Here is a 71,062-nt window from a genome sequence, read left to right as displayed (position 1 = left end):
AGAGGAAAAGGAGAGTGGAAGAGAGAGGCAGATGAAGCAAGGCAGCAAGGAACTCACACTCAGGCAAAGCAATGCCTCCAAAGCCATCCATGTCTTTCAGCACCTGGGACAGCTCACATTTTGTAAATTGCTTTGCCTGAATGGCAGGAAACATGATGCCAACCAGGAGTAGAGAGACAAAGGACATCATTTTGGCTGCCCCCAAGAACCTGAAATGGGGGCACCACACAGTTTCACCTCCTTTTATATGTGGAGAAAGCCTCAGGGGCCCTGGCACCAAGCCCTACATCCAGGAAGAAGATGAAGAGAGACTGGTCATGCCAACACAGAAACACTAAGCCTGCCAAACTTCCTTCCATACTTTGACCCTGTTTTTCCTACTCCTCCCCTAATCTCTAGTCCATACAAGTATTGTTTTCTGCCCAGAGTTTCCAAACATGAATCTCTTCCCATTTGGCTTTTTTGTACTTTTGTTTCTTGTAGATTTGTTTCTAGGAAGCAGGATGTGCCCAGCCTACTTCAGGAACAGAGGAGGCTTCAGGGATAATATGAGTGAGGCAATCAGAAAATAAAATAAGAGTCCATGGCCAAAACCCCCTTCCCCTACAGACATACAGAATATGGAAAAAGAGTGTATGTCATTATATGCCATAGTCCCAAGATCAGAGTTGGCACTTGTGCAGTCAACCCAGGCATGGAACAAAGCCCAGGAAGAGTCCCTTGATATGGTGGTTCATGACTGGGGGCTCAGTCATAGGGATAGGCTATAGCAACACAGACTATAAGAATCAGATATAACTTGGATCCAGAGACTTCATACTTCAGGGAAACAGAGAATTTGAAAAGTATGTATGACAGTATCTAGCTATCCTATGAGCTATTATCAGGCTCTCCACCCCCAACCACCACTACCACTAAATAGCTAGATACTACATTGATGTTAATTAAGACATTATGTAAATCCAAAATTAATTTGTAGATTTGTTCATGGGTATAGAAATTTATAGACAGCCTCAGAGTTGATCACAGAAGGTTAAAAAGAGAGTAACCCAAGCCAGTGGAAAGATAGGACTTTGAACACTTTAAGGTTGGACTAGGATATATCTAGAACCTATAAAACAAGATTCTGGATGTGAGCTTTTCAAGATCAGTGCCCCTAAGCAAATAGAGTTAAGGGTACTAGTTCTGAATAATTACTCCACCTTGCTGACATCAAGCTTCATGTCATGGTGCCAATGGCTGTAAGCCTCCTTCATGGCAGGGCTCACTCTCTTTATTTCAATCTCTAAACCTGATTTCTTATATCGCAGTGGGTATCCAACTAGTTAAGACCTCCAAACTGAAGGTATTCCAAACTGTTATATCCTACAACTCTTCAGAATCAGGGCAAACTCCTCTGTTTGTTTGTTTGTTTGTTAAGATTTTATTTATTTATTTGAGAGAGTGAGCACATGAGTGGGGAGAGGGAGAGAAGGGCAGAGAGAAGGAGACTCCCCACTGAGCAGGGAGCCTGATGTGGGGCTTAATCCCAGGACCCTGGGATCATGACCTGAGCTGAAAGCAGATGCTTAACCGACTGAGCCACCCAGGTGTTCCAAACTCCTCCCAGTTTTATCTGGTCTTCTATATCATGGATAATCAGTATATGAAGTAGCATGAGTGAAAAGAATGTAGAGGATCTTGGTGCCAAGAAAGATGAGCAGAAAGTCCTGATAACAAAGAGATACATGTTCAGAAACACAGAGAAATGTTGCTAATGCATTGGAGGCATTGGAGGGGTGCATGAAGGACAAGAATAGGAATTCTATCACACACTAAGTATGGTTGAGAATATGGCTGTGAGTAGAGGAGGACCTTGAACCATATGAAAGAGGGACAGATAAAGAAAGCTAGTCCTGAGGATTAGTCTTTCCAGTAGTGGAGTCTGGTGTAAAATGCCTCCTGTGATAGACTGTGGACTAAGTATCTGTGATAAACTAAAATGGTGGGCCAAAATATCAGAATCACAGGGACTTACCATGCTTCCAGCCAAGTCAAGACTTCTGGCAACAGCCTGCTTGCCTATAATTTGGTTGTATCTCTGCCCTTCCCTGAAGAAATAAAAAGCAGTATCCAGATCTGCACAAGTAAGCACAGAAAGTAAATGTGCCTCGGGCAAGAGGAACCATTATTTCCCTAGAAATGTTTGTAAAAAAGCATATCTGGGGGTCATCTGAAGAAGAAGATGGAAGATGTCTAATGGAAACAATTACAAACATTCAGACAAAGATGTAGATTCTTGGTGATAGACCAAAGAAGAACAACAAACAATGACCACAGTACTGAAAGAAGAAGCATATGGAAAGACATCAGCACAGCTAATGGAGGAAAGCTCCAGTCAAGATCTCCCTTTCCAGACAGGTAGGGTGCTCTGTGTGCAGGCTGAGATCTGAATCAAGACAGTGAGGAGGCATTTACAACACATGGATTTTTCAGAAATATGCTAGGAAGCTATGTTCATTCTCTCAGATGCTATGGTAAAAATCAGGTTTCTCAAACCAGTCTTATTTGGAGGACTTCTAGAGATTAAGAAATCAAAAGCATCTGCTTCAAAACACATTTGGCAGTTGCCATCCAAAACTGTAGTTTGCAGATGAGTGCAGGACTACCTTTTGGGGGAACACCCTCCACACCCTTGATCTACAATAATATTGATCATTACTTCTTCGGGTTAATATACTCACCTTCTTCTACTTCCTCCCATAATCCAGGTAAAATATCATTAGGTGGACAATGAGGCTAGATCTTGCCCTTGACACACAAATTTCAGACAAATTCTTAATTGAATTAGAGAGTTATTTAAAGCAAATAAAATTTGGAAAGGGAGTGATTTCTACTGGTGCTTTTCTTTTGGGGTTGCTTGTGCAAAAATCTTTGTAAAGTCACATAGCACTATGGATTCACATTCTGTTTCTGGACCGAAGGCCTGCTCTCAATTTACATAGCATTGTTTTGAATTGTTGTATTTGTATTACTATTTCTATAACTGCTCTTGGTTTAAAAGAACCAATTCATTTTTTATTTAAATTCTATTAATATATAGTATATTATTAGCTTCAGAGATAGAGTTCAGTGATTCATCAGTCTTATATAATACGAGGTGCTCATTACATCACATGCCCTCCTTAATCTCCATCACGCAGTTACCCCATCCATCCACCCCTGTCTCCTCCAGCAACCCTCAGTTTGTTTCCTATGATTAAGTCTCTCTAATGGTTTGTCTCCCTCTCTGTTTTTGTCTTGTTTTAGTTGTCCCTCCCTTCCCTTATGATCCTCTGTTTTGTTTCTTAAATTCTACATATGAGTGGGATCATATGATAATTGTCTTTCTCTGAGTGACTTATTTCTTTAGCATAATACCCTCTAGTTCCATCCACATCATTGCAAATGGCAAGATTTTTTTATGGCTAAGTAGTATTCCATTGTATATATATACCACTTCTTTTTTAAAAAAGATTTTATTTATTTTTGTGAGAGAGAAAGAGAGAACATGAGCAGGGGGTGGGGGTGGCAGAGGAAGAAGCAGACTCCCCGCTGAGCAGGGAGCCCAATATGGGACTCAATCCCAGGACCCTGGGATCATGACCTGAGCTGAAGGCAGACGCTTAACTGACTGAGCCACCCAGGCACCCAATATACCACCTCTTCTTTATCCATTCATCTCTCAATGGACATCTGAGCTCTTTCATAGCTTGGCTATTGTGGACACTGATGCCCTTTTGGATCACTACTTTTGTATCTTTGAGGTAAATACCTAGTAGTACAATTGCTGGGTCATAAGGTAGCTCTGTTTTCAACTTTCTGAGGGACCTCCATACTGTACTCCAGAGTGGCTGCACCAGCTTTCATTCCCACCAACAGGGTAAGAGGGTTCTCCTTTTTGTGCATCCTCACCAGCTTTTGTCATTTCCTGACTTGTTAATTTTAGCCATTCTGACCAGTGTAAGGTAGTATCTCGTTGTGGTTTTGATTTGGATTTCCCTGATGCCGAGTGTTTTTGAGCATTTTTTCACATGTCTGCCATTTGTATGTCTTCTTTGGAGAAATGTCTGTTCATGTCTTCTGCCTATTTCTTGATTGGATTATTTGTTCTTTGGGTGTTGAGTTTGGTAAGTTCTCTATAGATTCTGGATACTAGCCCTTTATCTGATATGTCATTTGCAAATATCTTCTCCCATTCTGTTGGTTGTCTTTTGGTTTTGTCAACTGTTTCCTTTGCTCTGCAAAAGCTTTTTATATTGATGAAGTCCCAATATTTCATTTTTGCCTTTGTTTCCCTTGCCTTTGGGGACTTGTTTAGGAAGAAGTTGTTATGACCGAGGTCACAGAGGTTGCTTCCTGTGTTCTTCTCTAGGATTTTGATGGATTCCTATCTCACATTTAGGCATTTCATCCATTTTGAGTCTATTTTTGTGTGTGGTATAAAGGAGTGGTCCAGTCTCATTCTTCTGCAAGTGGCTGTCCAATTTCCCCAGCACTATTTATTGAAGAGACTGTCTTTTTTCCATTGAATATTCTTTCCTGCTTTGTTGAAGATTAGTTGACCATAGAGTTGAGGGTCATTTCTGATTTCTCTATTCTGTTCCATTGATCTATGTGTCTTTTTGTGCCAGTACCATGCTGTCTTGATGATTACAGCTTTGTAATAGAGCTTAAAGTCCGGAATTGGGATGCCATCAGCTTTGGTTTTCTTTTTCAACATTCCTTTGGCTATTCAGGGTCTTTTCTGGTTCCATACAAATTTTAGGATTGTTTGTTCCAGCTCTGTGAAAAAAGTTGATGGCATTTTGATAGGAATTGCATTGAATGTAGAGATTGCTCTAGGTAGCATAGACATTATAACAATATTTGTTCTTCCAATCCATGAGCATGGAATGTTTATCCATTTCTTTGTGACTTCCTCAATTTCTTTCATGAGTGTTCTATACACTCTGAGTATAGATCCTTTCTGTACAGATCCTTTACCTCTTTGGTTAAGTTTATTCCTAGGTATCTTATGGTTTTTGGTGCAATTGTAAATGGGATTGACTCCTTAATTTCTCTTTCTTCTGTCTCATTGTTAGTGTATAGAAATGCAATTGATTTCTGTGCATTGATTTTATATCCTGATACTTTGTTGAATTCTTGTATGAGTTCTAGAAATTTTGGGGTGGAGTCTTTTGGGTTCTCCACAGAGAGTATCATGTAATCTGCAAAGAGTGAGAGTTTGACTTCTTCTTTGCCTTTTCAGATGCCTTTTATTTCTTTTTGTTGTCTGATTGCTGTGGCTAGGACTTCTAGTACTATGTTGAATTGCAGTGGTGATAGTGGACATCCCTGCCGTGTTCCTGACCTTAGAGGGAAAGCTCTCAGATTTTCCCCATTGAAAATGATATTCGCTGTGGGCTTTTCATATATGGCTTTTATGATATTGAAGTATGTTCCCTCTACCCCTACACTCTGAAGAGTTTTAATCAAGAAAGGATGCTGTACTTTGTCAAATGCTTTTTCTGTATCTATTGAGAGGATCATATGGTTTTTGTCCTTTCTTTTACTTATGTAGTGTATCACATTGATTGATTTGTGGATGTTGAACCACCCTTGCAGCCCAGGAATATATCCCACTTGGTTGTGGTGAATAATGTAGTGTTGGGTCCTATTGACTAGTATCTTGGTGAGAATTTTTGAATTTTGAATATATATTCATCAGGGATATTGGTCTGTAATTCTCCTTGTTGGTGGGGTCTTTGTCTGGTTTTGGGATCAAGGTAATGATGGCCTCATAGAATGAGTTTAAGTTTTCCTTCCATTTCTATTCTTTGAAACAGCTTCAGAAGCATAGGTATTAATTCTTCTTTAAATGTTTGGTAGAATTCTCCTGGGAAGCAATCCGGCCTTGGGCTCTTGTTTTTTGGGAGATTTTTGATTATTGCTTCAATTTCCTTGCTGGTTATGGGTCTGTTCAGGTTTTCTATTTCTTCCTGTTTCAGTCTTGGTAGTTCATTCATCTCTAGGAATGCATCCATTTCCTCCCTATTGCCTAATTTGTTGGCATATCGTGACTCATATGTTCTTATAATTGTTTGTATTTCTTCGGTGTTGGTTGTGATCTCTCCTCTTTCACTCATGAGTTTATTTATTTGGGTCATTTCTCTTTTCTTTTTGAGAAGTCTGCCCAGGGATTTATCAATCTTATTAATCTTATTAATTCTTTCAAAGAATCAGCTCCTAGTTTTGTTGATCTGTTCTACTGTTCTTTTGGTTTCTATCTCATTGATTTCTGCTCTAATCATTATTATTTCTCTTCTCCTGTGGGGTTTAGGCTTTATTTGCTGTTCTTTCTCCAGCTCCTTTAGGTGTAAGGTTAGCCTGTGTAATTTGAGACCTTTCTTGTTTCTTAAGAAAGGCTTGTATTACTATATATTTCCCTCTTAGGACCACCTTTGCTGCATCCCAAAGGTTTTGAACAGTTGTGTTTTCATTTTCATTTGTTCCCATGAATTTTTTAAATTCTTCTTTAATTTCCTGGTTGACCCATTCATTCTTTAGTAGGATAATCATTAGCCTCCATGTATTGGAGTTCTTTCCAGATTTCCTCTTGTGATTGATTTCCAGTTTCAAAGTACTGTGGTCTGAAAATATGCAGGGAATGATCCCAGTCTTTTCGTACCATTGGAGACTTGATTTGTGACCCAGGATGTGATCTATTCTGGAGAATGTTCCATGTGCTTTCAAGAAGAATGTGTATTCTGTTGCTTTAGGATGGAATGCTCTGAATATACCTGTGGAGTCCATCTGGTCCAGTGGGTCATTCAAAGCCCTGTTTCCTTGTTGATCTTCTGCTTAGATTATCTGTCCATTGCTGTGAGGGGGATGTTAAAGTCCCCTACTATTATTGCATTATCATTGATGTGTTTCTTTAATTTTGTTATGAATTGGCTTATATAATTGACTGCTCCCATGTTAGGGACATAGATATTTAAAATTGTTAGATCTTCTTTTTGGATAGACTCTTTAATTATGATATAGTGTCCTTCGTCATCTCTTATTACAGTCTTTTGTTTAAAATCTAATTTGTCTGATATAAGGATTGCTACCCCAACTTTCTTCTGATGTCCATTAGCATGATAAGTGGCTTTCCATCCCCTCTCTTTAAATCTGGAGGTGTCTTCGGGTCTACAATGAGTTCCTTGCAGACAGCATATTGATGGGTCTTGTTTTTTTATCCAATCTGATACCCTGTGTCTTTTGATTTGGGCATTTAGCCCATTTACACTCAGAGGAACTATAAAAAGATATGAATTTAATGCCATTGTATTATCTGTAAAGTGACTATTACTTTATATTGTGTCTGTTCCTTTCTGGTCTATGTTACTTTGGGGCTCTTTCTTTGCTTAGAGGATCCCTTTTAATATTTCTTATTGGGCTCGTTTGGTGATCACAAATTCTTTTAGCTTCTGTTTGTCCTGGAAGCTTTTTATCACTCCTATTTTGAATGACATCCTAGCTGGATAAAGTATTCTTTTTTTTTTTTTTTTAAAGAAAAGGTTTTTTACATTTTTTTTAAGATTATATTTATTTATTTGACAGAGAGACACAGCAAGAGAGGGAAAACAAGCAGGGGGAGTGGGAGAGGGAGAAGCAGGCTTCCCACAGAGCAGGGAGCCTGATGTGGGGCTCCGTCCCAGGACCCTGGGATCATGATCTGAGCCGAAGGCAGACATTTAATGACCGAGCCACCCAGGCGCCCCTGGATAAAGTATTCTTGGCTGCATATTTTTCTCATTTAGCACCCTGAATATATCATTCCAGTCCTTTCTGGCCTGCCAGGTCTCTGTAGATAGGGCTGCTGCCAGTCTAATGCTCCCACCCTTGTAGGTTACTGACCTCTTGTCCCGAGCTGGTTTCAGGATTTTCTCTTTGTCTCTGAGATCTGTAAGTTTGCTATTATACGTGAGGGTGTTGACATATTTTTATTGATTTTGAGGGGTGTTCTCTGTGACTCCTGGACTTGAATGCCTGTTTCCTTCTCCAGGTTAGGGAAGTTCTTTGCTATAATTTGCTCCAGTATACCTTCTTTCTCTCTCTTTCTCTTTCCTCTTCTTCTGGGATCCCAATTAATCTAATATTGTTTTTGCTTTATGGTATCACTTATCTCTTGAATTCTCCCCTTGTGATCCAATAGTTGTTTATCTCCCTTTTTCTCAGCTTCTTTATTCTCCATTATTTGGTATTCTATATCACTAATTCTCTTAGAGCCTCCATTTTTATTGCATTTCATTAATAGCCTTTTTTATTTTGACTTGGTTAGATTTTAGTTCTTTTATTTCTCCAGAAAGGGATTCTCTAGTGTCTTCTATGCTTTTTTCAAGCCCAGCTAATATCTCTATAATTGTTGTTCTGAGCTCTAGTTCCAATGTCTTATATCCATACTGATTAGGTCCCTGGCAGTATTGCCTCTTGTTCTCTTTTTTGAAGTGAGTTTTCCATCTTGTTGTTCTTGCAGAAAGTAGTCTCTTTTTTATTTGTAGAATAAAAAATGCAGCAAATAGAAAATTTGCCACAAATCTTTTCTTAGACCTCTGTTTGAGTTCACTGGTGTTAGAATGATTTGATAGCTATCTAGCTGAACTCCTGGGACCAGAAAAAAACTAAGGTCCCCTACTCCTCCACCATCTTGGAAAGTCCTGACCAACAATTCATTTTTGTGAAGTGAGAAAAGTATCAACAAAAAATGCAAATATGCAAATGTAAATCATAACTCACAAATTATTTTAAAATATACTAACTAAAATAAATTTTACCTTTTTAATCAAATATTAGCTAAAACAAGTTCATATGCCTGTAATTACCAAAAATGTAATGAAATTTCTATGCAAATCTTAACCAATTTTCCAAAAGATTTTATTTATTTATTTATTTATTTATTTATTTATTTATTTATTGAGAGAGAAGGAGTGCACAAGTGGGAGGGACAGAGGGGAGGGAGAGGAAAAAGGAGAGAAGCAGACTCTCCACTGAGCACAGAGCCCAACACAGAGCTTGATCTCAAGACCTGAGCCAAAATCGGGCACATAACCAACTGAGCCACCCAGGTGCCCTCATTTTTAATTTATAAAATGTCTATTTTTAAACAAACACATGGGCACCTGGCTGGCTCAGTCAGAAGAACGTGTAACTCTTGATCTCAGGGCCATGAGTTTGAGCCCCACATTTGTTATAAAGATGACTTAAATAAAAACTTAAAAAAAAAAAACAGAAAATAGAAAAATAAACATATTTATATAATTTTACATCAACACTTCCAATTAAAAATTACATCCTGTTTTTTGTTATTGTGGTACTTTTTTTCCTTTCCTTTTTGGATTGGTTTCCCTTTCCCTGTCCTCACTTCTTTCCTGCCACACATTGTCCCATAACTCATATTAACAGTCTACCATATATCTGTCCAATTTTTTTTACTTTTTTATTTTTTTAAAGATTTTATTTATTCATTTGAGAGAGAGAAACAAAGAGACAATTTTTTGTTTCTTTGGTTTTTTTTAAAGATCTTTTTTTTTTTTTTTAAGATTTTATTTATTTACTTGACAGAGAGAGGCACAGCAAGAGAGGGAACACAAGCAGGGGGAGTGGGAGAGGGAGAAGCAGGCTTCCCGCCGAGCAGGAAACCCGATGTGGGGCTCAATCCCAGGACCCTGAGATCATGACCTGAGCCGAAGGCAGACGCTTAACGACTGAGTCACCCAGGTACCCTTTTTTTTAAAGATCTTATTTATTCATTTGAGACACGGAGATACAGAGAAAGAGCATGAGCAGTGGGAGAAGCAGAGGAAGAAGGAGAAGCAGGCTCCCTGCTGAGCCAAGAGCCTGATGTGGGGCTTGAGCCCAGGATCCTGGGATCATGACCTGAGCCGAAGGCAGACGCTTAACCATCTGAGCCACCCAGGCACCCCTATTTTTTATTTTTGTTGCTTGTGCTTTTGGTGTCATATCAGAAAATCATTGCCGGGTGCCTGGGTGGCACAGTCATTAAGCGTCTGCCTTCGGCTCAGGTCATGATCCCAGGGTCCTGGGATCGAGCCCCGCATTGGACTCTCTGCTCAGCGGGAAGCCTGCTTCTCCCTCTCCCACTTCCCCTGCTTGTGTTCCCTCTCTCACTGTCTCTCTCTCTCTGTCAAATAAATAAATAAATAAAATCTTTAAAAAAAAAAGAAAGAAAATCATTGCCAAGGCCAAAGTCAAGGAGATTTTTCCCTATTTTTTCTTCTGAGTTTCATCATTTCAGGTCTTACATTTAAGCCTTAATACATTTTGAGTTAATACTCATGAGTGGTAATAAAATAAAAGTCCAATTCACATTCTTTGGCACAATTATATTTAGATTTCCCAGCACCACTTATTGAAGAGACTATCTTTTCCTTGTTGAATATTGACTTCTTTGTCAAAGATTTGTTGACTATAGTACCCTCTCACAATCTGTTTCCTAGGGAACATGATGTGTAACAAAGATAATAAGAATAATAACATCTAGTTTGTGGGGCTAGATATTCATAACTAAAATTATTGAAAATAATGTAAGTCAGGCAATATTCAAAGTAAAAGTTTCCTAAGGTCTTGTATAAGATAATGGTTAAGCTATTAGTTAACTTTATTGAAAATATATTGGTAGAATTTTCAGGTCAACTTGTAAAAGAATATAAATATAATATACAAATTCCAAACCCACACAGGAATAAGATAGAATAAGAAAATAACATATAAGCAAAAAATAGAACTAAAATATCATAACAAAATTAAACTAAAAAACAGAAACTGAAAGATACATGGAAAACTCCCCAAAGATTTTGAGATTAAAGAACACACTTCTAAATAATCAACTGGTCAAAGAGGAAATCTTAAGGGAAATTAAGAAATATTTAAAATTGTGGTGTGGGATGCAGCTAAAGCAGTGCATAAAGGAAATTTATAGCATTAAATATTTCTATTAGAAAGGAAGAAAAGTATCAAATCAGTAATCTAAGTTTCCTTTGATACCCTAGCCTTTTAAAAAGAATGTTGGAAATACCCATCCAATCTTGCATGGCAGTGCTCTGAAAAGTAAAAACCGAGCACTAATATGTAATTTCCTCATTTATGTCAGCCTTCACACTGATGCCCATGGAAAGGGGGCAGAGCCCAAATAAGAGAAGTAGCCTGGAAATTCCTGGCCAGGGTCATCAGAGAACTCAGTCAGGATCTATCAAGATGGAAATAGTAGGGCACCTGGGTGGCTCAGTCGGTTAAGTGTCTGCCTTCAGCTCAGGTCATGATCCTGGGGTCCTGGGATCAAGTCCTGCATCAGGCTCCCTGCTCAGCGGGGAGCCTGCTTCTCCCTCTCCTCCCCTCTCCTGCTCTCTCTCTCGCTATCTTTGTCATTCTCTCTGTCTCTCTCAAATAAATAAACAAAATTTTTTTAAAAGGTGGAAATAGTAGAAATCAGCACTTTCAGCTGAGAAATAACTCCCAAAAACACAGCCCTAGAGGAACGTAAGATAAAACTCCCACTTTCCAACTCTATTCAAGAAGAAACTAACCCTTGGGGCGCCTGGGTGGCTCAGTCATTAAGCGTCTGCCTTCGGCTCAGGTCATGATCCCAGCGTCCTGGGATCGAACCCCACGTCGGGCTCCCTGCTCAGCGGGAAGCCTGCTTCTCCCTCTCCCACTCCCCCTATTTGTATTCCCTCTCTCACTGTGTCTCTCTCTGTCAAATAAATAAATAAAATCTTTAAAAAAAAAAAAAAAAAAAGAAGAAGAAGAAACTGTCCCCTTGAGGGTGGATGGAGTATACAGGTGAATGTTTTTATTACAAAGAACCAAACTGTGCTGAATGTATGTCAGAATCAGAATGATAGAAGAGATACCAGGCCAGTCTGAAAACAAGAGCAACCTCCAGGGTATGTGACAGGCATTGGGAAATCTGTACCAGGATGTCCAAATCGGGTGAGAAGTAGATAGGTAAGAAGGAGACATCAAAACCCAAAAGAGATTTCAAAAGATGAGCAGAATGTAGTAACAGGCAGTTGGAAACAGGGCAGACACAGAAAGGTCAGGAATCCTGTGGCATTCACCCTTCAGCAAGGCTGGATTAGGGAGCCTGTGGAAACAGTAACATGATTTTTATTCTTAAAGAAACTCTTACCACTTCTGAGTTGACAACAGTGGGAGCTCTGACAATTCAACCTTTCCTCTACTCAGGTTGAATTTAACTTAGATTTTTACATGCCTTTGTTGAGGGAAAATTTACATATAATTAAATGCACGTATTTTAAGTGTACAGTTTGCTAAGGTTTGATAAATATATACACGATTCAGAACATTTCCATCACTACAAAAGCTTTCCCCATATCCCTGAGCAGTCAGTGCCTCCTCCTTGGTACCAGGTAAGCTTTGATCCTATTTCTGTAACTATAAACAAGTTTTGCCTGTTCTAGAAATTCACACTAATGAAATCATGTTTTGTGCCTGACTTCCTTCACCCAGTATAGTATCTTTTATATTCATCAATGCTACTGTGTGGAAACATGATTCATTCTTTTTTATTACTTAGTAGTTTTCCATTGTATGACTATACCACAATATATTTATTTATTTACTTGCTGGTAGACATTTGAGTTAACTACTCAAGATCTGCTTGTGTCTGTCTGCAATAGCCAGTCTCGCTGGGGGTATAGAAAGTTGCGGTACTGGAGTTCCACCTAGTGTCTTTCTATGGTACTGCAAACTCTGGTGCCTGACCAAGCCATGTTGAATGCCTTTGTTTTCAAAGGCCCCCAACCTGACATCCTACTCCTATCAGTGCTTAGATTAAGGCAAGCCAGAAATCAGTCCCTTAGCAGAGCCCCAAAAAATCAGCACATTGGATGTACATTCCACTCCTTTGTTTCCCAAGGAAGGAGTCAGGAATTGAGGGTTTCCTCCCAATCAGACCAGCCATGCCATGCCATGCTGAGAAGAGTTCTAGTGAGAGAATGCCAAGAGTTTTCCTGCTGGGGCTTCATTGTGTTTGGCTGGGATGTAAGAACCTCTCTCTATTATCTATTCTCTCTCTCCTGAAACCCCCCCCCTTTTTTTTTTTTTACAGAGAATAGCCTTTGCCACTCAAACCAAAAATGTATTTATTTCTTGTTGACCCATGTTTGGGGTCCACTCGTCTCAAAAGATTGGACATTAACAGTTCATGCCCACTTTCAGGAATACACTGGAATAACACAAACTTTCAAATTTCACAAAACAACAAATGTTGATCCCTACGGACATCCACCATTCTTCCTCAAATATAAGAAATCAGTTAGTCGAAGATACATTTCTTCATAGCCACTAGGAAAGCAGGTTGATGTCATTGTACCCAGACTCAAGGCAGCTCTGTCTCCGGCTAGAATAGAAGCTGCAAGCTAGTCTCATGGAGTCACCAGCAGGAGAGTTGAAGCAGAATATTTTATTTTATTTTATTTATTTACTTGACACAGAGAACGCACAAGCAGGGGGGAAGGGGCAGAGGGAGAGGGAGAAGCAGGCTCCCCGCTGAGCAGGGAGCCCGACATGGGACGCGATCCCAGGACCCTGGTATCACGACCTGAGCCTAAGGCAGACGTTTAACCGACTGAGCCACCCAGGCCCGAAGCAGGATATTTTACATACTCACTGAACCTGGAAGTAGCAGGGTCTCCCATCCCATTGGGTCTGCCATGTTCTAATGAAGTAAAGCACTAGACTTCCCCTGTTTATGTTGTTTCAGATTTGTCATTTTGTTGAGTGGTGGAGAAGGCAGCCATTTAGTAGCTGAAGCAGAAGAGAGAAACGGAACTCCTAACAGGAAGGTGCCCATCCAGGCGTCTCTTACCTGGTTTCTGGATTTCTCACAAAGACAATTGGTTCCTATATTGTTGTTAAATCCTTGTCTCCATGGGGGAAGGAGGGTCTGGGTTTCCTTTTCTGCAGTATTGCTGGTATCTTTTATTGCCTCATTTTTCTTTGCCTAGTGCTCACATTTCCCTGCTTCTTTGAATTTCCACTAATTGTTCTACTGGATGCTGGATATTGTGGATGTTATGTTGTTGAGGGTCTCAATTTTGTTGTCTTTCTTTAAAGAGTTTTGGCTTGGGAAGCATCTGGGTGGCCCAGTTGATTAGGCGTTTTAATCTTGATTTTGGCTCAGGTTATGATCTTAGGGTCATGGGATCATGCCCCATATTGGGTTCCACATTCAGCACAGAGTCTGCCTGAGATCTTCTCCCTCTGCCTTTCCCCCTGCTCATGCTCCTTCTCTCTCTCCATCTCTCTCTCTCTCTCTGTGTCTCTCTCTCTCTCTTCGTCTCTTTCTCTAAGATAAATACATAAAATAAATCTTTTGAAAAAAGAGTTTGGGCTTGGTATTGGTAGACAGTTAAGATACTTGAGATTCAAAAACAAACAAATAAACAAAAAGCAGAAACAGACTCATAAATACAGAGAACAAACTGGTGGCTGCCAGAGGGGTGGGGGAATGGACAAAGCGGATGAAGGGCAGGGAGAGAGGCAGGCTTCCAGTTATGGAATGAATAAGTCACAGGATAAAAGGTACAGCATAGGGAATATAGTCAATGGTATTGTAATAGCATTATAGGGTGACAGATGGTAGGTACACTTGTGGTGAGCTTGGCATAATGTATAGACTTGTTGAATCACTATGGGTTTTTTGTTGTTGTTTTTAAGTTTTTATTTATTTAAGTGATCTCTACACCCAGTGTGGGACTCGAACTCACAACCCTGAGATCAAGAGTCAGATGCTCTGCTGACTGAGCCAGCCAGGCGCCCCTCCAATCGCTATGTTACACACCTGAAACTAATGTAACAGTGTGAGTCAACTATATTACAATTTTTAAAAAGAAAGATACTTAAGGCTCAGTTTAATCTTTACAAACCCAGTTTTTAAACTTTGTTATAGCAGGTCTAGATTAGCTTTTATTCTTGGGCTAGTTCGACCCTATTCCTAAAAGGTGGCCTTTCTGACATATCTAAGGAATGCTCCCAGTTTTCAGTGAGATTCCTCCGCTCTGGCTGATCAGAACTCAAATGTCTGCTCTCTGGACCAATGTCAGTAGTTACTCAATGTACAGCTCCTAGCAATATTCAGCTCAAGTCTTGTGCAGATCCTTATACAGGTTTCTAGAATTCTTTCTCTGCATACCTCCCTCCTCTTCTACCACACAATTCAATCTTTGCCTCCCCAAACTCTAATTTTTGTCTCTTCAACTCAGCAATATAATCATGCTCTGCCTTCCTAGATCTCAGATCTCAAAAGTGTGTAAAGGCAGAAAGCTAAGGTAATGGTAGGGCTCACTTCAATCGTTTCTCTTCTCTCAGAGATTATAGTTTTGTGCTGTATGTTTTCCAATAGCTGAAAACAGATATTTCATGTTTTGTCCATTACGTAATTGTTTGCATGAGGAGAGCTAGGCCGGTAGCAGTCACTCCTTAATAGGTGGAAGCTGAAAACTCTTACCCTTCTTTTTAACTTTCTAAACTCTTTGCTACCCTCTAAATGCTAGTTCACATTCCCCCTCACTCCATTAACTTCCTTTACTCCTTTCTCTGCAAGTTCAATAAACTCCATAGCTCTTTTGTGGCAGTTATCAAATCCTCATTGTACCATAATTCCCTACAGGAGGAAGGATCCTCTTCTTGACCATCCAGTAATGCCTAACACATTATGGGGTTCAAAATATATATTTGTTGAATAAATGAGATACCCAAAATATATTGTTTTCTTATCAGTGGAAATATATAAAAAGAGGATAAATATCCCTCCTTCTTAGCGAAATGTTGGAATATATATGGTTTAGGGTCCCTCCCAACTCAAAGCTTCAATGAAAAAATGGTTAGAGGCAAATTGTGCCCCGTCTATATAATGAATATTACATGATTTCATTTATTTATTTATTTATTTATTTATTTATTTATTTATTTATTTATTTTTTGAGAGAGAGAGAGTGTGTGTGTGCAAGCGAGGGGCAGGGGCAGAGGGAGAGAAAGAGAATCCCAAGCAGGCTCCATGCCCACTGCAGAGCCCAACACGGGGCTCGATTTCACGATCCGGAGATTATGCCGTGAGCCATAATCAAGAGTCAGATGCGGCTCGCCCTCTGACACCCGGCGGAACGCAGGTGCATTCTGCGCCCCCCAACCGTGCCCGCGGGCGTGTCCTGGGCCACCTCCCTGAAAACGTTCGCTGCCAGCCTCCTGACCACGTGCGCCGGGGCCGAAGCTGTGCGCGGGTACTACCAGCCGGACCTGACAATACCTGAAATTCCACCAAAGCCTGGAGAACTCAAAAGGGAGCTTTTGGGGCTGAAAAAGAGACAACATGAACCTCAAATTTCTCAACAATAGAAACCTCAAAATGCTTCATTCAGCCAAGAACTCTGTGAATAATATTATAAGTATTAAATATATATTTTTAAAAAAAAGTCAGATGCTTAACCAACTGAGCCACCCAGGTGCCCCTACATGAATATTTTTAAAAAGGGATATATTCAATGATTACAATAAAGTGTTAGGTGAAATATTAGGATTAAAGTTATATATGTGATCATAGTTACAACTATGTAAAAAAAAGCATAAAACTAGGAAGGAAAACACATAAAAACTAGAAGGAAATATATTTTTAAATAATGGAGTTGTTTTAATGTGTGTGTGTTCTTCTCATGTTTTTAATGCCATGATCCAACTGTCTTGAAAGACAACTGGCCTATCTACTTACCTTCAGGAAGTATGATGCAGGATGATCAGTTATTCCAAAACCAAACTTTATCTTTATTAAATATCCTCCAACATTTTATTGGATTAACTAACAGCCTTACTGAGAATACTAGTTCATGTAATTATCTGCAAACACATTGTGCAACAAGTTTATCCTGCAGGGTTCACCAGGAGGTCTCACTGCTCACAGTGAGGTATTTTAAGAGTGCTTTATTGAGACTTTGTTTGTTAATGACTGAGGCCATTGTTTGATAATACTCATTTTACATTTTTTCCAGGATGAAATTTGGGCAATCAACAGGATCCAAATTAGGTACATTTTATGTATGTCTGTACATCTGTGTACAGACTGTGTGTCTGTTCCACAATACTTCCAATCAGGAGATAGCAAGCATCTGAAGATAGCTTTTATGGACTAGCTTAATCATATTTCCAGGCCAACCCATCACGGTTTTCTTCTTTTTCTTATATTTACCCATCTCTTCAGTTATCCAAAGGCAACACTATGAAATGTCAGTATTGAATTCTGGCTCTCCCACTTACTAACTTCATGATCCTGCACAGCGTACATGACCTCTCTGGGTTGTGGTTGCCTGATACATATAAACTGTAGATAATGATAATAATTACCTCCCATGATTCTTATGAGGCTTCAGGGAGATAGTTTTGTAAAACTCTGATCAGAGAGCCTAGCACATACAGACTATTCAATGAATAGTCTCTTTCAGTAGAGTTATTTTGCTATCTGGTTTTACCACATCCTCTTCCCTATATCCTTTCCATTCATAATTGATGTTTGTATCAGTGAGTTGGGATGAAAGATACAAGAATCTTGTCCTAGGGGTACATGGCTGCCTCAGTTTGTGGAGCCAACTCGGGGTCGTGAGTTCAAGCCCCATGTTGGGTATAGAGATTACATAAATAAACAAACAAACAAACTTAAAAAAAAAAAAAAGTATCTTGTCCTATGAAGGTGAATTTTTCACCAGGCAGGATTTCTGCATTCCAGAGAGCTGGCTCTGGGTGAAGGGGCTGTCTTATCAGGTAATATGAACTCATCATCAAGGCATGGGTAACTGAAAGTAGTAAATAGATAACTCTACAAACCAATTTTGTTGTTGTTGTTCATTGCTGTATACCAGAGTCTAGAACAGTGCCTGACGGGTCATAAATACTCGGTAATTATTTCTTGAATTAATGTTATGACACATTTTTATACAAAATCTTAATCTGATACCTAGAAAACAGCATATAGATCCTTTATTTCCACTTTAAATTCACAGATAACACTTCAGAAAAAGAGCTGAAATTAAAATAAATTTTAAGTACACGTTGGATATTTTTATTACAATTATCATAAATTCTAAGTCAATAAACACTAGGTTTATTTCTAGGTAGAAAGGCTCTTATTCTTCTCTTTCTCACCTGACATATCCCTCAGGCTCTTTACACAACCCATGGGCAGACATATTTTATTCTCAACTACTCCCTCAAAGAGAATATACTAATTAATTCCTTGCAGGTCACCTTTTCCTCATCCGAGTTTTTCCACTCTGCCTTTCACCTGTCAGGTAAGACACTGGTCCAGTTTCTTCCAGGAAGGGCCATCCTAGACTGTTACTGGAAAGACCCAGCTCCTGCCATGACCCTGTGCTGTTCTTTTCCTGGCCTCATGTGGAAGGAATTCGGTGCTGTATTTCTGCAACAGGGTTCCTTCTTCACATTTGTCATTCAGCTGCATTTAGTATCTGGCACTCCTACCTTGATGGCACCTGACCTGGTTTTATATTAATCCGTGATGCTAAATTATCAAACTAACAGAACAAATTATCTACAGAATTATATAGCAGTTTCCTCCTGCCTCTTCCCTGCTAAGAGATTAAAGCAGGACCCCAGGTCCTAAATCATGCCACAATAGAAAGACTGCTAATCTAGCCATTAGAAGTCAAATTCTAGATAATCCATCCCAATGGTACAGGAACAAATCACAGCATACTCACATTTCACCTTGGGGTTCATTCTGAGCATCAGATACTCACTAAATAAGTTAATATTTGCTTTGTGAGTTATAAAATATTAGATAAATGTTCTTAATTGTGGCTATCCTTATGTCTTTCCAGTCTTTTCCTATCTCATAAGAAAGAGGTCATTAGATTTGAGTGAAACACCTGGATGTGGTCCCTGGTGGACCAGAACATTCCCCTGGAACCAAAACCTAGATGCAGCTGCTGCAGGTGGCCCCAAGCTACATCTCCTCCCCAAGGAAGCTCTTCCTCAACCCCCATAAGGGAAGGAGGCTACCCTGCTCTCAGAAAAGGCAGTAGTGTCTATAGAAGCACATAGAGGATAAGGACAACAGTCTTCTGTGAGCACCCTGGAGTAAGGAGAAGCCAATAACATGGAGCCTCCATAAGAGAAAAGCAGAAAATCCACAGAGCTGGCAGCCGGTAGAAGAATTTAGTCTGGAGGTAAGACAACCAGGAAAGAAGGAGTTGACTCAAAGCCCACAGCAGATCAGGCTCCCTTTCCACTGAATCTGAGTATCTAGGGTTCATCTGGCTCAACACTACTTTCTGCCAATGGAGAGAACCACCTCTGACCCAGCCTAAACAAATTTGGAAGAGAGCTTGTGATATTTTTAAAATGTCTAATGTTTGTTCCAGTAGGTTTCAAAGAAGGGACCCATTATTTGCCAACTTCTAGGGCCTCTAGGAAGAAAGTTCATTTCCTCCCCTCTGACCTTGTCCAGTGAGCCTTATTTTATTTTAATACCCAAAAATCATGCTATAAATAACAATAGTCAGCCCCATAAAAATCACCTCTTTGAAACCAGCACAGGTAGGTGCGTATGGGTTTTCCACCACCACCACCACCACTTGGTCCATGTTGTGCCCTCTGATCACCTATGGGCTAACTATAGTCTCTTCATAAGAATCCTTCTGGGTGGGGTGAGGGGAGGTAGGGGGAGGGAGGAAGGAATTGGATGAAGGTGGTCAAAAGGTACAAACTTCCAGCTATAAAAATAAATAAGTCCTGGGGGGGAGGGCAGGAAGAATCCTTCCAATACTTGAAAATAGCTATCATAGTCTCCCATTGTTTTGTCATTTCCAGAGTAAACATGTCCACATTCTTCATATGTTCCTCATACTTCACAGTTCCAAAGTCTTAACTCATAATAGTCAATAAAAATCTCAAATCATGTTCACATAGATGGCTACTTTTCAACTGATAGTTAAAGCCTACAAGCAGATTTTACAGGTGCCCCTGTTACATTTCATCTTGTTTTTAGTCTAGCATTCCAAAGAAAAGATTATTTTGGATTATAATTCTATCACTTATAATATTGATTTCCTCTCTTTGTTTCATATCATCTGAAGTTTGATGAGAGCCATGCATATTTACTCTTTATCGAGCTCACTGCCAAAACAGGTGAAGAAGACAAGAAGACAAAGCCTTCTCCTTTTCACTAGACATGTTTCTCCAGATTTTCAGAATCATTAATGAATAATTTTGGTCTATAGTAGCCAAACTAAAAGTGTTATCTTTAAGCTCACAGTCATCATCTTTTCTATGAAGCTTTATCAAAATTATGTCCTTTTTCTACTCCTTTCTCCTGATCTACTAAATTATTAATACTACCAATAAGGGCCATTATGTGAGGTTTGACATTATAATTAGCATTATATAGCTCCTGGTGATATTTCCTTATGAGACTTCCACATGTTCTTATAAAGCATCTATTTAAGAATTTTACCAGGGATCAAGGTCAAATTCACTGGTTAACAAGGGCAACAGTAATTTTCCTATCATAAGCATTGACTCAGAGACTTGAGAGGACTTAAGAAGCTTTGGGTCAGTTGTCTGGTTGGTTGGTTGGTTGGTTTGGTTAGTTTTACTAGCTTCTTCCCTTGTTCCATCTTTCTGCTAAACCTGGAGTCTATTCCATTCTCAAATCAAGTCTCTTTCTGGCTCTTTTTTTTTTTTAAAGATTTTATTTATTTATTTGAGAGAGAGAGAATGAGAGAGAGCACATGAGAGGGGGGAGGGTCAGAGGGAGAAGCAGACTCCCCGCTGAGCAGGGAGCCCGATGCGGGACTCGATCCCGGGACTCCAGGATCATGACCCAAGCCGAAGGCAGTCGCTTAACCAACTGAGCCACCCAAGCACCCTCTTTCTGGCTCTTTAAGAAGTCACTAGTAAGGGCACCCGGGTGGCCCAGTGTGTTAAGCGTCCAACTCTTGATTTCAGCTCAGGTCATGATCTCAGGGTCTTGAGATCAAGCCCAGGTCGGGCTCCACATACAGTAGGAAGTCTGCTTAAGATTCTCTCTCTCCCGGGGCGCCTGGGTGGCTCAGTTGGTTAAGCGACTGCCTTCGGCTCAGGTCATGATCCTGGAGTCCCTGGATCGAGTCCCGCATCGGGCTCTCTGCTCGGCAGGGAGCCTGCTTCTCCCTCTGACCCTCCCCCCTCTCATGTGCTCTCTGTCTCTCTCATTCTCTCTATCTCAAATAAATAAATAAAAATCTTAAAAAAAAAAAAAAGATTCTCTCTCTCCCTCTCCCGCTGTCTCTCCCCCCATCTCTCGCTCTCTAAAAAAAAAAAAAAAAAAGTCACTAGTATACAAAAAGATAAAATATATATCAAATACATATGAAAGTATTCTGTTCCCTCTATGTCTGTATCCCGCATGTGACCAAATGGTGTCTGCATGATGGAAGCCCAAAATCAGAGGAAAATGTAGGACCAGGGAAGGAACACAATAACCCTGTGTTCTCGCTACAATTTGCTAATGCAGAATGTCATCTTTCTTAACTTCAAAGATGAGAAAACTCTCTATCATGCTGGACTTTCTGTTTTATTCCCCCTACCATACATACACACACACACACAGGTACTTGACTTCCATTTCCAACCTTAATCATGAGTGACAGAATTCCATCTCAAACTGAGTGACAGAATTCCAATATTCCCTCAGTTAGAGGAAGACTCAGAGATTCCTTCTCCATGTTAGCAATCATTTCAATGCCTCTTTCCCTCGCCCAAGCATTAATTGTCAGATGCTGCAATTTTTCTGTGGCAATTTCCCATTGGACAATTATTGTAACTAATTCACTCATTTATTAATTCATTCCACAAGTACTTATCAAGGTCTTCCTTTGTGTTTGGTGTTAGCATAGTATTGTAATGATTCAGAGAAAGAATCCTGTAACAGGGTAAAAATGTCTAAATAATCCATATTAGGTGAGATAAAATGACCAGCATAGAGAATATAGGGCAGGAGAACCAAGAAAAAAAAAGTATTCTCAGCTTCCAACAAACTGATTAGAGACTGAGCATAGTTTAAAAATGGCTTTACCAATGGTCACCAGGCCACTTGTCCAAGGAAGAGGAATGGATTCCTAGAGAAGTGGTATCTGAGTTAATTCAGATCTTTCTATATTGTACTTCTTGTGGAATAAATGATATAGATTGCTCATCAAAATGTCCAACCCTCATTTTCTTAGAAAGAGAAAATAGGGGCGCCTGGGTGGCTCAGTTGGTTGGGCGACTGCCTTCGGCTCAGGTCATGATCCTGGAGTCCCGGGATCGAGTCCCGCATCGGGCTCCCTGCTCAGCGGGGAGTCTGCTTCTCCCTCTGACCCTCCTCCCTCTCATGCTCTCTGTCTCTCATTCTCTCTCTCTCAAATAAATAAATAAAATCTTTAAAAAAAAAAAAAGAAAGAGAAAATAGCGTGAGGTGAGTGGCTGCTTCAGGAATGTGCATGACCTCAGAGTCGGACCACCGCCCACTAAGGGATGGGGATGGGCAGTCCTCCCACCACCCCCCAGAGGAGCTCACCAGGTGTGGTTCTGCTGTTGATATTCAGCCAAGATTGTCAGTAAATTGCTCACTGATGATTGGAAGAGTCCTGTGCTGCTCTCTGACACCGATATCTCTGTCACTCAGGAAGGATTTGGGAAAGCACTGTAAGAGAGTAGACTATTGCAGGAGCTTTGGAGTCAAGCAAATGTGGGTTCACAGCATGACTCCATCATAATCGCCTTGAATAACTGACTTAATCTCACCGGGTCTGTTTTTCCTCTGTATACAGGAGACAATAAGGCCTAACTTTAATGCTTGCTGTGATGAATAAGTGAATAAGCCAAGCATAGTGTGCAGTCCTAATAGGATCTTGGTTAAAGTTACCTTCCTCTCTTCTCTTGGGCCCTGATCTAGATGAGGAAGCAGTCCAGTGGTAACAGCGAAAACCAGACCACCTGGCTGATCCTGGTCAGCTTTGGGCAGTTGCAACACCTGGGCTTTCTCCCCTTCACCTTCTTTTTGGCCATTTATATGGTAACAGTTGGGGGCAACACCCTCATCATGCTGGCTGTGGCCGCCAGTCGGGCACTCCACACACCCATGTATTTCTTCCTCTGCCACCCCTCCTTGCTGGAGATTGGCTATACCTCCAACATCATGCCTCAGCTGCTGTGGAGCTTCCTGGAAGGGAGGGGAACCTTCGCACTGGTCAGCTGTCTGGTCCAGTTCTACACATTTGCCTCACTAGCTGCCTCCTACTATCTGCTATGTCCTATGACCCTTATCTGGCCATCTGCCTCCCCCTTCACTACCCTGCCCTGATGAGCACCTGGTTGTGTGGCTGCCTGGCTGCTGGAGCCTGGATCAGCGGCTTTTCCTTCTCTGCCTTCACTCTGGCCCTGGCAGCCCCTCTGCCCCTCTGCCCTGGCCGCAGGGAGATAGACCACTACTTCCGTGAATTTGCTCCAGTTGTAGGACTGTTCTGTGGAGATGTGGGGGTCATGTGGGGAGCCAGAGTGAGCATCTCAGGCTTTCTGATGCTGGCCCCCTTCCTGTTGAGTGTGGCATCCTATGCCTCCCTCTTGAGGACGGTGCTGCAAATACCTTCAAGCCATGGGCGGCAGAAAGCCTTCTCCACCTGTTCCCCCCACCTCAGTGTGGTCGGGATGTTTTATGGCACCCTCATTGTGGTCTATGTAGCCCCAACAGACCACATGGCCCCCTTGCTCCGAAAGGCCTTCTCTGTCCTCTCCACTGTATTCACCCCTATGGTCAACCCCATCATCTACAGCCTCAAGAACCAAGAGGTAAAGGGGGCCCTTCATAGGCTCTGGGGACAGCTTACCCCAAGACATACTCCACTGAGAGGGATAGGGCAGCTATTGACTTGTTCCTGGATTCCAGCTTAACCCCTTTCTCAAAGTCTAGAGGACTAGAGACCGCTGTGATGAAAAGATAAATACTGTGGGATTGAAAACAGCTGTCTGACAAAATGAGGCAACTTCATTTTTCCAGCTGGAATGGGGTAGGGTTCAAAATCTTATGCCTGGTACAGGGCCTAAATATTATAGACACTCCACAAATATTAGTTGAGAAAAATGGATGGATGAATGAATGAATGAATGAATACGGAAAAGAATGCCAGAGGAAGGAGAGCACAACTCAAGGGGGGAACATTTGCAGATTATTAATCTAAGATGACAAGATTAAGGTTGGCAGATAGAGAAAGGAGGGGTAGGGAGATGGTAATAAGGACCAGAATTAAGATAAGATCTCATGACATGCTTCAAATGAAATCTCAGAAACACAGAGACAGACTTGGACATAAAGTATGTAGAGTCATGATGTAGGTGGTGATGGCACAAGAGCCACTTGGGAGAGGAAGGGTCAGCCATTCATGCCTTGTAGCCCAGGAGGCCAATTGGACCACTGCTCTGGGAGTTCCCATTAGTCCTCCTGTTGTTGATGTCAGACAAGTAGGAAGTAGGGGAAAGGTAAGAGATTAAATGAGAAGGAAATAAATTAAACCCAATGAGAGAATTCTGAAATTTGGCCTCTAACAGAAAATCTTTTAAATCTTTTTCTTTTTTGTAAGATTTTATTTATTTGAGAGAGAGAGAGCACAAGCAGGGGGAGGGGCAAAGGGGTGAGGGAGAGAATCCCAAGAAGACTCTGCACTGAGCACGGAGCCCAACCAGGAGCTTGATCTCAGGATCCTGAGATCATGACCTGAGCCAAAACCAAGAGTCGATGCCCAACTGACTGAGCCACCTAGGCACCCCTGAAGTCTTTTAAAAATGACACAAAAACATTTCAAATTTTTTTTATTGGAAATATGTCAACATGTCTCAAGGTTGCCTGTACCAGAAAGATCTAGAGTAACTGTTTACAAATGAGGATTTCTAGGCTCTTCATCAGACCTACAAAATCAGAACCTCTAAAAATGGGGCCCAGGGATCTACATGTAACATATGTCACAGATGATTCTCAGTGTAGCGAGAGGGCATGGCTACCAGGGGTGACAAAGATAATAGGAAAATTGACCAAAAAAAGGTTGGGGGGAGACACAGTTCCTCATGGATGTAAAGAGATGTAACCCTGAGTGATGGAAATCAGATAGACAGATATACAGAAAGGGCCAGAGAAGATCTGAAGGAAAGTAGAAAACCTGGGTTAGCTGGCCCTGTCTGGGTAGGGTAGAAATATAGAGCAAGAAAAAACAAATAGAAAACTTCCCTGTCTGGGAGTGCCTCAGTGGCTTGGTTTCAGCTCAGGTCATGATCTCAGTCTTGAGATCAAGCCGCCTGTGGGGCTCCGCACTCAGCAGAAGTCTGCTTGGTTTACTGTCTCCCTCTCCCTCCGCCCCTTCCCCTGCTCATTCTCTCTCTCTCTCTTGCTCAAATAAATAAATAGATGAATAAATAAATCTTAAGAAAATTAAATGAAGTATATATAATAAAGTCCTCTATCTCTGTGCTTTGATTGGTCTATGACACATTTTAACAAACATTAACATCCTCCCTCACCCTCCTTTTCCTCAAGAAAGTCAGGAGACACCCTCTCCCTTCAGTCCTATCGCTGAGGGTCAGCCCTTCCCCTGAGTGGAAACTCGCTGCATATAAACATGAGCCACAGCTTCTCCTTCTCGACCCCTGGCATGAAAGGACTGAGACAACACTGGGAGGATGGCAGGTCATAGGAAAACTGGACCTAAATAGAGGAGAAACCCCAGGGGAGAGAGTTAGAGAAGGAAAGTAGAAAAGAAGAAGAGGAGGGAAAGGGGAGGGGGACAGGGAACAGGGAAATGACAAGACAGGGGAAGCAGAGGGATAATGAAAGGGAAAGTAAAAGCTGCAAGTGGAAGAGGTAAGACAGGGAAGAAAGGGGCACCTGGGTGGCTCAGTCGGTTAAGCGGCTGCCTTCCACTCAGGTCATGATCCCAGAGTCATAATCCTTGCTCAGCGGGGAGTCTGCTTGTCCCTCCCCCAAACTGGTGCTCTCTCTCTCTCTCTCTCTCAAATGAATAAATAAAATCTTAAAAAAAAAGGAAAGAAGGAGAAGCAAAGGAGAAAGGAAGGGTTCCAGAAACCTTTCCCAGATTCCTCCACTGGGACCACATGTTTATGTTCCTAATAAAAGGAAGTAGATTGGTTTTTTAATGGATTGTATTAAAATGTGTCAGTTAAGGGTGCCTGGATGGCTCAGATGGTTGAGCATCTGATTCTTGGTTTCGGCTCAGGCCATGATCTCAAGGTTGTGGGATCAAGCCCAGCAGCGGGCTCTGCTCAGTGTGGTCTGCTGGAGATATTCTCTCTCGCCCTCTGCTCCTCCTTCGTCTGCTCCTCCCCCTGCTCATGCTCTCTCTCTCTCTCTCTCTCTCAAATAAATAAATACCATCTTTAAAAAAAAAAGTTTCAGTTATTAATCGGACTTCAGCTCAATATTGCACGGTAAGTCCATGCTTTGAGATACCCTACCTACAACAAGTACACAGGAATAATTGAAAAAAATGCAAAAGGGAAAAATGTAAAAGGCATAGAATAGCTCAAAAACAATATAAATATCTCCATGGGCCACAAATGTAAGGAAACGAATCATAAAAGCTGTGAACAGGTCTGAAGCCAAAGGCCTGCTCGATTCCAGGCTGAAACAAAAGGAGAGGCAGTTCTGAGCTCAGCTGCTGCAGGGTCACAGAGACTAGAAGTTCTCCACCTGAAGCAGGAACTAGAGCCAAAGGTACTCTAGAAGGGAAGGGCTGAGAACAGGGTCTCTTTTCATTAAAGAGAAATGAAAAAAAAAACTGCTGCCTGCTACCATCTGAGAAAAGCTTATCCAGAGCACATACATGTAAGGAGGCAGGAGAGCACAGAGCTTCGTGACCAGGAATTGAGAGGGCACACGTGTGGCCTCCCACTCAAAATGAGGCTGAGATCCAACATTATAAAATACTTGGGAAAAAACTAACTCTACAAAAGGTAGCCCAAAAAATCACCAGTTGGAAGATAAATTTACACTAGAGAATATTAAAATATCAAGAGTCTGAGAGAAAGACAAACACCATATGATTTCACTTATATGTGGAATCTAAAAAACAAAGCAAATGAGCAAACAAAAAAAGCCAAAACCAAGCCATAAATACAGAGAACAAACTGATGGTTACCAGAGGGGAGAGGAATGGGGGGATGGGCAACGTGGATGAAGGGGAGGGGGAAATACAGGCTTCCAGTTATGGAATGAATACTTCAGGGGGATGAAAGACACAGCATAAGGAATATAGTCAATGCTGTGGGTTTTTGTTGTTCCTCTTGCTTTTGTTTTTTCTCCAAGTTTTTATTTAAATTCCAGTAAGTTAACATACAGTGTAATATTGGTTTCAGGAGTAGAATTTAGTGATTCATCACTTACATACGACAACCGGTGCTCATCACAAGTGCCCTCCTTAATCCCCCATCATATATTGAACAACCCCCCTACCTCCCCTCCAGCAACCCTGTTTGTTCGTAATAGTTAAGAGTCTGATTTTTGGTTTGCCTCTCTTTTTGCCCCCCTATGTTCATCTGCTTTGCTTCTTAAATTCCACATATGAGTGAATACAGTCAATGGTGTTGTAATAATGTTGCCTGGTGACAGATGGCAGCCACACTTGGGGTGAGAACCACATAATGTACGGACTTGTAGAATCACTATGTTGTACACCTGAAACTAATGTAACAATGTGTGTCAGCTGTAGTTCAAGCTTTAAAAAATACATTAATATTTAATACAGAAGAGAAAATCGTGGAACATCTGGGCAGAATTAAAACAAGCACAGATAGGGGCACCCGGGTGGCTCAGTCAGCTAAGCATCTGCCTTCAGCTGAGGTCATGATCCTAGAGTCCTGGGATGGAGCCCCATATCGAGCCCCATATCAGGCACCCTGCTCAGTGAGGAGTCTGCTTCTCTCTCTCCCTCTGCCCCTCCCCCTGCTCATGCTCACTCGCTCTCTCTCACAAATAAATAAAATCTTAAAAAAAAAAGGGGGCGCCTGGGTAGCTCAGTCGTTAAGCGCCTGCCTTCAGCTCAGGTCATGATCCCAGGGTCCTGGGATCGAGCCCCGCATCGGGTTCCTGCTCGGCAGGAAGCCTGCTTCTCCCTCTCCCACTCCCCCTGCTTGTGTTCCCTCTCTCACTGTGTCTCTCTCTGTCAAATAAATAAATAAAATCTTGGAAAAAAAAATCTTAAAAAAAAAAAAGCACAGATAGATATGTAAAAGAATAAATTGGAAAATTGGAAATGAAAAATATAGTCATTGAAATATTTGAAGACTCAATAAATGGAATAAACTCTAGACTTAACAGAGGTGAAGAGAGAATTCGTGAACTGCAAGATAATGTTGAATATTTCACCCAGAGTATAGCACAGAGAGGCAAAGAGATAAAAATACCAAAGATAGTACAAAGGTCTAGAGTTTAAATGGAGAAGCTCCAACATTTGCTGATAGGAGTTCCAGGAAAAACAGAATGGAGAAACTGAGGGGAAGAGTAACTTGAACAGATGGTGAGAATTTTCCAGAATTGAAAAGAGATATAAATTCTCATTAGAATATATTTAAAATACCAAACAAAATAAAGAAAATACAAATCCACACTTGGACACACCAAAGTGAAACTGCAGGATATTATAGATAAAGAAGAAGGTACATACAATTACATTCAGCATTTTCGAATAACAAAAATTGGAAACAGTCTAAATATTCATCAACAGAAGAATCACTACAAAAGAGTGGCAATACAATGAAATACTGTAGAGTAGCTAATGTGAATAACAACAACAGCAAGTATCAGCATGAATAAACCTCGGAAACAAGTTGAATGAAAAATGCAAGGTGCAGAAAAATATGCACATTATTAAGCCATTTGTTTGAAGTTTAAAACCACACAAAACAATACATCTATTGTTTGTTGGTGCATACATGTGTAATGAAGACATGAAAACCTACATAGATGAAAACCAAATAGAAATAATACCCACAAATTCAGAATCCTCACCACCTCTCTAATAATCGCTTTAAGTAGAGGCTATTTATTCTCCCCAACCCAGGTGTATCTGAATCTAGAAGTAACCAATCTCACTCCTGGCACTTTGAGACCATCACGAACCCCTCCTTCTTTAAAGTCTCCTATTTCTTTGAGGCTTATGTATTCTGGCCATACACCCACCACCTCCCTTGGGTTATTCTCCCCCATTCCTTGAGAACACTGACATTTCATAGAATTTCTCTCCATCTCAAGATCTCCTATTCTGAGTGATTCAGACATCCATATGAGTGTCCTGTCCAATGCCTCGCCTCCCCAACCCAAGAAGCATCTCCTCTGATCCCGCATCAGTTACCCATCCTTACGGGCCCATCCTGGATCTTGCCATCACCCAGAACTGCTTCACCTCTAAAACCACAAACTCAGGTATGCACTTCTCTCACCAACCTCTTATTCTTTCAGATCACTTGTTCACTTGCTCCCAGTACTCTTATTTGGATTCCAATGAAACATTCAGTCCACTGACAGCCACTTCTACTATATCTCTATGTAATAATCTCCTTCTATCTTCCTTTCCTTCCTTACCCAGATAAGACTCCATAGTCCAAAATCTACACCACTTTTGCCAAAATCTTCCATTATCTTACCTTTTTTTTTTTTAAAGATTTTTTATTTATTTATTTGAGAGAGAGAGAATGAGAGACAGAGAGCATGAGAGGGAGGAGGGTCAGAGGGAGAAGCAGACTCCCTGCCGAGCAGGGAGCCCGATGCGGGACTCGATCCTGGGACTCCAGGATCATGACCTGAGCCGAAGGCAGTCGCCCAACCAACTGAGCCACCCAGGCACCCCCATTATCTTACCTTAGTATCTTTCTGTCCACTTGCCTGGAAAAAAACCCAAAAAACAAAACTAACCCAAATGCATATTCTCATAGGTGTCTTTAAAGATCAACCCCCTTAACATGACTTGGCTCCTGAATACCTCTGAACATAGACATGGAATTAATCTAATCAGTGAAAGCCTGAGTAGATGGATAGCCAGACCAATTAGCTACCCTGAGTGAATATTATAAATAAGTTATGCCTAGTATCCATTCCTTTATGTCTCCAAGTCAACATCATATAATGCCCTTTAACAGCAAAGGCTTGCCGGTTACTTTAAGACCTACAGAAACCCCCTTCTAGCACTACCTCTATTATTACTCTTGTGTGTCTTCTTAGAAAGTATTGATCTAGTGATAACTCTTCCTTCACAGTGCCTATCCACCAAACTGAAATCAAGACCTTGTGCTCTAATAATTACCAACTTTTTCTAACCATATATATCCCCTGTTAGTTCTGTTTCTCTGGAGAACCCTGACTAATTCAAGATGCTTGATGATCACTGATCACACAGATATTAGAGAGAATTCAGTATAATTGGGGTTTTAGATCTGATGACTTCTTGCAGACACAGAGATATTATGAACTTAGGCTCTAGTGGTCTCCTATTCAACCAATGGTTTACTGATTGCAGATGCCCGAAGATCCTCAATTTCTCCAAACTCAGTGATGCTCATCATGGGTCCCCCACTAGACCGAGTAGTAAAATACCTTCAGCCAAGCACAGATAATAAGCCAAAGTTCAGCAAAGCACACAGGGACAACCCCGCTGGAGACATTCCAACAAAAGTACAAAGTTTGAAAATCATGCTTCTCTCTCTTACCAACTCCCTTCTCTCCCCCATTCCCCTCCTCCGCGCATTTGCCCAAATCCAGAACCCACCCCCACCAAAATGAGACTTTATTCCTGGTATTATTCTTGGTTACATTCCCTTCCCTGAAGGGGAACTGACTGGACCAGTTTGGGGAACTAGCCTTGGACAGCCATGTCCTTCCTGGCATAGATGCCAGCATGATTGCCCAATCAGAGATACCTTTGTGCCGGAGGGTATAAGAGAAAACAGCACCTGGACATAGCAGACTCGGGTCCCACCAGCTACAGAAATGAGGTCTATTCTGATCATCACCCTCCTCAGCTGCTTCCGTGCAGCATATGAGGCCAAAATCTTCTCCAAGTGTGAGCTGGCCCACAAACTGAAGACCAAGGGACTGGACAGCTAGCATGGCTACAGCCTGGCAAACTGTGAGCGTGAACGTTCTTTCTGTCTCTGCCCAAACAGACCTTCTTCCCCAGCCAAGCAATCTCTCCCTTTTCACTTGCTGATTTACTCATTTGTCAGGGTTCTCTTCCACTCCCCGACTGCTCTTCTTATCTCTGCCTCCACTGCCTTATATTCCTATCAGGATCTCCTTTTCTCTCTTTCCACCAGGGAATATTTTATCTATAATAAATTTTCTCCTGCTGTTCCCCCAAATCACCTTCCCACCCAGTGGCCTGGAATACTTCCTCGGAAACACCCCGAGACTCACCCAACATCTCTCCATCTTGCTCCCATCACCTTTGCTTTCATCTGCATCCTTTTTAGTCTTTGCAGCACAGGTGGTGTTGCCTCCCACCCTCTCCCCTGCCCTTCTGTCCACCAAAAAACAACCTACATCTGCTGCATTTGTCTAAAGTTTGTTCTATCCATGTCACAAGGGAGTTGGATGGGGACTGTGAGAACAGAAGGGGAGGCAGTGAGTGACAAGGTGCAAGAAGGACTGAGAATCTGTCACCCGCCTCATTAGTAAGAATACATGAAGCTATTTCAATTTCCCTTGAATATCTTCATTTTTCTTCACGCCAAATATACTCTTTCTTGTCACCCCCACCCCCAAGGATGGCTTTGTAGGGCTTCCTTTCTAAGATCCTCCTCGATTATTTCTCCACCTCTTCTCTTCCATATACTTTGGGATATAAGCCAACGTGAATATACAAGGCAAGAGTTGGCTATTCGGCTGGGAGATGAGGCTGGGAAGGTAGACTGGGAGACAGACGGCAATTGATGGATTATTGGCCTTTCCAAACGCATTTATTTAACAAATTGTGATTACATACTTACCATGGGCTGATTATTGCTTGGGACTAGGAACACACAATGGATTATAAATACAAACCTAACACTGAGGATCTCATAGTCTTCTCGTTTCAGTCTCAAGGGACTTTCTGGTGGTTCTGGTGTAGCAGGAGTTTGGTCTCGTCGTGAAACAATCCCCCCTTTTGACCCACACCTTTTGCTCTCTCTGACACAGGGGTCTGCATGGCTCAGTATGAGAGTCACTTCAACACCCAGGCCATTAATAGGAAAAACGCCGATGGCAATATTGCCTATGGGCTCTTCCAGCTGAACAGCCAGTGGTGGTGCCAATCAGCCACCAGCCCTCAGCAAACGCCTGCAGCACAACGTGCAGCAGTAAGGACTCGGTCCCCTCTGCGGGCTGGGGCAGGTGGGGCACATAAAACAGGCACTCCCTGACACCTGGCCCTCGGCCTGTGCTGGTGAAGCCCAGGACGGGGGATCAAGGGGCCCCAGACAGTCCTCACATCCAAAATCGGAGGAAGCAAGATACACCGACCCCTGACTAAGCCTCGCCTTCATGGGTCCCCATCCCTCAAGCCATGTTATCCCTCTCCTCGTCCACACGCAGCCGCATCACCAGCCCACACACCCCCACGCAGCACCTTTGTCTCCTGAAGACAAAGGCTCTCCCTGGTCCCTCCGGTCCTGGATGCCCTGGGGAGAACAATGCTCAGAGGCGGATTCAAAGCTAGGCAGGAAAATCCAGGCAAATGGAAGGCAAACCCACAAAAGGGCTCCAGAGAGAGAGGGTTTCTGATTCAGGCTTAGTTTCCTCTGGAAATTCCCCTCAAAAAAGTACTGATCAATGAAACAGGAAAAGGGATTTTTCCCTCCCCCCTCAGCCCCTTTTCCTTTCAGAGTTTCTGGATGACAACATCGATGATGACATCAGGTGTGCCGAGAGGGTTGCGAGAGATCCTAAGAGGATGTTCGCCTGGTAAGCAGAGCATGAAGGGCAGAGACCAGCCATTCTGCCGGGCATGGACCCTGACAGTATTTGGGATGCTGATAGAATCAGCAGCATCTCTGCTGTAGGATTCTCCCTGGGCTTTGTACGGAGTGGAGACTGTTCTCCCGACATGAACAGAGGCAGAGTAACACTGTAATGCGCTCACCCGGGGCATGCCTGCAGCACCGTCTCACGGGTTCTCAGACGGGCCAACAGTCCCTATCTGAGACTCTCCCACAGCATAAACTGACTCCAGCCTGCAGACCCTGCGTTCCCTCTCAGCTGAGCCCCTATAGACTCCTGCCTCTGCCTCTGATTTATGCTGTGTTTCTCTATTCATAGGCGGGCCTGGATAAAACACTGCAAGGGCAGGGATTTGTCCAAATACCTGGCTGACTGTAACCTGTGAGACGGTCATTGAGTATGGCTCCTGGAGAAGGTGGCCCAGAAGGCAGGGTAATTCTTCAAGGTTCTTGGAAGCTCTGAAATTCCCCTGCTCACTGCCTCCAAAATAAAAGTTACTCACTTTCAACTGTCTCAAGTATCATGTTTAAGGGCTGGGTTATAACGGAGACGTGATACCCGCTGTAGACAGCTGGAGGTCCTGTTCTCTCCAAGCTCATGGCTGAAGTTCCCCCTATCTCCTCTGGAAAGATAGTTAAGGAAAATCCTTTACTGAGAACTGCTTGAGGCTAAAATTGACAGTTGAATACAGCATTCTAGATGTGAGCTCTTATGAAATTCATTTATAGAGGTGACTAATAGTATTCTCCATCACCAGGAAGGAGAGTTCAAGATGAAAAAGAAGAAGAAAATTGTGGGAGAGTTTTGGTTTAGACGTAGAGAAGGACTGGCCGAATATCAGGATGATTATGTTGGCTGGGGTAAATGACTAAGCTGCTATAACAGAGTCCCCAAAATATGGTGTTCTCACAAAGCAGTCCATGGTGGGTAGACAGGCTCCTTTGTCCCACACAGACATTCAGAAATTCAGATTCTTTCCATCGTGCATCTCCACCATCCCCCAAAGCCGTGCTACTCAGAGTGTGGTCCACAGACAGGCAGCACCAGCAACATCTGGATACTTGTTAGAAATGCAAATTCTTGGGCCCACTGCCGACCTACTGAATCCTTGTTTTAATCTCTGTTTTAATGGGCTCTCCAGGTGATTCTCATGCATTAAAAAAGAAATAGAGAAGCACTGCACTAGGGCATTGTCCTACATGGACAATGCTAGATTGGAGGCACTCCCTGCTCTAAATTGCAGGAATGGAAGGCGCCTGGGTGGCTCAGTCGGTTAAGCGTCTGCCTTCGGCTCAGGTCACGATCCCAGGGTCCTGGGGTCGAGCCCCGAGTCGGGTTCCCTGCTCAGCAGGGAGCCTGCTTCTCCCTCTGCCCCTCCCTCTGCTTGTGATTTCTCTCTCTCTCTCTCAAGGAAATAAATAAAATCTTTAAAAATTAATTAATTAATTAATTGCAGGAAGGGGAGTAAGTTTGGAGAAACACACATGCAATGTTTTAAGGTCCAGGCCTGGAAGAGGCACATACCACTTCCATTTCTACTCCAGAGACAGAATTTAATCACAAGCCATTCCCAGCTGCAAGGGGGCCTGGGAGATACGGTACCAGCTGGGCACCCGGGGTCCTGGTACAACACTAGTATTACGGGAAAAGGGGCAAATGGATTTGGATGGACAACTAGTAGTTTCTGCCACAGTAATGAATACTTCATTTAGTAAATTAAATCATAATCACATTCCTATGGTGTAAATGTTTCCAGATAACAGTATTTTTGTGCCCCACCATCCCTTTAAACTTATTCTGTGGGGTAGGTTCTTCTCCTGCCTCTGTATTAAAAACTCAGGCGAGTACCATGACTTTTCTGGTCACCCTCAGGTAATGAGAGCACACCAACTCTGTCCTGGGAATTCTCCCCTCTCTCTCCAGCTCTTTTCTTGGCATCTCCAACATCTTTTATAGACTGAGGGCGAAAGATCAACTAAAGATGCAACACATATTCCCCACAATTTCCTTTCCTAATACTTCATTTTGAAATGTGATCTCTGTTGTTTTGAAGCCTCAGCTGAACCTAAGCCAAAAAAGCTTCCCCTTGAACCTCCTGATACAGCACCTTTGAACAGTTGACAGCGTCCCTTCGGAGACCAGATCTGCTCTGAGCACACTGTGTGTGTTATAGAAGGACGCTGATAGCCACAATCCTATCTTGCTGTTCCGGCAGCTGCCCGGATCCCTCTCCTTGGCTGGTTGCTGTCCCCATGGCTTAGCTCCAGCTGAAGGTTCCCAGGTAGGAGAAGAAAGCAGTGGAGGGACAGGTGGTGTAGTGACAAGGAAATAAAGAGAGGCCAGCTTGTACTCTGGTACGAGGATCACACAGCTCTTTATCAGGGCTAATTCTCCCCCAGTTTTTCTGGAGGAAGTTCCCTGTATCTCCACATTCCAGGAGGCAGCAAGGTGGGTTCTCACAACCATCCCAAAACCCTGTCCCTTCCCATGCTAGAGTGAGTTATTATTCCCTACTCCTTACCCCTCCCTCCGTCACGTGATCTTCAGAGCACTACAACGAAAAGAATGTTGAGCACTACACATGGATGTTGAACTTGGACGTGTGGTTTGCTTTGCCAACAGATGTGACACAAATAGGAAATTTAAAATGTGACTGCATGGTTTCATTTGGCCTCCTGTGCTCCCATGATTGCCAGGCAAGAGCACGCCTCAGGTACTCACCGTCCCCAACTCCCTCCCCCCAACCTGGGCCTCAGAATGAAACATGTGGAACACACTTGAACCCAGTCCGAATCCTGGCTCCTAAAGTAGAGTTCCTTCCCCCCTCCACTCGACCAAAAACCCACCAGACCCAGGAGCAGGAAAGAAAATACTGTTAAAAGCCACTGAGTTTTGGGGTGGTTTATGACACAAGAAAAAAAAAACTGGGAAACCTGGGTGGCTTGGTCCTTTAAGCATCTGCCTTCGGCTCTGATCGTGATCTTGGGGATCCCCGCGTTGGGCTCCCCGCTCAGCGGGGAGCCTGCTTCTCCCTCTCCCTCTGTGATCTCTCTCGCTCTCACTCTCTCTCAAATAAATCAATAAAATATTTAAAAAAAAGAAAAAGAAAAAAAACTAATACTCTTCCCCATCCCTGTGTCTTCTCAGAGTTGTCCCCCTTACATGACCACCGCAAATCCTATCCCCACTTGGATTCTTATCCCCGCTGGCAGGACTCTTCACTGTGAGGATGCAGATTCTGTACCTCCTTTGATGGATTTGCATTACATTTAGTTTAAATGTGTTTACTGAGCCTTTACTTAGTGGTTAATTGCTCTGAAAAGGGATTTATATGAGGGCCTTGCCCTTTATCATATTACAAACCCAGGGAGAGACTCTAAAGTCCCTGGAATAATCCAACCAGTAACTAATATAAATGGGCCCTTAATCAAAATCTAATATAGCTCCTTTCCTCTCCCTACATAAACCAATGAAGGGGATGTATACATAGTTTTCATAAATGTTGTTTAGGTATTTATGAAACAAAAGATTTGGGGGACAGCACTTCTTAGAGCTTTGGGTGCAGGATATTTTTATTCACCCCTGAAAATGCAACATTATTCTTTTTAATTCTATAAAAATCAACTAAAGAACAGTTGAGGCAATGTAAAGAAAAACAAAACCAGAGAGGCACCTGGGTGGCTCAGTCAGTTAAGCATCAGGTCATGATCTCAGGGTCCTGGGATCGAGCCCGGTGTTGGGCTCCCTGCTCAGAGTCTCCTTGTCCCTCTCCCTCTGCTGCTCCCCCTGCTTGTGCTCTCCCTCAAATAAATAAATAAAATCTTAAAAAAAAAAAAAAAAGGAAAAACAAAACCAGAAGACTCACACTACCAGATATATCAAGAACTGTTACAAAACTATAGTAATTATGATAGCTTGGTATTGGGGCAAAGATAGGCAAATAGGGTGGAGCAGAAGGGTGACTCTCACAAACCTGGACAACTGATAAGACAAAGGTAGCACCGTATTGCAGTGGAGAAAGGATAACATTTCTTTTTTTTTTTTTTTTAAGATTTTATTTATTTATTTGAGAGAGAGAATGAGATAGAGCATGAGAAGGGGGAGGGTCAGAGGGAGAAGCAGGCTCCTCGCCGAGCAGGGAGCCCGATGCGGGACTCGATCCCGGGACTCCGGGATCATGACCTGAACCGAAGGCAGTCGCTTAACCAACTGAGCCACCCAGGCGCCCGAAAGGATAACATTTCTAATAAATGGTGCTCAATCCACTGCTGGTCTTGTTATCTTTCACTCATCTCAGAGCTCTCTGTAGCATTAGAAGAACAGGAACAGATGCACATCTATGATTCTAACCAGCTGTGAACTTTTCCGCTCATTTAATAAATAAACGTGTAACAGAAAGCAACAGAAGAGGTAATAGTAGACTTTTTTCATCATCCCAAAATCCAGATATAAACGGGACTTTGAAGTAGTTTGCCTCAGAGCGGCAGAATCAAACAAAACATCTGTCCTAAAAACCCGTCTTTTTTTTTTTTCTTTGCTACACCAAAGGAAGCCGCACTACAAAGAAAGGCAAGCAATCATTTCGCCCCACAGCAGAGGAGACCCCAGGGTAGAGAACAGCCAGCAGAGTTCTTCTCTGGATGGGAAAAACTCATGCCACACACAATTAATGCTTTGATCTTGTACGGTATTATTTTATTCAAAACCAATAAGCTTCCTTTTCTCTAGAAAAAGGAGACTGGGTTTGTTGTTCGCATTTTTAGAAATCCTTGTTTGACCAATATTGACCTTCAGCTCAAAGGGAGGGAAAGAAATTTCGGACATCAGGGTTACAAACCCCTCTCTGACAAGTATGGCCAAGAGTAGAGGAACTTTTGAACAGACGCTTTACCAAAGAAGATATACTGATGGCAAATAAGCCTCTGATGAAAAGATGACCCACATCATTAATCACTAGGGAAAACCTGATTAAAATGACAGTAAGATACCACTACATCCCCATTAGAACTGCTAAAATTAAAAAGACTGACCATCTGAAATGTTGACAGTGTTGACAAGGATGTGGAAAAATGAACTCTCATACACTGCTAGTGAGAATGTAAAGCGGTAAAACCATTTTGGCAAACAACATTCTAGTTTGATCCAGACATTCCACTTATGCGTTCATCCAAGAATAAAGGATATATGTGTGCATACAAATGCATGTACACAAGTGTTCACAAAAGTTTGATTTGCAGAAGCAAAACCTGGAAATAAGCCAAATGTCCATCAACATATAAGTGGATAAACAAATTGTAATATATCCATGTAAGGGGATGCTACCCAGCAATAAAAAGAAACTTGATACACACAATATAATTGAAGCTCAAAATAATTATGCTAAATGAAAGAAGCCAGACCAAAAAAGAGTATATAATTCCATTTATATAAAACTCTAGAAAATGCAAAAACCAATCTATAGCGACAGAAAGCAGATCAGTGGTTGCTTTGGAACAGGGATAGAAGGAATTGGAGGGAGACACTACACAAAGACACAGAAAAGTTTTCAGAGGAATGGATATGTTTTTTATCTTTATTGTGATAGTTTCATACATATGTCAAAATCTAGCAAACTGTATACTTTGAATATGTGCAGTTTATTCTATATCAATTATGCCTCAATTAAGCTGTTTAGGGGCACCTGGGTAGTTCAGTCAGTTAAGTGTCTGCCTTTGGCTCACATCATGATCTCAGGGTCCTGGGATCGATCCCCACATCAGGCTCCCTGCTTAGCGGGTAGTCTGCTTCTCCCTCTCCCCCTCCCCCTGCTTGTGCTCTCTCTCTCTCAAATAAATAAATAAAATCTTTAAAAAAGAATAAAATAAAGCTGTTTAAAAATATAAAACTGGAAAGGGTCAACCAGAGGCAAGACAATAAGATATAAATCTCAAAACTGCACTCTACCTAAAAGGAAAGAGGTTGAACTAAAACTTCAGAGTTAATATCCTACACGACTGGGATAATTCATTACAAGAATACAGACTTGTATAGGGCACCATGTGAAGCGATCTTACTCATGAGTGTCTCTAGATTCTTACACCAACTCTGACACTAATTACTTGATGTTATGGGTTGAATTGTGGCCCCCAAGAAAGATACATAAAAGTCCTAATTGCCAGTACCTTGGAATGTGAACTTATTGGAAACAGGGTCATTGCAGTTGTAATTAGTTAAGACCCAGTCATACTAGAGTAGGGCAGGTCCCTAACCCAATATGACTGGTGTCCTTATAAGATGACAGCCATGTGAAGACAGAGAAATAGAGGGGAAATGACTTGTGATGAAGACAGATTGGAGTTATGAAGCTGCAAGCCAAAGAATGTCAAAAATCGCTGGCAAACCACCGGAAGCTAGGAAGAGGCAAGGAAAGTTTTCCCTGACAGGTTTCAGAGGGAGCGTGGTCCTGCCAACACCTTGATTTCAGACTTCTGGCTTCCAGAACTGAGAGAATAAATTTCTGCCCCTGCATTAGCGGGGGAGGTGAGAGAACCTATTGCTTTAAGAATGCCCTTCTGCCTGCATCTGACCCTTTGCCACAGCTATTTAGGACATCTTTCTGCTTGTTCCACTCCTTACTCTGTCCTTGCCCCTAAATTACAGGATATCCCTCCTTTGTCAGTGTTCATTGGGATTGGTTATACACTACGGTCAGAATTACTACTGCTGCCATTGGTCCCGCTTCCCCCGGCCTAACTCCTTAGCGCCTCTATGTGCCCGGCGCGGTTGTATCTCCATCCTCACCTCACAGAGATAGGCCTGCCTCTGTGCCTCTGCCACGCTCAGCCACTGGCAGGAGCAAGCTGTGCGAATCCTGACTTGGTGTGAACATGGTGTGGCAGGGAGGAGAAAGGCGTAGCTGAGAGCACTAAACTACAGAGTTTGTGCTGGCGATTTTAGCACTTGCCTTCAAGGGGATCCCTGACACCGAGTAGCAGATCTCAGGTGAGGAGAAGCTGCCATCAAGGGGAACCGATGGAAAAAAGGATTGCTTGGAGTTTTAAGACTCAGTGCTCTGGAATGAGGGTGTGAGATGAGATGGAAACCAATTCCCTCTCATACTACAGGACGAGCACAGAAAGCGCAGGAACGATCTAGCTAGCTGAGAGCCTAGCACAATACCCGCACCATTAGTAGGTGCTCAGTAAAGGTCCTAGGTTCTAGGTCCATTTACTTATCAATTAATGCTCAGGTACAAAGCAAGTGAGAAGCAGGTGGTAGGGTAAAAGTGTGAAGGGAAGAAAATAAAGTCATGAATAGGACATATAGAGGCTTTAGGTAGTACTGGAAGCAAAATGAGGTACTCCCACCAAGACCTGTACATGCGGGTATGACTGACCCTAAAGAATTTAACCAAAAATAAATAAATAAATAACGGATCCATAATGGACCACAGAAGACACATGTAAAGGTACCATAAAAATACAGAATGGCCCAGGCAAGGTTGACAAACATTTATTGAAGATCTTAACATTTTGTTTGTTTTTGACAGCCTTAGCATGACCTTTGGAGTCCAGGGGTAATGCAGATAAGAGACCATATAGCATGCAAAATATTAGGATATTATATTGCTGCTGGACACCATGGAAAATAGTACATGGTCTAAAGTGCCCATTTTCGGGTGCCTGGGTGGCTCAGTTGGTTAAGCGACTGCCTTCGGCTCAGGTCATGATCCTGGGGTCCCGGGATCGAGTCCCGCATCGGGCTCCCTGCTCGGCGGGGAGTCTGCTTCTCCCTCTGACCCTCCCTCCTCTCATGCTCTCTCTATCTCATTCTCTCTCTCAAATAAATAAATAAAATCTTAAAAAAATTTAAGTGCCCATTTTCAACACACATTAGTTGCATAAAATCCCATTCTCATTACATCATTCCAACCCTTGTCCTGTCACCATGACATTCATGGGACAAAGCCTGACACTGCAACCTTCACACCTCATTCAGAGTCTCTTGGCAAAGTTCTTCCCTATTTCTTACAATCTCTGGGCATCTGAAGACCTTCTGCTCCACGTCTTGGCGTCAAAATTCCCTCCAGGCCCATCATCAACAAAAGAATACCATAAAGCTGAGCCATGAATGAGGGAAAGGTGAAGGGGTGAGTGTTCTAAAACAAAGAAATACAGGCTGTCACTGGGTCCAATCTTTAAGAGATAATGCAAATAGGGCGCCTGGGTGGCTCGGTTGGTTAAGCGACTGCCTTCGGCTCAGGTCGTGATCCTGGAGTCACGGGATCGAGTCCCGCATCGGGCTCCCTGCTCGGCGGGGAGTCTGCTTCTCCCTCTGACCCTCCCCCCTCTCATGCTCTCTCTCTCATTCTCTCACTCTTAAATAAATAAATCTTAAAAAAAAAAAAGAGAGATAATGCAAATACATACACTTACATTTTTTAAATGGAATAATAAACTATAAAATTTATATAAGTGATTACGTATAAGGTGAAGAGGAGATAGACAAGAAAGGCAAGGTATATGCTTTTTTGCTTTTTTTTTTTTTAAAGATTTTATTTATTTATTTGACAGAGAGAGACACAGCGAGAGAGGGAACACAAGCAGGGGGAGCAGGAGAGGGAGAAGCGGGCTTCCCGCCAAGCAGGGAGCCCGATGCGGGGCTGGATCCCAGGACCCTGGGATCACGACCTGAGCGGAAGGCAGACGCTTAACGACTGAGCCACCCAGGCGCCCCAAGGTATATGCTTTTTAAAAAATATGTTTTGCGTCTGCCTTCGGCTCAGGTCATGATCTCTGTGTCCTGGGATTGAGTCTCACATCGGGCTCTCTGCCGCTCCCCCTGCTTGTGCTCTCTCTCTCTCTCTCTGACAAATAAATAAATAAAATCTTTAAAAATATATATGCTGTTTTATAATTTTGACTATGGAATCATATAACATTTTATATAATTATAAAATAACTAATTTTTAAACAAGCCCTAAAAATATAAAGGCACTGAAGTGTTTATCCACCTGGCAAAATAATCATCCAAGAAGGAACTATTCCAAAGTGACTTTAAAATACTGTAATTTTACTGAATATCCCTAGCAGGACCTACCCTAAGAGCAAAAGATCTGCAAAAATGTCTTCACTATTTTCACTGATCATATTCTAGTGATAGTGTTGATATTGTTATTCTGAAATTTTTATGTTTACAAGGTATAATAAAGCAAATGTGCAGTTAGGTCATATTCTAACTCTATCATCCTTGGTGCCCTTGAGAACAGAGATGGGCAATATGAGGGAAAACAATGTACAAATGTAAGATAGAAGAGGTTAAGTTAAAACTGTTTAATCCTGAATTTGAATTAGAAGTGTCATTATGAAACCATGAGCATTGTAACTTTTTGAAAACAGAGGAAAAGAGTTATTTCCTAATTCTGTCTAGAAACAATGACCAGTCTAGTATCAATGGGCATCCCTGGCGCTCAGATTGTGAAACACCATGTCCTGTTAAAAAAAGAACCAGGCTCCCGGCAGAAATGGGTGATTCTAGGTTTGGAGATGGAAATAAATGAGATACGCCTAAAACATCTTGGCATGTAAACAGCAAAGAAACTATCAAAGACTACTGAGGTCACATCAAAAGGACTCAAAAGTCAATTTAAAGAACATCCTTCTGGGCAAAGACAACATCAGTATTATTAATAAGGATTTTAACTGTAATGGACTAAAACATATCGAAGATGCTTAAATCCTTAAGTTTGTAACAATAATTTTTAAAACCCCACTTGAGGGGCACCTGGGTGGTTCAGTTGGTTAAGCAACTGTCTTCAGCTCAGGTTATGATCCGAGGGTCCTGGGATTGAGCCCCACATGGGGCTCTCCCTGCTCAGCGGGGAGCCTGCTTCTCCCTCTCCCTCTGCCACTCCCCCTACTTGTGCTCTCCTGCTCTCTCTCTGTCAAATAAATAAATAAAATCTTTAAAAAATTTTTAAAAACCCTACTTGATTTCTTTTAGAGGCTGCTAATGAACAAACTCATTATTTTTAAAAATAGTAAATGGAGAAAAAGAAGTAAACATTTATCCTGCCTTTCCTATGCAAACTGTACCACTGGCTAAACAAATAGTAGATGAGGAGAAATTTCTCTTTGTAGAAGTTTCCCAGATAATATATGAAGGAGAAACAAAGGTAGAATATCGTCATTTTATAACTCCTAATGAATCAATAGATCTAGGCATTGAGCATAAAATAGCTACTATAATCACAAAAAAGAGAGACACCCAGACATTATGTGCCTCCTGGTGGAAGAACTCAACACAGTCTCTGAAGCAGACTTCCCAAAATAATGAACTGAAATCTGATTAAGCCTCTGGACTCAACTGCCAATTTGCAGGAAATACAGATGACAGAATAACATGTTAAACTGCACTATGGAGATGCAATCAACTAAATCCAGACTGTGAAATCTCTACAAGAGAGAAAACCTATTTTCTTTCACAACAACAATAAAATTGGGAGAAGAAAAAAAGGAGTAACCTATGGAGTAAAAGAAGTTTATAAGACATATCAACTAATCATAACATACACTTTATATGGATTCCGATTTAAATAATCACCCTATAAACACACACACACACACACACACACACACACACACACACACAAGAGCCCAGAGAATCTCAGAGGACAGACATCTTAAACCTTATAAGCAGCCCCAGTGGGGAAGGTGGAGATAAACTGATAACCTCTGAAGGAATAACAGCAATAGAAGCCAGAAGATAGTCTGGAAACAAAACAATTAGCAAGACTAGAATCCTATACAAAATTTCCTTCAAGAACAAAGTCAAAATAAAGAAAAATTCACCCCAAGATGGAAATGGTCTAAATGTTTCAGTTAAAAGACAACTATTTAAGGGGCACCTGGGTGGCTCAGTCGTTAAGCGTCTGCCTTCACCTCGGGTCATGATCCCAGGGTCCTGGGATCAAGCCCCGCAGGCTCCCTGTTTGCCGGGAAGCCTGCTTCTCCCTCTCCCACTCCCCCTACTTGTGTTCCCTCTCTCGCTGTCTCTCTCTCTGTCAAATAAATAAATAAAATCTTAAATAAAAAAAAAAGACAACTATTTAAGAAAAAGATAATTATTAATAGTTAAAAAAATAAAACCCAACTATATGCTGTTTATAATACTAACACTGAAAATGAAAATACAGAAAAGTTTGATCTAAAATGATGGTATGGGGGCGCCTGGGTGGCTCAGTTGGTTAAGCGACTGCCTTCGGCTCAGGTCATGATCCTGGAGTCCCGGGATCGAGTCCCGCATCGGGCTCCCTGCTCAGCAGGGAGTCTGCTTCTCCCTCTGACCCTCCCCCCTCTCATGCTCTCTGTCTCTCATTCTCTCTCTCGCAAATAAATAAAATCTTAAAAAAATAAATAAATAAAAATTAAAAAAAATAAAAAAGTAAAATAAAATGATGGTATGGACCCTAAGCTTATCATGGGGATCATTTCATAATATATAAAAATATCAAGTCACTATGATGTACATCTGAAATTAATAGGATATTGTATGTCAGTTATACTGCAATTAAAAATAAAATGACAAAAAGATACATGCAAACATTAATTGAAAGAAGTCACCATATATATATTAATATTCAGGTAAAATATACTTTAAGGCAAAGCATTATTAGACATAAAAATAATAGATTTTTGAGGCAGAAAGAAAGTAGGAAGAAATAATCAACATAAAATCACAATTAATAAAATAGAAAAAAAATCAAAAAAAAAAATAATAACAACTTAACCCAAAGTTGGTTCTTAAGAAAGACAAAGGAAATTGATAAACATCTGGGGGAGACTAAGACAAAAATGAAGAATGCACTGATAAATAACAGGAACAGGAAAAAGAGAATCACTAAATATGATTGTCTTCAAATAGATAAGATTATATTACAAACAACTTTGCAATAAATTTGAAGATTTTATGAAATGGGCAAATACTTAAAAAAAAGTGTAACTTACCAAAACTGACACAAGAAAAAACAGTAAATTTAACATTTACCATTAAATAAATTGAATCAGAAAATAAGTATCTTCCACAAAAAGCAACAGCAACAACAATGAAAAAAAATCCCTGTAGCCCCATGTCTCCATAGCCAAGATCTGCTAAATATTCAAGAAAGAAATAATTCTAAACTTACACAAATTATTCCAAAGAATGGAAAGCGGTAATAGAAGCCCAACTCATTTTATGATGGCAATAAAACCATGACAGTAAAAGAAACGAAAATTACTGGCCAATTTCACTTATAAACCCAGATGCAAAAATCCCAATACATATGAAAATTAAATCTAGGAATCTAGAAAAGAGTAATAAATTATGACCATTTAGGTTTATACAAGGAATACAATGTGTTTAAAATTAGAAATAAATCTATGTGTTTCAACATATTAGAGATTAAAGAAAAGTCATAATCATCTCAATAGATGGTAGAATTTTTCTAATAAAACTCAGTATCAATGTGATTTTTTTTTTTTCACTTAGCAAACCAGACATAGAAAGGAAATTCATTAATCTGGTACTAGCTACAAAATAAATGTTCCACAAATTTTTTATTTTTTTTTTAAGATTATTTTTTAAGTAATCTCTACACCCACCATGGGGCTGGAATTTACAACCCCAAGATGGAGAGTTGCACACTCTACCAACTGAGCCAGCCAGGTGCCCCAAATTTTTAAAATCCAGTTCCTTCTGAATCCAAACAAACCCCATTTATTTGGCCACGTTTTAATGCTTCATTTTCAAATAAACCCAAGAAGTTGAATATGGCTGGACAGTAGCACATGAGAGAAAGAACATTCTTTGAGACAACAGTCATTAGATAATTAAGGTCAGATCAAGAAGGGTCTTAAATGCCATGCTAAAGAGGTTGGTTGTTTTCCTGAAAACAGTGAGATGCCACTGAAGGTAAGAGGTTAACATAAACAGTAGAATGATCAAATAAAGCTTCTTTCAGAGAATCATTCTGGCTGCAGTATAGATTTAAAAAGGGTAAGACTTCAAGCTGGGAGATAAGTTTTCAAGAGAGAGAACAAGGGGTCGCAAGTTCCAGTGCCTGTAGGAGCCAGACATAACATGAATGAAGTGGGCCAGTTCCAAGACAACAGGGAGAGGTGAGAACTGTAGAAAATGAAAAGCATGTCACTAAAAAAAAACCACTATTCAGCTCCAGTCAATTGTTTTCATGCAAGAATATTGCCCAGTATTGCTAGACCTTCCAAACAGTCAAGAAAATTTTAATGGAACTTTCTCATCTTCAAAATTGTGCAAAAACAAAAAAAAAACACACACACACACACACAAACCAAATATGGGCCAAATCTGGTATAAAAGTCATCAGCTTGCAACCTGTGGCTCAAAATAAGGTAATGTCAGTAGAGATGAAGAAAGAAAACAAACTCAAAGGGGTGCCTGGGTGGCTCAGTCGTTAAGCGTCTGCCTTCGGCTCAGGTCATGATCCCAGGGTCCTGGGATTGAGGCCCGCATTGGGCTCCCTGCTCAGCGGGGAAGCCTGCTTCTCCCTCTCCCCCTGCTTGTGTTCCCTCTCTCGCTGTGTCTGTCAAATAAATAAATAAAATCTTAAAAAAAAAAAAAACTCAAAGGATATTATGAAGGGAAGAATTGTGATAGTGATCAGTTGGGTGTGGGCAGAAGAGACAGGTAACAATGGATGACTTCCAGATTTCCAGTTTGGTCACTGGGTGGGTGGTATGCCATTCACTAAACCATGAAACACAGGTAGATAGCTATAGTTAATCAGCAGAAGGAATGTTAAGACTGGAAAGACAGAAGTCATTTTCAAGCTGTTTGCCTGGGTTCTTTACCCACCAACACTCCCACTGCTACATCTTCAGCTCAGCTGCATCAGTGATACCTGGGCAAGTGATGAAAACAGGAAAAATCAAAGTGACATCTGAAACTAAGCAGACTAAGTCTGAGAAAAGTTGGGTAGATATACCCATCAAATGGAACCATCCACGGGGGGCTAACAGTGAGGTCGGTGGTATTATCTGATGATGCCAGGATGGGAACAGTCCTGGTGACCTAGGGTTACAACCAAAGTGACCAATCATTGCAGGCTGTGAGATCTGGGCAGCTGAGCCAGTTGGGGACCTCAAAGTGTTAGGAAAATGAAGTAACAGGGAATCCAGAAAATACCCTCTCCACTTAGAGGAAGCTAGATTTCAAAGATTGAGACTATGACCTCTTACCCATTACACACCATCCATGGTTGCTGGAATCTGAAGGCATTAACCTATCTTTATCCCAACCACATACTGGTCACAAGACTTCCTGGAGAAAGGAAATTCTGCCATTTGGGACAATATACATGTACCTTGAAGACATTATGGTAAGTAAAATAAGCCAAAGACAAATACTGTATAATCCACCTACACATGGAATCTAAAAAAAACAAAGAAAGAGAGAGCAGATTGGTGACTGCCATAGACAGGGGGTGGAGGTAGGGGAAATGGGTGATGGCGGTCAAAGGTAAAAACTTCCAGTTACATGATGAATACAGTCTGGAAAAGTAATTACAGGCTGAAAAAAAAGTTAACAACCTAAATGGGAAGTAAGAGAGCCAAAGGGGTTTCTTAAAAGGAGGCCTCCTTCACCTGCAGCACAGAAGCACTCACAGCTGAGTAGCAGGCTGAGGATTTAATGAGTTGAATTCCAGAGCAGGCTGAGGATTTAATGAGTTGAATTCCAGAGAAGCTTAAATGCTCAAAGTGGTACTGTTATGCTAAGGTCAGGAGCCTGATTAGAAAAACTTGGAACCCTAAAGTATGGTATTAAGACATCTGGGTGGAAGCTCCCAAGGATACTGGCCCTGCAGACGTCCATGAACCCTGTTTACAGAGGTGGCCCATCACTCCCTATCAAGAGCTAGCACTTCCCCCATGCAGAAGACTCTCTTAAAGAGGGCCATCCTCACATGTCCTCTTCCTGGTACAGAGATGCCTTCACCTCATTTTTTTTCTGCCAGGCCAGTAACTAGGGTTCAATCCCAGCATAACCCAGCTGGAAATGCACTGGGCCTAATAAGGGAGTAAAGAAATTGTACCTCAAAGAACTCTAAGAACTAGCTAGCAGGTGTTGGTAGAAGGCAGGGGAATACCCCTGGAATTGGATCTTGAGAGTGCTTAATCAAGGGGACCAGAACATAAAATTGGGTTCAGAAGTCATTGACTTAGAAGCATGTTCTCAGTACTCAGGATTTAACACCTTGGCCAGGAGCCTAGGGAATGGGGGTAAACTAGCTGCAGGAGTGCCTTTCAGAAATCAGGGGGAAAAAATGGCAAACACTCAGCAAAGTGAAAATGCTGGAGTTGCCCTGGCAAAGGAATCAAAAGGTACAGGGAGAATATGCCAGTGCCTCTCTGCAGGCCAGGACTGAACATGGTAATAGCCACGAAGATCATAGGGCTACTAAATAATGTAAGTCAGGTGGGCAGCACTTGTAACAAAGGTCAAGGGACAATTACAGGCATACCTCATTTTACTGTGCTTCACTTTATTGCACCTCGCAGATATTGCATTTTTTTTACAAATTGAAGGTTTGTGGCAACCCTGCATCGAGCAAATGTATTGGCACCATTTTCCCAAAAGCATTTGCTCACTTTGTGTCTGTATCACATTTGTACATCTTCCAAGATTTCATTATTATATATGTTATGGTAATCTATGATCAGTGATTATGACTTGCTGAAAGCTTAGATGATGGTTAGCATTTTTTGGGTAATAAAGTATTTTTTAACTAAGTTATGCACTTTTTAAAGACATGTTATTACACACTTAATAGATTACTGTACAGTATAAACATAACTTTTATATGCAATGGGAAACCAGAAAATTCACCTGACTTGCCTTATCAAGGTATTTGTTTTTACTACAGTGGTCTGGAACCTAACCTACAATATCTCCAAGGTATGCCTATAACAGACAACTTCTAGCATAGGTAATGCAATCCTAAGTGAACTTCTATTTTAATCCTATCTTTAGATTCATCATCAAAATTATCTTGACAGTTTATGCCTATCTCTGTGATCTAGCATCAGGCTCAACTTCAATGGAAGTTTTACATACATACATTCCTAGCTCTAGAGAATTTTGAGATGATAATCAGACATCAACTGGGAGAAAGAAATCCAAGTGGGAGTACGAGGGCACAGAGAGCAGGATGAATAGAAGGAAGATTTTTGGAACTGGTAGGCTTTAATAAGGAAGTTCCACCCCTTTCCACTTCTTACAGGTTTTTATCTTATCCTCCAAACCAAACCAAGTTACTGAAAATGTATTTAATATTTGGGATGGAAATTTACCTCTCCTGCTTTCCCCTTCCCCATCAGAGACAACTCCCAGGAACCCAAAAAAATATATATACACATTCAAATATAAAGAAAACATGCATTCAAGTGATTGTTTTACATTTTCGTAACATTTTAACATTTAATAGAAACTATATACAATTTTTTATTGTATCTTACATAAGATAGCCACTACAGAAATTTACATAGGTTAGAAGCAAGATGGATGGGTAAGGAGGGCCCAGTCCTGTGGGCTATTCTCAGAGGTTATAGGTCGGAGTTTAGTGGAAGAAGGGGTTCAGATTACCAATCAGGTGAGAGGTGAAGAAAGGCTAAAACACAGGCCATTAGAAAGAGATAATCGGACACTGGGTTCCATTAATATCCCAAGGGAACACATCTCCTACCTAAACACATATGTGTATTTGTGCCTGGACTTGGGAATTCCCATTACAAAGATCTCTCTCCCCTTAGGCGCAATCCCAAATACTCTCTCAATCCCAGCAGCTCTGACAGGAATCACCTCTCTCTCTTCCTTGCGCAGAGTGGGAAGACACTATTGGTCCCTCCCCCACAAATTTGGTTTATGTTTGACTAGAGCACTCAACCCAGAGGAAAAACGTCGTAGTCTGAGTTGTCCTTCAGTGAGAGACAGTCATAAATACTTGTTTAAAGAATGGAAAATTCAAATCCGCCAAAGTCAAATGGTTCCCCAAACAAATTATCAACTGATAGAAGAGGATTCTGGCTTCCCATTTGCAGTAGCCACTCCGCTCTGAGGCAGTGGTGCAGAGGCTTTCTCAGAATTTCGAGACCCCTGTGATCTGTACCCATCTCCAGCCATCTGCATCTGGCCCTGTTAAAAGAGAAGTCACTTTGGTTACAAATCCATTCATTATGGTCTGAAACAGGAATCTGACTTACCAAGATCAAGACAGGAGACATACAGTTAACTCTGAGACGTTACTCTTCCCCATACTTAACTATCCCTGACCCTTGGAGTCAGCAGTCATGACGTGTAGCATTCCTAAGGCCCTCCCAACAAGAGGGAGAACTGTGGGTTGTTTCTTCCGATGAAACAGCCATTCTCTGCTGAGGTTCCAGAACAGCCAGATCACAGGAAGACAGTCCTTTGGGCCTCTGCTTGAAACCAACAGCTACAGTACAACTGCTAGTCTTCAGTCAGGGCCACCAGTACCCCACCCAAGGCTCAAAGAAGCCAAATCACATTACCTGTCCTTACTCTATGATGAAAACAATTCCCATGCTGAACTCTCCCTTTAAAATGAACCATTTATGTAGATTCCTTGTCTTAACCTCTTCTAGTTAACTAAAGAAACATGTGTCCTGCTCTCTGAGATTCTGAGCCTAGTGGTGTTCTCTCTAAGGGCCCAACTGGAGAACTGCCATCTGGAGCACCCCTACAGTCTACTCATGATGACAACCCCACTCACTGGGAGTACATGCTAGCCATAGCCAGCAGGGAGACCTGTGCCTGGATGGGGTTGTCCTTCACTTGCCAGAATATCCACTGGGCCTTCAGCAATTTCTTTGACTGAATGATCTTCAAGGGTTAGTGAAGGATCAAAAAGTAAGGGTGAAGGAGGGCACTGCATACCATCACCCACAACATCCAAGTCCTAGGAAAAGAAAGAGAAAAGCCCATCAGCAAAATCAAGGGAACCAATAAACTGAAGCTGGCATATTTTTCAACAAACCTCAAAGCAATTTTCCCATATTTCCCTCACCCCCTTCCTACCTTTAATCAAAAAAAGATTTTCCCAGAATGTCCAACAAATGGGATAAGATCCAAAAGCACTAAGAACTTTTGCTCGCTGCTGAGTATAAAGCACAGACCACTATACTAACTTTAATAAAAAAAAAGTATTTTCAAAGAGACAAAAAGTAGAATAGTAGCTACCAGGGGCTGGAGGGAGAGAGGAAGCAGGAATTATAGTTCAATGGGCACACAGTTTCAGGACTGACAGAAAGTTCTAGAGATGGACAATGGTGACAGCTGTGCGATACTGTGATTGTACTTAATACCACTGAATTGTACACGTAAAAATGGTTAAAACAGTAAATTTCATGTTTTACGAATATTTTACCAAAAAATTTTATTTAAAAAAAGTGTATTCCTTCTAAGACTAACGGTAGTCACCATCTAAGTTCACCAGTGGTGAATCTAATATGGACAGGACAATCAGGATAATCACAAACTAAAATAAAATATTACTTTAAAAGATTGGACAATATGCAAGGTGCCTGGCTGGCTCAGTCAGTAGAGCATGCGACTCTTGGATCTCAGGGTTGTAAGTTCAAGCCCCATGATGAGCAAAGAGCTTACTAAAAAAAAAAGACTGGACAATATGAGATTGCTTGATTAATGTCTTAACAGTCACAGTGAGCTAGGAAATACTATTCTGATTAAGTCCCTATCCCCACCCAGAAATCCCTAATTCTTAAACAAAACATACTTCAATTGCTCTTTAAAAAGGCGGGGGGGGGGGGCACCTGGGTGGCTCAGTTGGTTAACTGTCTGCCTTTGGCTCAGGTCATGATCTCAGGGTCCTGGGATGGAGCCCCATGTCGGGCTCTCTTTTCAGTGGGCAGTCTGCTTCTCCCTCTGCCTCTGCCCCTCCCCCCGCACTCCTGCTCTCCCCTCTCCCTCCCACTCTCTCAAATAAAACCTTTTTAAAAAATTAAAAGAAAATTTAAAAAAAAGAAAGAGGGGCACCTAGTTGGCTCAGTCGTTAAACGTCTGCCTTTGGCTCAGGTCATGATCCCAGTGTCCTGGGATTGAGCCCCGCGTTGGGTTCCCTGCTCAGCAGGAAGCCTGCTTCTCCCTCTCCCACTCTCCCTGCTTGTGTTGCCTCTCTCTATATAAAATAAATAAATAAAACCTTTCAAAAAAAAAGAAAGTCATATTTCAAAAAAACTATGTTCTTCCAACTGAACGAGCCATTCCCACTGGGATGCTGAATGGCTAACAGACCACAGAAACACATTACTCAGGGAGCCTGGGTGGCTCAGTCGTTAAGTGTCTGCCTTCAGCTCAGGTCATGATCCCAGGGTCCTGGGATCTAGCCCCACATTGGGCTCCCTGCTCAGCAGGGAGCCTGCTTCTCTCTCTCTCTCACTCCCTCTTGCTTGTGTTCCCTCTCTTGCTGTGTTTCTGTCAAATAAATAAATAAAATCTTAAAAAAAAAAAAAAAACATTACTCTTGGCTCCTGTTTGAAACCAACAGCTACAGCAAACCACTGGTCTTGATTTCAGGGCCAAAAGCATTGCAAAGCCACAGACAATGTGTCAAACTGACTTTCAGGGTACCAAGAGTCTACTGCAAAACTCCCTTCCCAAGAGTGAAAACTACAAAGGGCTTCTACTCCCCTATGCCCAGTCTACTTTATAGAGGCTCTGTTTCCAGTAATCTAGCTTTACAACAGACTTAGTTCTATGCTTTTAAATTAAGTCTAAGAGTTTGAAACCCGTTCCACTTCTCTGGTGTGCTAATCATCTAATTAAGTATCACACTTCACAATAATTAAAGAATATTAATTAAAGAAATGTACGACATTATACCTGCTCAATTTAAGCAGAAATTCAGAAAAGGATATGGTCAGCTACCTAACATCGATTTCACATGTGTTAGAAACAATTAATTTATTTATTTATTTTAGAGAGTGTGCGAGTGGGGGGAGAGAATCTTCAAGCAGACTCCCCACTGAGCACATAGCTGGACATAGGGTTGGACCTCACAACCCATGAGATCATGACCTGAGCCAAAACCAAAAGTCCCACACTAAACTGACTGAGCCACCCAGGTGCCCCTAGAAACTTCTGTATTATCCACAGAAACCAGTATTCCTACGTGGCTAAGCCTGTGAACGGTTTTCTCCAATTCTTTTACTATGCACAATTATTGTACAAATAATTAACTTGGAATTTAAAAGAACCCATTTAGGGGGGCGCCTGGGTGGCTCAGTTGGTTAAGCGACTGCCTTCGGCTCAGGTCATGATCCTGGAGTCCCAGGATCGGGTCCCGCATCGGGTTCCCTGCTCGGCGGGGAGTCTGCTTCTCCCTCTGACCCTCCCCCCTCTCATGTGCTCCCTCTCATTCTCTCTCTCTCAAATAAATAAATAAAATCTAAAAAAAAAAAAAAAAAAAGAACCCATTTAGGGACACCTGGGTGGCTCAGTCGGTTAAGCATCTGCCTTCAGCTCAGGTCATGATCCCAGGGTCCTGGGATCCAGTCCTGCATCAGACTCCTTGCTCAGCAGGGAGCCTGCTTCTCTCTCTGCCTGCCGCTCCCCCTGCTTGTGCATGCACTCTCGCTCTCTCTGACAAACAGTAAAACCTTTAAAATAAATAAATGAAAATAAAAGAACCCATTTAAGTGGTGAGGCATAAAATTTTCAAGTCTCAAGATGACAATGGTACGGAAATATTTTCTAAAAAAATAGATAATAAAAAGGCTTTTCTCACGTATTTGTGTTGTCTGTTACAAGAATTAAAATTGGGGAAAGGAACCTAAAACAAGAAGAGAGGATCAGCAGAAATGCCTATCACAACAGGAATATTTAGAAACATAAGTCCATCAGGACATAAAGACAGAATCGACATTTTGTTCTGATCTCAAAAAAGTAATAGGATTATGGTATTAGGTTGTTACTTGCCAAACATCCTTGGATCAAAGCAGAGAAAACAGGCAAGTGTAATATCCAGAATGAAACACTGAATTTTATTTTTTTTTTTTTTTAGATTTTATTTATTTGAGAGAGAGAATGAGAGACAGAGAGCACGAGAGGGGAGAGGGTCAGAGGGAGAAGCAGACCCCCCGCCGAGCAGGGAGCCCGATGTGGGACTCGATCCCGGGACTCCAGGATCATGACCTGAGCCGAAGGCAGTCGCTTAACCAACTGAGCCACCCAGGTGCCCGAAACACTGAATTTTAACCGAGATTAATATCTAACACCTGGTCCTCCCATGGGTAAAATTACCAGATGTTATTAACAAGTTATAGAAATGATATCTAAGGCAGAATGTAGGTTACAAGCTAAGCTTGCTTGGTGAAATTCACACAATTAAGAAATCATTTTTTCCCCAGCAAAACTGTACACTAATAAATATATCCAGAATTTATAGGAGGACAAAATTTCTTTCCTAAAACTGGATTTTGTTTCAACATCTTCTGAAGAATTTTTACCTCCAAAGATTAAAACTATACTTACAATGACCAGTATGATTTATCTTTTTTTTTTTTTTAAAGATTTTATTTATTTGACAGAGAGAGATACAGCGAGAGAGGGAACACAAGCAGGGGGAGTGGGAGAGGGAGAAGCAGGCTTCCCGCTGAGCAGGGAGCCCGATGCGGGGCTCGATCCCAGGACCCCGGGATCATGACCTGAGCCGAAGGCAGACGCTTAACGACTGAGCCACCCAGATGCCCCCAATATGATTTATCAAAAGCATATTATTATGAACATAAGAGATGATCAAGCACAAATGATTGTTTATCATTTTTAAAACTCTAACATCAAAGGTCCATCTTAAAAACCCACTGGAATCCCAAAAATAAGGTTACTTCTCACACATTTTTTTGAAGAGAAGAAAAAAAAAACCCCAAGCAATAAAAATTAACAGATTTGACAGTATGTTTTTAAGTATTTTTAAAAATTTTATTTATTTATTTGAGAGAGAGCGCACAAGCAGGAGAGGCAGAGAGAGGAGGGCCAAAGAGACTCCCCGCTGAGCACAGATTCCCCTGATGCCGGGCTGGATCCCAGGACCCTGAGATCATGACCTGAGCCGAAATTAAGAGTCGTACCCTTAACTGAGTGAGCCACCAGGCGCCCCTAAGTATTTTTAAAATTGAGATTCCTTAAATGTCAGTTTCACATATAATCACGAATCTTATAATCTCTAATATTTTGTGTAAAAATTCTCCAAAGAGCAATACTAATATGGCAAAAACAGGTGAAAGGGGAAAAGCAAAAAGGTCAAACAGAAATGGCTCTAAGAAATTATCAGGTGAAATAAAAGTTACTAACCTAATACATCTACATAAAATACATGTGCTAGTTTCTACATATGTACATTATTATCTGAAAGGAATGTGGTGATGATAGTGCTTATTAGGTTAATTTTCAGACCTTACAGAGTTGCTCATTTTACTAAGTTAAAAAAAAAAAAAAGAAGAAGATAGCACCTCTCTGCATTTTCTTCACATTTGAAATGAAGGGAAGCAGACAAAACTCTGTCCTTATCAACAAAGGGCTATCTGTTCATTTACCCTCCTTCAACATAATCTCATTGGAAAAACTTGGGAAGCACTGAAGTATACAATAAGGTCCCTTTCTAGTTTTCATATTCTATGAAATCTGTGTGAAAGAGATTTTTTAAAAAGTAATTATAATCAGGATTATAATAAAAATTATAATTTTATTATAAATGAAATAACGACAAAGTTAAATAAGCCTGTAGATCATATGTAACCAAGGGGGGGGTATGAAAAAAAAATTAGAATCCGTTTATTCTTAATACCACTTTTCTCTTTCAGATATTACCCTACCCTGGTATATCCTTTTTAGCAAGCAAGACCCCTGAAGCCACCCAAACTTTGCTTCTACCCTTAGCAAATAACCCCGTAACCTACATTCAGTTTTCCCTTTAGATCTGTTACATTAAACATGTCATGGTTATATACAACACATCTTTATTACGAAACTCAAATTCATCTTCAGAATAAATAATGAAGACCTTTATCCAGAACGCTAAATATTAGGTAAAGTGCTAAGACAGAGATGGTATGACAACTGATCCCTGAGTCAGACAGTAGGGTAGTGCTAACTAGGGGAACAAATAAAATCAGAGATGCGTTTATGGGCTGGGACCAATTAAAAAAGTAGTGTACATACTTCGAAGGCTGCAAATACTTAAAAAGGTATCACTGTTGTTCTAGTCCATTCACAACGGAATCTACAATAACATAACAAAAATAAAAGCCAGCAGCCAGAGCTAAGTTTAGAGTCATTTCTTGGGGGCGCAAATTAACCTGAAAATGAAACCTTTACGACTACAGAGCAAAAACACAAGCTTACAACTGTCAAGAGTAGATATGAGAATTCATTTGCATTATTAAGATTCTAGTGAATCACTCACCTGTGATGGGTACCAAGTTTCCTGGCTATACCAAATCCAACCATAATCTTGACTTTCCAACTTCCCATAGTTTACAATTCCCTTATTCCCTCAGAAAAACTCCTGCCAATTTAACTGTCTCTAAATCAATATACTAACATACAAATACAACCATACATGTATCATTTCAAAAACTTGATCAAGTCTCCTGGCCACAAAAGACTAACCTAGTCTCACCATTAATAAATAAGGCCTTGCCTCAAGGACCAACCAGAGCAGAGCTTCTCTAACTTACATCACTGAACTCCAGAGGTAAACTCTCAGTGGGCTGAAGCTCGGCAGCACTCAAGTACAGATCCATGGGGCCGGCTTCCAGATCGTCTGGCACAGACAGTACCTGCTCGGGCTTATACATCTGAGGAGGCAACTGGAAATGCAGTGGGCAGCAGGGATCCTCAGAGAGGCTTACAGGAACTGGTTTGTTGCAGGGTACCTCTTCAGACCCCTGGCAGCATTTGAAGAGAACCTGATTCGTGTCCTGACAAATATCTGTAGAAAAATGGTCAAGGGAAATAAAATGGATCTATTGGAGGCACAAAATACAAGTGTTGTCTGCCATGTAAAATTCAAGGTCTGCACTACAGAAGACAAATGGTTACATTTGAAACAGAACCAAACACAGTTAGCAATTTTTAAAGTTCTCAAAATAAGTGTCATTCACTAACATCTAGTTCTAGCTCTACCAGTAATTTAAATCTAGTCCCCAACCTACATATCAGGATCCCAGTCATTTAAACTAGAGACACTAATCTTGTTCTCACTTAGGAGAGTCAAACACAAAACATCTGAAAACACTGCTAAGCAAACAGCAATAACAATCCTAGGAATCTGTACCTATTCAGAAGAAAAATGCTATGGCAAAGGCAGTTTGCAGAAGCACTACCAAGCCCTCCCTAGAGTCAAGAGATACAGTGTTTCCGCTCTGTTAAGCACACTGGCAAAAAAATTGCAAAAACTTTTTGAATCTTGTTTCCAAAATGTTTACATGGTATGTTTAAAGCAGCAGAGAACGGAGGAAAATAGAAGCTCTAGGAATAGACAAAAAATAAAAATAAATTTCCATGCCCCCTTGCTTTTTTGGGGGATGGGGGTGCTAGTGCAGGGGAGTTCTGTCATGGTCCCAAAGAGAAAAGAAAGAAGTTAATTTTGCTTATGAGGTCCCATGGAAAGGAAGTACTCCAGGAACACTCCAGGAGCACTAATAACTTCTATTAAGGGTAAAACAGAAAAGGGCCAGTTTCCAAGTTGGCAAAACAGCTCTGTAGGATGAATTAAAATTAAATTGATTAGATAAAACAACAAAATTTAGTTCAAGTTAACTCTGAAATGTTTTATTCAAGTGATAACCATTTCTTGAAATCTTAACTACATGGTTTTTCCCCTAGATTAACAGACAACTGTTATTTCAAATGTGGGCTTATTTTTAAACCAGAAAGTACAACCTTCTATAAACTAATTGTACCCAGGATTACAGAATTACGGGTAAACTTTCCTCCAAATTTTAAGGTATTTCTACAAATTAAAAAGTCTAGCATACATTTTATTTTTAAACCAAATAAAACTTCTTGAATAAAGCCATTTGTTTCAATCAGTTCTTGGAAACTGCTAAACTCTTAAGGCAGGGTTTCACAACTGTAAAACCCTGCCAATCCTGTGCAATGTAGGATGCTTAGCAGTATTCCTGGCCTCCACCCACTAGAAGTCAGTAGCACTCTCATCCCTAAATTATAACAAGCAAAACTGTCTCCACACATTGCCAAATGGGGATAAAATGGTCCCCAGTTGAGAACTACCACTCTAAAGGAACAGTAAATAGTACAAAGTAAACAGTATTTATATGAACAATCAAATGAACAAACACATGACTCTAACAGGAACCAGATTTGCATTCTCTATGTGCTTAAGAAAATCTAAAGTCTATGATGTGCTTAAAAAGTCCAATCTTACTAAATTAATACTTAAAATCAATCCATTAAAAATGTTTTAATCAGAACTTTTTTCATGGAATTCAAAGAACTTTCACAAGTCTCTTATTTAATACAATATCCTGGGAAAAACCCTCCCCCCATCCTCCTCCACCCCCTTTCCTTTCCAATGGGGACAAGAGAGAGAAAGAAGGGAATGGTTGACCTACAACTAGAGTCTGGGTCCTTCACTTTCAGTCCAGTGCTGTCTCCATTAGACCAGAGTAAAGAGTTAACAGGTCACCAATGGCAGTCGCATCTTTCTCTGGGATAAGGACTTAAGGAAGGGTAAGCGACTTAAGCAACTATGGAGCGGAAAGGAAAAAAACATAAAACAAAAGAAATCATACTTCCCTTCTCTTTTCAAATACATTTCATTTTCAACTTTGCTTTTTAAAATATTAATATCCTAACAAACTATTTGAGTATAATACTGTAATTCTAAAATATTCCTTAATATCTATAAATTGAGTTTTTCTGACTTATAAAGTAATTGAAGCTCAATGAAGAAAACCTGAGAAGTACAAGGCAGAGGAATAATGGGCATTCACAACCCCACCATCGAAAAGTCAATTTCTGTTAATTCCCCTCCCAGTATTTGATTATATGTAATTCCATATCCTATTTTTGTCACAATCATTTTCCTGTCATTCATAAATTTTGTTAAATCTAACGTTTATTGCCTAAACATATTCCATATGTTGTATCATATTTTCTTCTCTATACCCCATTTCTGAAAATTTTAAGGCCGTCTCCAGTTGAAGGAATTTTATGTAAAAATATCAGTCTGTATTTGATTATCTCCTTAAAATAAATTCCAAGGTAACATTATCGTATCAAATATGAATATTGTCAAGCTGCTTTCTAAAAAGCTTGTACCACTTGATCTTCCCACTGGCAGTATTTAGAATTCATTCACCACCAACTTGAAATTCACTAATTCATTAAATATATATATACAAGTATCAAATTCATAGATAAAAATTTCCTTATTACCTACTTCATTTATGTGAAAGATAAACTTTTCAACATTGAGCCACTTCTACTTTTAAATCTGTCCACCTTTGCCCAATTATGTTTTGAGCATATATCTTTAGTTTTTAATTCCCTTGCACAAGTATTTTGTATATTAAGGACAGCAATCCTTTATCAGATATTTATTATCATTAAAAAACTGGTAAAATACTCAATAAACAGAAAAAATTTTTCCTCTCAGAAGACCAAGAGAAGGTTCTCCTTCTTTTCCTATTAAAGAAGATACACTTCATTTCCAAATACTTTATATCTCTTGCCAGGCAAATGAAATCCAGCAAGATTTAAGCCTTTCAGATAATAAAGATCATCATACTAACAAGTGCTTTTACTATGAAAGTAACTTTCTTGATATCCATAATAAAGATGCACTTTCACAATCCAATAAACTCAAAAAGTCTTACAACCTGATAGTAAATATGGTTTCATAGCAAATCAAGAGATGTTATGACGGTCCAAAGGAAAACTAACTGGGAAGGTGGGGAGTGGAATCATTCTATTTTTGGAAATAGCAAGTTTCCAATTTGAATGAAATCTAAAATATACAAATTAGGGCCCTGACCATACAAAAGGATAATTCTCAAAGAAAGGTCATAGTTCAGAACCCACTGTTTTTTGGTGGAAAACCCATAGTAATTTTTTGTGTGTGTGATAACTGGATTTAACACTATATTTCCAATGAAAAAGTTCTATCAGGGATCTCTGTATTTTGGAATCCCAGTATTAATCTATTACAAATAAATATTAGCCCATCCCTATCTCCAATGACTTAGGTATTTCTTTCTAATGAATTGACCATTACATTTCCAAAGTTCTGAAATGGCCAACAGACCATAGAAAGACATTTCTTTAGGCTCCTGCTTGAAACCAACAGTTTCAGCAAACTGCTGGTCTTGATTCAGGGCCAAAGGAAAACAAAGACTTTTAATCAAGCAAACTATCAGAGATTCCCACCAGCCTTTAGTCTAGCTAGCAAACTGAACCAAATAAAAAAGATACGGGTAAGGCAGTGTCTGGTCATTGGAAGAGACTGATTGGAACAACGAACATCATCCACAAAGGCCAAGCACCTCTGACTGGACCGAGTCGTATGAGCCTAAAATGGAGAAAATAGATAAATCACACAAACAAACCATCAAAAGAAAATACAACCAACTGGGGCATCTGGGTGGCTCAGTTGGTTAAGCATCCGACTCTTTGTTTCAGCTCTGGTCATGATTTCATGGGTTGAAAGATCAAGCCCGTGTTGGGCTCCCTGCTCAGAGGGCAGTCTGCTTAAAGATTCTTCTCCTGGGGCGCCTAGGTGGCTCAGTCGTTAAGCGTCTGCCTTTGGCTCAGATCACGGTCCCAGGGTCCTCGGATTGAGCCCCGCATCGGGCTCCCTGCTCAGCGGGAGGCCGGCTTCTCCCTCTCCCACTCCCTCTACTTGTGTTCCCTCGCTGTCTCTGACAAATAAATAAAATCTTTTAAAAAAAAAGATTCTTCTCCCTCTGCCCCCACCCCATTCACAAGCACTCTGTCTAAAATAAATACTACAAGGGCGCCTGGGTGGCTCAGTTGGTTAAGCGACTGCCTTCAGCTCAGGTCATGATCCCAGGGTCCTGGGATCGAGTCCCGCATCGGGCTCCCGGCTCAGCGGGAGGCCTGCTTCTCCCTCTCCCACTCCCTCTGCTTGTGTTCCTGCTCTTGCTGTGTGTCTCTCTCTGTCAAATAAATAAATAAAATTTAAAAATAAAATAAAATAAATACTACAAAAAAAAAGGGCAAGAAAAATACAACCAATTATCTATGAGAATACTCACTTATAACATTTAAGAAAGGTACATCCTTAAAGGCTAAAAAACTCAACATTTGACAACTTCAAGATCAAGAGTCTCTGGACTCAAAGTGCTCTTTTCAATTTACCCCACATCCAATTAAGTTAGATTTCAGAGCCAAGACTGTACAATGTTTTGACTATTACCCTAACTTTGTAAACAAAGCAAACACATACCCCTTTAGAGGTATAAACACGAATTACCTGTTGGGCAGCACCATCTGTGGCCAGCATTCTGCGTTCCTTCAGCTGCCTATGTAATAAGGCTTCCACGCCATAGCGCTGACGATACCGCCGAAGACATTTTAGACGCTTTAAGTTCTCTCGTTCTTTGGCCAAAAGTCCCTCCGGGCCAGTCAAGAGACTACTACCTGGTAAGTCACAAAAGTCAAGACCTTATGTGCTAAGCAAGCAATAAAGGATGGCTGCTCCACATTAACAAGAAATAAGCAGGGTAAACTCTGGCCATAAGACAGCCACTATGAAAAGCAAATTCTCCTCACTCCAGGTACCAAGACAGAAATAAATCTAACTACTACCAAATTCACATTTTGAACCCACAAACAGCTGGTTAGGACTAGCATAAAACTTGCCTAGAGCTTCATGTTCCACTTTGCGATTATGTAAATAACGTCGCTTCTTCTCTTTGAGCAGATGCTGAAGTCGTTTAAACTGATCAATGTACAAAGACTGCAAACGAATTAGCTTCTCACGCATTATCAGGGCAACTTCTTCTGCTGTGTACACACCAGCATGTCTGGAATAAAAGAGAATTCAGCAAAGAATAAGAAAACACAATATTAAATCCAAGCTTAAAAGGAGAAAAGGGTAGAGAGGAGACTTAAGTTCGTTACTTAACAGGAAGGAAGTCAGCACTGAGACCATCACCTTATTAAATATGAATGTTTTCACAGACAGCATTCAAGTTATTAAAAAAGAAATAATAAAGAAAATCCCCAAGCATGGATACTAATGTATGATTTCGCAATATGAGGAAGGGGAGAGGTTTCATTATTTTTCCCAGTTATCTGCAGTTAAGAAGTGAAGATATGGAACATTCACAATTTTTATTAATCTACAATCTTATTCCATTTCCTAATTTAGTCACTTACCAGTCAGGACAGCTTAAAAGTATTCAATTTAGTAGCATTAATATCTTAAAAACTTTAATTGAAGTATAAAAAATAATAATTTCAATTTCTAATTTAAAATACATTCCTATATTGGAACTTACATGAAGCCTCAAAACACTGGTCCACAGTGGTTATTCACGGTCCCCAGCTCATTTTCTTGACAAATTTCTCAAAATACAGTTCCCTGGGTTAGCCCTTAATTGCCAAAGATCTAGATCCACATCAACTTTACTAAGCTTTGCCACCAATTATAAATTAATAGAATTTTTTAAAAAGTTATTCTAGTGATTATGATGAGGTCACATAAGCAACTGAGTTAAATAGCAATTTAATTGGAGACTTTCCTTATTCTGACTTAAGTCTAAATGAAAAGATTAGCTGCAAATTTAAAAGTTTTTGGTTCCATTAGCCTTGTATGATCATTATATAACCAACCAGGAAGAGGAAATCAGATATATACCTGACTTCCTATTTTCATATTTTGACGAGTCAAAATTATTTCATTTAAAAAAACAATACATACAAATTACATACTCAAACTAATTTTAAATCCAAAAATTACACCTTTTTAAAAAATTAGCTGTTAAGGGGCGCCTGGGTGGCTCAGATGGTTAAGCGTCTGCCTTCGGCTCAGGTCATGATCCCAGCGTCCTGGGATCGAGCCCCGCATCGGGCTTCCTGCTCAGTGGGGAGTCTGCTTCTCCCTCTCCCTCTGCCTCTCTCCCTGCTCATGCTCTCTCTCTCTCTCTATCTCTGTGTCTCAAATGAATAAAAAAAAAAAAAAATTAGCTGTTAAGCCATTAAAACACACAGAATAAATACAATTACTAACTTCAGGGCTGAAAGTAATCTCTGCCCAAAAGTTTTCTCGAATACAAATGGAAGTCAATACTACCTGTGCATAAGTACAATTACAAAGTACTCTGAAGTAAAAATAACAAATTAAGAACCAAATCATGATGAATAAAATCTAAGACTATCAAAAAATTGTGAAAAGGTTTTAAAAATATCTGAAGTCTAAATAAGATGACTAGTGTGCATCTTTAGGAAAATGGGTTTGCTGCATTAGTATGTCTGCAAACTTAAGATACTGAGGCCTTAACCTAATATCAATTTTGTTAAAATGAAATTAATTTCATTGTACCCCGTCAGAAGAGAATTTAACCAATAGCATAGGGACTAGAATGTATAAATGGAAAGCCACTACAATTAGAATTTACTACAAATCATTGGGGGGAGTGGAGGAGTGAGTCATTTATTTAAAGATGGATGTTCCAGACATTCACAGCTAGTTTAACTAAAATCATGTACCAACTTCCCTTACTCTGATATTCACAAATTTAAGTCAGGGTTTTATTATCTGAATTCATCTTCAAAAAAGAGGGAGCCACCTTATATTCCATTAAACAATGTCTCTTACGAAAGAGTATTCCCCCAAATTTATTTTAATAACAATGACGAAGACTCAATAACCTGAAATAACCTTTACACTAGTTCTGAATGCCAGCTGACGTCATATGGTAAAAATTACTTTTTAAAAAGGAAAGATTTAACAATTAATCTTAAGCTAAAACTTCACCAGTGCAGGATGTTGTTGTAAATGAACTCTTCAGATCCTTTTTACAAAGCAATTAAGTAAATGGTTACTTTGAGGACAATCACAAAGAAATACCTACAAGAGGGGAAAGAAACTATACCAATATTAATTCTATGTAGGATAAAATCTCTAATGACATCATCATAAGCAATACAAAAAGTACCGTTCTGAGAAAGTGAAGAAGATATTTGCTGTTAAGTTGTTAATGATCAAAAAATGGTCCTAGTGACAACAAAACACTGACACCAGAGATGAAACTAAAATAATTTCATTAAATAAAAAGACCTGTTAAATTTAGGACAGCAATATGTAACCATATTAACAAACTTAGTATAAGACATTTAACAACTCTACTGACATCCCCAAAAATGGAAATATTTTAGGAGGCCAAAATTTTTTTTGGATAATCTCATAGGGGAATTAAGGGAAGCCTTATATTTAATTGCCTACTTCATTTTCCCCTTTCAATGTTCCTTTTAGGAGAACTGACATCAAGTACCTGGTCCTTTTAACATTTATACATCTCATATTTTAAGTTACACTAGCATAAACATGTCCCCTAGAGACTGATCCACTCTAGATTACTACTGACAAAATCAAGTTTCTGGACCTTCAAAGCTGAGTATTTACCGCGCCAAAGGACAGTCACTTTGTGACCCTACAGAGAATATACCTCTTCAAAGCATCAAGTCTGGCATTTCCAGAAGCACAATGGGAAAAAAAAAAAAAAGAATGTATGGTACAAAGTTACTACTATAAGAGAATCCTGCCAGATAATGAACATTCCTTTTCAAACTACTTAGATGAGACCTTCCAAACAAGTACTTCCTGAAGAGCTGACTATACTGACATTACTCAAGAAAAATAGATGAAATTATTGTACTCAGAAAATGTAAACCTAAATGACTTTTGGAGTAGAAATTCATTATCCCTCATACTATTTACAATACTTCTATGCAAAATGGAAGTGTTAAGAGACAATAGTCAGAAAAGATGAAGAGAACAAAAAAAGATTAAACTAAACCCAAACCATGAGACAGAAATATGAGACTGTGAGTGGCAATGTTTTTGTTTCTACAACTCCTAAGGTGATCATGGGCTAAGTGAAGAGCAGAACCTTACTTAAGATATAACTAGACTGATTACTCACTTCTAGGTTTCTAAATCAGTTTCTCTTTCTTAGGCATGAAACCAAAGGAAACTCTTGAACATCATTTTATTTTTCCACTAGGAAAAAAAAAAAAAAAAAACTCATAAAATGTAACTTTGCAAAAAAAAAAAGGTAGTTATTCAAATACAATCACATTATTGTTCCTGAGGTTTAAACCAGGAATCCATTTACATCAATTTCCTCTTCTCTATCTAAGCATTTCTCAACCAACCTCCCATTATGTCTAAGAAATTTCCTATTTTCCTCCCCTATACTTTTTCATGTGTAGAATTTGATATCCAGAATTTTTCCAAATTACACAGCTTCCAAAAAAGAATAAAATCTTGCCCTGTAGCAAGATAGTGATGAACCAGGACACTTTAAAATACAGAAGCTATTACTGCTCACAAATAGCTAGTCTCTTCACCCCACCTAGGTTATTTATCTATTAATAGCATGCATTACTATAGTCCACATTCTAACTACAAAAAAATTTTTAAAGCCTTATGTGGAGTTACAACTTACTTTAGGGGATCTTCTTGATCACTGTCTATGCTATCAGCTTCACTGTCAGGGTCACCTCTCCATGTCTGATCCACAGTAATGGGTTCCTGCTCCCCATCACTCCAGCTGTCTTCATCTGAGGCAAGGAAGGGAGAGCAGCCATTAAGACTTCCCACCTCTGTAACTCCACCACACAAAACTAGATTACTTAACACATCAACCCAAACCATAACATTTAAGAAAACAAAACAAACAAAAAACCCCAACAACTTAGTACAAAGGCACTGGCAAATAAAATCGGCTTGAAAAAATACAACCCAAGTAAGGTTACTTAAAACATAAATAAGATAACCGTGCCCTCAAAAGGAGAGAAAGGTCAACTCAAAATTATTCTTGCTTCCTGAAATTACCCTGCCTAACAAAGACAAGCATAAAAACAGCAATGATGGAAACAGTCAAACTCAAGAAAGCAAACCCAAGCACACACTACTTTAAACCGAAAAGAACTGGTGAACATAGCAATCCTGGAATTCTCACCAAATTGTCAATGAATTACAATATTACTGTATTATCACGTGCCATGTATGTCCAAGGCACTGTGCTAAACCAAAATAAGTTCTTACTTTTTCCTTTTTCATTCTAGGAGAGAAGATCCTTACCCAGAATTCGGCTGGCTTCACTGCGGCTACTTTCTGGAGTCTGCGACCCCAGCTCTGTCTTAGCATAAGAGCTCAGCTGGCACAAGAGTGTTTCACCCATAGGCCCTGGATTGGTCTTCTTCATTTGAGCATGAAGTGCCAGGGCATTCCTACGGGCATGTTCAGCACAGAAAGATACCCTAAGGAGACGAAATATTAACATTTTATACTCAGGTCCCTTCTTGAAAGAGTTCAACCATTTTCAGTCACTAGTCTTTAGATCATTTTTAGGAAATTAAAATAACTATTACCCTCATTTATAAATAAAAAAGGCCAGTGAAACAGAGTAATTTAACTGGCCCAAGGTCAACTCATTTGGTATTACTAAGGGGAAATGCAGGTAGCATAATCTGGTGCTTCATTCATCAAACAAAACATCCCAATTATAAAAATGCTGACACCATCTTAGAACAAATCAAAGAGATCCACTTTCATCTCTCAAAACTGGTTCTGGCAACTTTACATTTTACTTCAGTATCAATCCACTGTAGGTAATAAGATGTTGGGCACAGTTTTAAAACCAAAATATACATGCAGAATTAACTAGCCAAGTTATGTTTCTGCATGAATACTTTTGCTTATATGACGAAAGCTATGAAGCCTTTCCCAGAAGAATACACATATACACAACTTAACAAAGTTCAGGGATGACCCAAAGGGCCAGGAACCCCAGGGTTAAGAATAATCTAGAATATCTCCTTATTTAATAGACAAGGGAGAAGATCTAAAGAAATTAAGTGAGTGGCCCAACTGGAAGCGGCCTGCCTCTTTGCAGTTTTCAACGGTTTTTATTTTTTTCTCAAGGATATACCCATCACCCCAATTTTAACAAAAACTCCAGCTATTCACAAGCCCACATATACCACATGCCCCTCTCGTTTTAAAACTAAAAGTACAAACGATACAGATTATCTAGACATATATACCCATCTTTCTTCTCAGGCTTTGGAGCAGCACTGGGACATCTTTTTCCATTCTTCGTCGATATATAACTACACTGCTTGAAGGGTGCATTCTTGTCTTCAAGGATATGCTTAATGCAAAACTCCTGCCCCTCCAGACGAGGTTGCGAGCATGGGCGATGAGTGAATGAACAGGACAGGGGTTCCTGGGACCTGGGCACTGGGGTGATCCTCCCCCGACTGGTCGGCAAGACGTGGATCCGAATCCTGTTCATACCAAAACCTGCAGGCTCACACAAAAGATCAAAAAGCCCTTACCCTTCCCGAAAATTCCTGCTCCCCATCCGGGCCGACCGCGGGTGAAAGACCGGCACGAGTCACGCTCCGTAACTCCCCTCCGCCCACGTCTCCCCAGGCCATTAGTCGATTCGTCTCACTTCAACTTGTCCCCCATGCCCGCCCCCACCCGGACCACCAGCACGTCGTAAGAATCTCAGGCTCGCACGGCCACGCACGAAGAGGGAGCGCACGGCCCACGCGGCGGCAGCAAGGCCGCAGCGCCGCGCCCAGCCTCCGCCTCCCTGCACGCCGCCTTTGTCCCGGCCCGCCTCAGAGCCTACGGCTGGGCCCTGCCTGTCCTCGGCCGCCCGTACAAGCGCCATTTTGTCCTCCGGCTCCGGGCACCGGAGAATCCGGCTTCTGGAAGCCTACAGGAGGAGAGCAACCTCGACGCTGACCGAAACAAAGCAGCAGCTCGGAGAGGGCAGGAGGAGCGAGGCAGCAGCCCAACTGCGGAAGCGAGGTTAACCACCGGCGCCATCTTACCTCTGCCGCCGCGCCGCGCCGCGCCGTGCCGCTAGCTCTCTGGCCGCGCCACCCGCTTCTAACTCGGCCCCGCTCCTTTCCAGGCTCACCGACCCATGATTGGCTACTGTGCCCACGGCTCTGTGTCACCATTGGCTGAGGCCAGCTACCTATCATATCTGGGGGGCGGGGCGCTGAGAAAAAGGGCGGCTTGGGTGGCTAAGACAACGTGTCCGTCAGTCAGCAACTACGCCCCGGGAAGAGGGAGGTTGACCGTACGCTGGCTCCCGGACTCGCTCACGCGGCAGGGCTGTTTTTCCAGTTCACTGCATGGCTGGTTTTCGGGCTGCTCTTGGCCGCTGTGTAGTCCTGGCTGCGACTACCTCACCAACCCGACACAGCGGGGAAAAAACCAGACATACAGAGGCCAGAAGATCACTGTAGACTCTTACTGTTTATGCAGGAAAAGGCTGTAGTTTTCTTTTGTGAGCAGTTCATTCTTGAAACATTGAGTATTTACAGAGCCTGGGGAATTACATATATAAACACTTGATTTTTCAGAGTAACCCTGAAATAATAGAGGCTATTATCTCCATTTTTACAGATAAGATAACCGAGGAACAGAATGGGCCTATATCTAGTAAATGGGAGAAAGAGGTGAATTTGAACCCAGCCCTCATTCTTTATCCCTTATTGCCTCTCATATAGTATAGGCCCTTAGACTGAGAATAGGGAAATATGAGTTCTGGTTTAGGCCCGGTTTCTCTAAAATCCTCTACAATTCCATTATAAATAATGCGGGTATATAGAAATGGCAGACACAATCCCAATTTTATCATACTTTAACGATTTTTAGTTACAAGCATCTTTTTTCATCTCCACTACACCTCTTATAGAAAGGAACCAACAATTTCTCCCTCTAACCCTTCTGGATCTTTTCTGCATCCCATCCTTCCAACGCTTCTTTACCTGGTGTCAGTTTAGGTTTCTCCAGCACCAGTGAGCAGGTATGATTCACACTGCAGGTGAACACAGAAATCTACAATGCTCAACAACAGCAGTTCAGACACAAGAAGTGATTAAAACAAAAATGGGGGGGGGGGTCAGTTGGAAGGGACGCCACTTCCAGATTAGGGCATCCCTAGAAGGCCCTTTCCTGAAATTCATTCATTTAACAAATATTTATTGAGCACCTAAGTGCCAGGCACTGCGGATACAGAGAGAACAAGAAAGATAACCCTGCTCTTTTGGAGTAAACATTCTAGAGCAGTTTGGGATTGTGGATGCAATACAAACATAGTATCAATAGCAACTGTGATTTATACTCATAAGCAAAGACTCCAACCCTCAGAAGGGGTACAAAGAAGACATTTGTTATAAACTCTCTACAACTCAAAACTAGCTGGAGGCAATCACATTACAGAAAATATGGGAATCAGAATTTGCAACCAGGGGCACCTGGCTGGCTCAGTTGCTAGAGCATACAACTCTTGATCTTGGCGTCCTAAATTCGAGCCCCATGATGAGTGTAGAGATTACTTAAAAATAAAATCTTAGAAGGGGCGCTCAGTCATTAAGCGTCTGCCTTCAGCACAGGTCATGATCCCCGGGTCCTGGGATCAAGCCCCGCATTGGGCTCCCTGCTTGGCAGGAAGCCTGCTTCTCCCTCTCCCATTCCCCTTGCTTGTGTTCCCTCTCCTGCTGTCTGTCTCTGTCAAATAAAATCTTTCAAAAATAAAAAATAAATAAAATCTTTTAAAAAAGGAATCTGCAACCAAATGTGGTACTATCAAAAAGGAATACTAAAACTACTATAGTGAACAATGAAGAGGCATTAGGAACTAGATAGGGATGCAACAGACTTTCATTGTTTAATTAGAGTGTCTACTGTAAGTCTTAGCTGAAAAAAAACATCCTGATAAGCCCAAGACAGGCAAAAAATTGCTGTTTAGAACCACTTCTTTCTAAGTGGGGAAAATATTATTAAAGGGTTAAGATGTTGGCAAATTCTTTGTGCTGTTTAACAAAAGTAGATGGTTGTTTTTAATCCCCTGAACACTCTGTTAGCTACTGAATGGGTTAAAGTGTACCTGAGGCTGTTTGTAAATAGAATTTGACAAAGATGAATTCTTGAAGGAGAATTTTGAGAATTTGGGGTTTTGGGGGCCAAGCCTAGAGAAAGGGGTTTGTGTGTCTGCACACATGACAGAAAGAGAGAATGAGTATGAATGAAGGCCAAACTCCTGCTTTCTGTAAGTCATCCTCATCTCAGTATGAAAACTCCATCTTTCCAGTTGGTTAGGCCCAACACTGGAAATCATCCGTGCCTTCTCTTCCAACCTTACAGCATATCCTACTGGCTCCAACTTCAAGATATGTAACTTCTCATTACCTGGTCCAAGCCACTTTCATCTCTTACCTTAATTACCATGAAAACCATCTTAAACAGCAAGCCAGGGCGCCTGGCTTTGGTCTGATAAGAAGCCTTCAGCTCAGGTCATGATCCTGGAGTCCTGGGATCCAGCTCCCCATCGGGCTCCCTGCTCGATGGGGAGCCTGCTTCTTCCTCTCCCTCCATACCCCCCACCCCCCCACCCCCCGCTTGTGTTCTCTTGCTTGCTCACTCTCTCTCAAATCAATCTTTAAAAGAAAATAAACAAACACAGCAGGCCAAATGAACACTTTAAAACCTAAGCCAGATCACGTCACTTTTCTGCTCAAAGCTTTTCAATGGTGCATTTCACTATCTTCATAGTGGCTTACAAGGCCCCACAGTATCTAGCCTTCCATTGCCTCTCTAACCACATACCCTATTATTCTCTCGTCGTGTCCATATTAGCT

The 71,062-nt window shown here is 41.0% G+C and overlaps 4 protein-coding genes, 3 non-coding genes and 1 pseudogene across 13 annotated transcripts in view; 3 read left to right on the top strand and 5 right to left on the bottom strand.

The window, feature by feature from the left end:
- Positions 1-190, bottom strand: part of LALBA (lactalbumin alpha) — a 1,995-nt gene extending 1,805 nt beyond the window's left edge. Inside the window, exon 1 of the mRNA XM_045868409.2 lies at positions 58-190. Within this exon, the coding sequence (XP_045724365.1) occupies positions 58-190 (133 nt within the window). The remainder of the gene's footprint in view (positions 1-57) is intronic.
- Positions 191-14,539: 14,349 nt separating this feature from the next.
- LOC123839559 (ubiquinol-cytochrome c reductase complex assembly factor 6-like) lies at positions 14,540-16,431 on the top strand. The gene is made up of 2 exons (XM_064590279.1): positions 14,540-14,613; positions 16,200-16,431. The coding sequence occupies exons 1-2, from the start codon at positions 14,540-14,542 to the stop codon at positions 16,423-16,425; spliced, it is 300 nt and encodes a 99-aa protein (XP_064446349.1). The 3' UTR covers positions 16,426-16,431.
- A 6,580-nt stretch (positions 16,432-23,011) lies between these two features.
- LOC135364289 (olfactory receptor 11A1-like) lies at positions 23,012-24,006 on the top strand. Its single transcript, XM_064590278.1, is given in 2 exon segments — positions 23,012-23,342; positions 23,345-24,006. Coding segments are annotated over 2 exon segments (993 nt in total).
- Positions 24,007-31,099: 7,093 nt separating this feature from the next.
- LOC123839046 (lysozyme C, milk isozyme-like) lies at positions 31,100-33,473 on the top strand (annotated as a pseudogene).
- Positions 33,474-49,531: 16,058 nt separating this feature from the next.
- KANSL2 (KAT8 regulatory NSL complex subunit 2) lies at positions 49,532-68,395 on the bottom strand. Of its 7 annotated transcripts, none has more exons than XM_054507073.2 (10): positions 68,243-68,395; positions 67,442-67,700; positions 66,477-66,655; positions 65,839-65,953; positions 62,023-62,190; positions 61,638-61,800; positions 60,617-60,713; positions 56,857-57,110; positions 50,940-51,059; positions 49,532-50,275 (listed from the first exon to the last, which is right to left on the bottom strand). In XM_054507073.2, the coding sequence occupies exons 2-10, from the start codon at positions 67,690-67,692 to the stop codon at positions 50,144-50,146; spliced, it is 1,479 nt and encodes a 492-aa protein (XP_054363048.1). In that variant the 5' UTR covers positions 67,693-67,700; positions 68,243-68,395; the 3' UTR covers positions 49,532-50,143. The 7 variants fall into 7 exon arrangements, with proteins under 7 accessions (XP_054363048.1, XP_064447409.1, XP_054363051.2 ...); XM_064591339.1 differs by having other exon boundaries at positions 50,909-51,059; positions 56,959-57,110; positions 67,442-67,707; positions 68,243-68,376; XM_054507076.2 differs by having other exon boundaries at positions 50,909-51,059; positions 67,442-67,707; positions 68,243-68,375.
- On the bottom strand, positions 50,479-50,611 carry LOC123845143 (small nucleolar RNA SNORA2/SNORA34 family). Its single transcript, XR_006790977.1, has one exon. It is a non-coding gene; the product is annotated as a small nucleolar RNA SNORA2/SNORA34 family (small nucleolar RNA).
- Positions 52,587-52,702, bottom strand: LOC123845144 (small nucleolar RNA SNORA2/SNORA34 family). Its single transcript, XR_006790978.1, has one exon. It is a non-coding gene; the product is annotated as a small nucleolar RNA SNORA2/SNORA34 family (small nucleolar RNA).
- Positions 60,389-60,525, bottom strand: LOC123845141 (small nucleolar RNA SNORA2/SNORA34 family). Its single transcript, XR_006790976.1, has one exon. It is a non-coding gene; the product is annotated as a small nucleolar RNA SNORA2/SNORA34 family (small nucleolar RNA).
- Positions 68,396-71,062: the final 2,667 nt, after the last annotated feature.

Source organism: Mirounga angustirostris, unplaced genomic scaffold (assembly GCF_029215605.1).
Source record: "Mirounga angustirostris isolate CCGP_5_RB_7025 unplaced genomic scaffold, mMirAng1.0.hap1 SCAF_5, whole genome shotgun sequence".
NCBI classification, from domain to species: Eukaryota; Metazoa; Chordata; class Mammalia; order Carnivora; family Phocidae; genus Mirounga; species Mirounga angustirostris.
Note: the sequence above shows the minus strand (reverse complement) of the source record. Positions and strands in the feature narration are given on the sequence as shown.

What these genes read in the sequence shown, in the direction of transcription:
- KANSL2 (XM_054507074.2), bottom strand. Translation starts at nt 68,374, where the DNA reads ATGGTGACACAGAGCCGTGGGCACAGTAGCCAATCATGGGTCGGTGAG. An exon ending in TGAAGCCAGCCGAATTCTGG is followed by an intron (nt 65,954 to 66,476) that starts GTAAGGATCTTC and finishes TCCTTGCCTCAG; the next exon opens with ATGAAGACAGCTGGAGTGAT. An exon ending in AAGGCCCAGTGGATATTCTG is followed by an intron (nt 50,276 to 50,939) that starts GCAAGTGAAGGA and finishes CTCTTTTAACAG; the next exon opens with GGCCAGATGCAGATGGCTGG.
- LOC123839559 (XM_064590279.1), top strand. Translation starts at nt 14,540, where the DNA reads ATGGACAAAGCGGATGAAGGGCAGGGAGAGAGGCAGGCTTCCAGTTAT. An exon ending in AATAAGTCACAGGATAAAAG is followed by an intron (nt 14,614 to 16,199) that starts GTACAGCATAGG and finishes GGCGGAACGCAG; the next exon opens with GTGCATTCTGCGCCCCCCAA.